Source organism: Crinia signifera, chromosome 4, assembly GCF_055691185.1.
Source record: "Crinia signifera chromosome 4, ASM5569118v1, whole genome shotgun sequence".
Lineage (NCBI taxonomy): Eukaryota > Metazoa > Chordata > Amphibia > Anura > Myobatrachidae > Crinia > Crinia signifera.
In genome coordinates this window covers 197,464,867-197,536,955 of record NC_139220.1, presented here as the reverse complement: position 1 = coordinate 197,536,955, position 72,089 = coordinate 197,464,867, and the positions used below count along the sequence as shown (strand labels likewise).

At 45.6% G+C, this 72,089-nt stretch overlaps 1 protein-coding gene across 1 annotated transcript; it reads right to left on the bottom strand.

The window, feature by feature from the left end:
• Positions 1 to 17,036: 17,036 nt before the first annotated feature.
• On the bottom strand, positions 17,037 to 47,608 carry LOC146074836 (splicing factor 45-like). The gene is given in 13 exon segments (XM_083183375.1): positions 17,037 to 17,193; positions 23,158 to 23,230; positions 24,652 to 24,747; positions 25,899 to 25,975; positions 26,879 to 27,030; positions 27,262 to 27,400; positions 28,347 to 28,403; positions 31,732 to 31,733; positions 32,898 to 32,993; positions 43,372 to 43,535; positions 44,343 to 44,453; positions 47,488 to 47,566; positions 47,568 to 47,608. Coding segments are annotated over 13 exon segments (1,185 nt in total). The 3' UTR covers positions 17,037 to 17,095.
• Between the last annotated feature and the right edge of the window lie 24,481 nt (positions 47,609 to 72,089).

Sequence of the window (72,089 nt, the reverse complement as noted above, 5' to 3'; positions counted from 1 at the left end):
GGCCTTCAGGCGGTAGCGGATAATTTTGCAAAAACCTTAGGGGTCTGAAAGCGCTTATCTGGATGCTTCCAGCCCTCTGTAACGTGATCATCCAACTCTTCCGCTGTAGGGAAGGTTGGAGACAATTTTAGTTTTTTCCCAAACAGGGAAGGACGAGAGGGAGTATCCACTCCTTCAGTCACGTTACAAGCGACCTTATCATGTCAATCAGGTCTTCAATCCCCTGGGAGGGTTGAGTCGGTGTGTCATAGGTTTCCAGTACATCCTGGACATCCTGCATATCGTCCCCAGGGGGCGCAAGATCTGGCATATCGTCAGAGTCAGGGGAGTCCACATGTAGTGGGGAGGCCCCCCTCCTTTGTAAAAGGGGGGGAAGCTGTCTTGAGGAGGAAGGGCGTGCTTGCCCTGGAGCCAAGGCCTTAGTGAGGCTCTGGACAGCAGAGGCTAAGGGCCAGATGTATCAAGCTTCAAATAGTGATAAAGTGGACAGCGATAAACAATCAGCCAATCAGCTCCTACCTGCCATGTCACAGGCTGGGTTTGAAAAATGACAGGTGGGAGCTGATTGGCTGGCTGTTTATCACTCTCTGCATAATCACTTTTTGAAACTTGATACATCTGGCCCTAAATCACTCTGCTGGCTCCTGGAAGTCTCTCTATCTCTCTGAGACTCTGAGAGCTCAGAGGATAAGCGAGTCATGACATCAGTGAGCTGTGCAGCCCAAAACAGGGGGGTTCCCTGGGGTCTGTGACCCAGAGGGATTCACAGTACACTTGTCACAGTACAGGACCTCTGGAGAGGAAGGTGCAAACTTAGAGTTACATGTTTTACAAGTAATTCTCTTGGAGCTTCCCCCAGCCATATTGTACAATATGCACAGTACACTGTAGCACACAGAAACTACACACTACCACACACCCAAGGGAGAGTAGGTATAGAAGATCCAGCAAGAAAACTGGAAGGGAGAGACAGTGAAGGGGTGAAGCTGCCACAGGGTATAAACAGCGCTACAGTATATTATTAGGAAGCGCTATAGCCCTCAGTTTTGTACAGCCCAACTGCCTTCCCTAAGCTCTAAACCCCCCACTGTAACTCACAGTACCGGGTAGAGCTGTAGCAGGACAGTCGCCCAGAGAACGGAGTGCATGCAGCTTTTGGTGGAGCGTGCAGCGGCACTGTAGGAGCCTCCAGCAGCGTGTTCTGTGCCCAGCTTGTAGAAGATGGCGGCCACGCGTGACTTGGAGTGCGCTGGGGATAGCCGGGCCTTCTGGGAGTAACGCGCGGTAGCTCCGCCCCCCGCCCGGCAGCTCCTGTTCTCAATGGCGCCAGGTTTAAAACCCTCTGCTGTGCCGCCTTTGTGAAAGACCCTGACCACCGCCGCTAACGGCGGGGCAGGGAATACTCACCCGCTGCAGCCTGCCGTCGGCGGTGTAGCTGGGGGAGGATCGCGGCGCGCGCCTCGGTGAGCGGCGCCCGTTGCAGCTCCAGAGACTCTGGTCTCTTCAGCTAGGGAGCCGGGCACAAACCCTGACAGCAGCAGCCGGCTCCCTCCGGCAGGCTCCCTCGTAGCAGGCAGATAGTGCAGCAACTATCTGCCTGTGTTGTAAAAAATATATATATATATATATATATATATATATATATTTTCTTTTAAAATCAATGCAATGCTCTGAGTGAGCAAAAGTGTGTCCGCTCCCTTGCGGGCACAACTAAGATTGGCCTGAGAGGGGAAGTAGTAGGGGAGGAGCCAGCCACTCTAATCTTTTTTTTAAAGTGCCCAAGCTCCCTGTGGTCGCCTTCTATTCCCCAGTGTAACTCCAGTGACACCTGCTGGATGAAGGAGAAAATGCTTATATTACTAGGCAACATAGCTACAGCCGTTATATGTAAGGACCGGTTTCACATCTGTATCACAGTGAAGCAGATCCATATTAAGGGGCCCATTTAAGAAAAATTGCATATACAATGCGATCTGGGCAGATTATTACCTTCTAGGATCGCATAGTAATATGCAGTCCTATTGCTGGGATGCATCTACTGCATACACATGGACAGTGCTCCTGAAAGGAGCCTGTCCCTGTAATGCACACAGCAGGGTGCCAGGGGAGTAACACTGCCGGCAGTGAGGTCTGTACCCCATAGACTACAATGGGCTACAGCCATCTCAGAATGTCTGTAGCCCAGGGATCTGCTGCAATGCAGCATCACATCCCCCATAGAGACCAATGAGCGATGCAGCTGCCGGCGGAGCAGGAGGGACCACAGCAAGTATTGCCGATTCCTGCCGTCCCTCCAGATACATTCATGTGATACTTAATATTTACAACTAATCCCCAAAAACTGCTTTTACCCACAAATATGATAACTAATCCCAAGGGATGCAATCGGGATCTTGACAGTAAGGGATACACGTTAGGGTGAGAATTAGGCTGTGGGGGTGGGATCATCACAAATGCCAGGATTTCATACTCAGCCAACTCCTAGGCCAGTTAGCACAGACCTCTATTGGGGATTCGTACAAAACAAAATAAAATGTATCCCTGCCCGTCCTAGAAAAAGCCAACATCTCTGCTGTGATGATCAACACAGTACAAGATACTGTATTTTATATGATTCTCTGATGGTCCTATCAATCACTGGCAGCCTTAAAGTGGTTGGGTATGTTAGTGCTTGTAGAATTATTGCTGGGAGCCGTAGTGCACTATGGGGCACGGCTGAAAGAAAAACACACCAGATAAGTACAGTATACATTATACATAAATAATACACACCACAACCACTCATCCTTCTCATTTGCCAATTTATTGCTCATCCAATTAATGTGTGAGGAGATCCTGCCCTTCTCTCTCTTAGGTGGCAGTCCAATGGGTACATATTCAAAATACCCTCACAGAATGGCGCCACAATGTGAATAAGGCAGAATTACCTCAAACCATTGAAAAATGACTACTGATATATGCTGCAACTATGTCATATGCATTTACATGTTATATTACAGGCTTAGTTTATGGTTTCAAAAGTATAATGAGAAGCATTTTTACATAAAAAAAAAAATTCTTGCTAATTTGCATTAATGTTACTTAACATATGTTTTATATTAGGTATACTTCAAGTGCATTGACCTTTATTCTTATTTACACTATTGCTTTTGATCCCAATTGATGGCTGCTTAAAAGAATTGTTTGTCAAGGTGGATTTGTTTAATAAGGCAGATACTGTTTCCCGGTTCCAGAACAGTAACAAGGCATAGCCTCAATATCCTTAACATCAGGGACTTGAACATGATGTTCTCTCATTGTTTATAATTAGTGAAGCACCTCTGGGAACAAGCGTAATCACAGTGGCATAAGGCTAATTTATTCGTTCCAGCACTAACAAAATATGTGCCTTTTTCAGGATTTTTTTCCAGGATGTATTTCACCACATCGTCATCCTGATGACGATGTGGTGAAATATATCGAAAACATTTAAACTCTAACTGCGTTGGTCTCTTCTTGTATATCCGAGTGCCGCCTGGATTGTGTAATTAGTCACTCAGGTTTGAGTGTCTTGGAGGGCACAGGAGCCTGTGTCGGTTCTAAAAGGTGTACTGCACTGTACTGCACTGTCTATATATATTAATTTATTACAATTATTTATATAGGGCACACATATTCACACCACTTTACAGAGTATAGTTGAACATTCTCATCCATCCCTGCCCCAGTGGAGCTTACAATCTATATTCCCTACCACATGTACACCCATTTATTATAGGGTTAATTTTGTTGGGAGCCAATTATCCTACCAGTATATTTTTGGATTGTGAGAGGTAACAACATAAAGTGAAAGCAATTTTTGCAGGGACACTGATATGTTTCAAACTTGCTGGATATGGAGGAATATATTTGTAAAGACAGAGATCAGAGCAGATAGGGACTGGGGGTGGGGTGGAGAGTTTGTGGGCTAAAAACACACACATATATATATATATATAATATATACTCAAAGCAACAACAGCATGCTCAAGTGCCTAACTTTCTCTGAGTGCCTGCAAACAGCAGAGCTTATATACTTGTATATCTAGTTTCCGTGAGTCTCCAAAACAATGCCATCTGCTGGCAGACAGTGAAACTACATCTCTTTCTCACACATGCACAAACACAGAAGGTAGCAGTGTGTGTGTGTTCAGTCATACTTGTTAAACTAATTAGGTTCTCATTTCCTACAGGTTTACTCAAGTAATAAAACTATAACAACACAATGTTAAGCAAAATACCCAGTGGTGTAGCTAGGTGTCACAGTGCCCGGAGCATGGGCATGCTTCGCGCCCCCCCCCCCCCCCCCCCCCCCCCCCCGATTTGTGGCAGGATGACACCTCCCCCTGTATTATTATTATTATAATAATACCCCACAGGCTTCTCCCCCTGTATAACAATAATACCCCACAGGCTACTCCCCCTGTATAGTCTTAACGGATTGCTGGATTCCAGACACTAGCCAGTGGCAAACTCAGGATTTTCAGGGGCGGTTTCCAAAATACCACCTCTTCATACATTTTCACCCAAGTCACTATAGATGAGCGGCACCATCTGTGACTTGCTAACACACATCTCACTTTTTTTTATATTATCCGCAGTTTATAAACAGCAGCAGAGATTTATTGCTGACCTCACAGGTACATGTAGGACGGGATTAATCCTTAGCTGTAAAAGAGAACATTGTTCTCTTTCCTTCCAAGTCAAGTTCCAGGTGCATGTAGAGTGCTCGGTCCTCAGGACCCCACACAGTTCACGTTTTCCAGGTCATGTACTGTACTGACACATTTTAAAAGATCCACAGGTGGACCTGATTATTTCACTCGTGATTCTGTGAGACCTGCAAAACATACACTATGTAGGGTCCTGAGGACCGATTTTGAGAACTTGTGCACTAGAGACTGATGAATTAATTTCTCATACTATACCCCAGAATAACCTGAGATCACCCTTTAATTTATTTAAGCAGTATGGTTACCTTCAAAACTATTTAAGTCAGGGTGGATCCAGAAGTAAATCACAGGGGGACACTTTGATAGGGGAAGGGGCTAGCGGTCAGTGGAATATTTTTGTGTATCGCAGGTACGTACGCTCCCATGAGAGGGGCATGGCAGTGATACAATGTGGGGAAAGTACTGCCAAGTATATGCCCACCTGGGTTTGTCATAGGTATAAGGGATACACATAAATTGGATAAGCGACACCCCACACAATCCATTCCACCCATAAAAGTTACCAGGAATGCTGCTGCTGCCAGATAGATCTCACAAGTCACGCTAAAAGTTAGGGACAGTCTGCAAACTACTTCCCACTATACAAGTGTAGTCAGCAGTGTTTTAATGCACTTGAAAAGTGGCAAACGTTTTGCAGAATGCAGACTATCCACACACACACACACTTCTCCCAGTGGATTATTGTAGTCCACACACACTTCTGAAGCTATCAGGAGTCAGGGCTGTCTGTCCCTCCCCCTTGTCTGCCCGACCAGCACAATATAACTAGCCCTACATGAGACACTCACACTGCTCTACTGTTATTACTCACTGTCCCACGACGACAGCCAGCCTGAGCCCAGCACTGTCAGAATGAAGCAGCAGAGATGGGAGAACTGCAGAGGAGAGGGAGAACTTAGAGGAGCTGCACAGTGACTGTGCGCTAACGCTGCAGCCCCCCCCCCCCACTGCCAGAGCAGTCTCTCACGGAGTCACGGAGATAGAGATGCTGCTGTCAGCCAGGGGGGTTTCTATGTATTCAGAAATCCCCTTGTGTGCACATGTGAACGAGGCGAGCTGCAGTGAAGTTAAGTAGGTATAACTCACTGCAGGCAGCAGCCTGTGATCACCACAGACAGACTACTTCCTACTACCCCTCCCTTTGTACCGGCCTCCTGCACTAGACATGTCCTCAGTGCAGGAGGCCGGCGGCCATTTTTCTGTAGACTAGTACTAACTGAGAAGACAGCGGGCGGGCAGCATAAAGGACAGGGATGCGGTGTGCGGATCAGGCGCCATGTCAACTGTCGGCGCCCGGAGCGGGCGCTCCGCCCGCTCCGCCCTAGCTACGCCACTGAAAATACCTGACCATACATGTGGCATATTTGGACTTATTTTGTAATGTTGGGTTACTGCTAATTGTCCTGGTGTGGCCAGAGTAAAGGTCCGTACACAATGGGCGACTGTGCCCAGTGTGTATGATCATCGCTGGGGGGGGAAGCAGCTCAGTGCATACACACTGAGGGGCTTTCCCCCTGCCCTGCGGCATCAGCGAGGAGAGGACAGCTTTGCATAGCGCATTCATTGACCATAAACAGTTTAGTTTATGGTCAATGAAACATTCTTGCACTTCTGCTGTTAAGGGGCTTTATCAGTCTGTCTGTAATCACCTTTAAAGGCTAATTCTGTTGGCAGGGGATATGTAGCATTAACACGTGCAATGACTGAGGTCTACTTTTCACTTCTGTACTGCATGAACACCATCAAAACCCACACCATGCCAACTCTATTGCAGTTTTACTGCTTAAGAACAGAATCTGTGTATGCAACCATGTCAACAACCCTCCCATAACATGCGTGTAAGGCAGTCCATCTCCATGCATGTGCTTAGACACCTCCCTGTTATTAGTGTCCCTCTCTTGTACGCATTCGCACCAGTGCACAGGGGCAAGGGAGTGTGGGGTGCATTCGACTGGTCAGCAGCTACCTGCTCGCTGGGCTGCGAGCACTCGCATCTCAGCAAACAGGTCTGAATCAGGCCCCATGTCGCTAGTTTGCAACATTGCGCAAGGACCACAAATTGTATTTGAACATTATACTGACATCCATTTCACTTATCTGTCAAGCTTTCCACAATGAGCAGTGAAAGTAAATTGTGCTTCCTCTTAATTTAGTTTATTCTACACAATCAATAAACAGTTAACATTAAATTAAGACAAAGATCTAAATGGTGCTATTAATTTAGAAAGACAATTTGTGAGTAGAACAACAGTACTAACTGTAAAGCCCAACAGCAGTTCAGAACTAAAATGAACATGATTGTCTAGATTACAGGTTCTCAAACTCGGTCCTCAGGACCCCACACAGTGCATGTTTTGCAGGTTTCCTCACAGGGGTGCCGCATGGGGTCCTGACAGTCGGGATCCCGACTGTCAAAACACCGACCCCATAGAGCAGGGCTGAGCAACACCGGCCCTCCAGATGTTAGTGAACTACACATCCCAGGATGCTTTGCATTAGTTTTGCTATGTGGCCATGCTGAAACTGATGCAAGGCATGCTGGGATGTGTAGTTCATCAACATCTGGAGCGCTGGTGTTGCCCAGCCCTGCCATAGATGGAGAATAGAATAGGTGGCTCGCAGTGCCCCTAGCGTGGCGAGCCCGCAAGGGGCGTAGTTGCGCTCACCATGCTGTCTGGGCAGTCGGGATCCCGACGTCGGGCTAATGACTGTCGGGATCCCAACTGTCGGACCACTGTACCACACCCCCTCACAGAATCACAAGTAAAATAATTATCTCCCCCTGTGGATCTTTTAAAAAGCATCAGTGAGTAATGAGTGCACCTGACTGGTCACCTGGAAAACGTGAACTGTGTGGGGTACTGAGGACCGAGTTTGAGAACCCCTGGTCTAGATCATGCTATAAATTGTAGTGCAGGCCTGTTTACAATGCTTTAAGTAATGTTAGGAGCATTTACATAATCCTGCCAGCAATTTGATAGTCCGATTCATAATTACCCCAGAACCAAAGAATGTCAAGCTCTGCCTGTGTGCAGATGTGTCCTCATACATCCAGCCTCAATATACCATGCATCATGTGATGCTTGGCAGAAGTGAGCCACCATGTCCTATATAACTCTGAGCACCGGGTGTTTATATTTGCTGAAAAATGCATCTTATTTACAATAATGTGACAGAAGCAACAGGAGACTATTGATCAATTTGATATGCAACACATCTATATATGAAGCACAATAGAACATGGTATGTAAAAAAGCCATGGCTACTGCATTGTAGCACTTTATATGCAGTCAGAAACTCAGCCGCACAAAGTGTCATAAAATTAATCAGCAGTATCTCCATGTGAGTCATAGCTGCATTGCGCTGCAAATATTTCCTACAAAGACGTCCTATGTAATACAGTCTCACAGAACATGGGGAATCAAGAAGCCATTTGGCACGACTGCAGCAATGATGTATGAGAACATATCTGTAGGTTTTAAATTATAACCTTGTTTATTTTATTTTATGGTACTTGTTTCCTAGCACGGCCACACCGATTCAGATCGGGGTGGTTGTGTCAGAAAAATCGGGTCGATCGCATCGCATGCGATTTGGTCGCATGCGATGCGATCGATGCGACCGACCGATTTTTGACCCGATTTTTTTCATTGAATCCAATGTAAATTGGGTCCCTGGGACCCAATTTTACATTGGATTCAATGAAAAAAATTCACAACCCCCCCAAATTGAAACGCGTTAACCCCAGCCCACGATAGACGCCAACCCGAAGTGTGGCGAGCGCAGCGAGCCCGCAAGGGGCGGCGGTACGCGTCCTCCGACCTTTTCATGCCCTACTATCCACTAGGGCGTGGAGTGAGAATAGAATAGTGTGGCGAGCGCAGCGAGCCACCGAGCCCGAAGCGTGGCGAGCGCAGCGAGCCCCGCGAGGGGCGGCGGATACCTTCACAGGTAAACGCGTCCCTTCGCGGGCTTCACAGGTGTCCGCGTCGCCACGGACACCTGTGAAGCCCGCAAGGGGACGCGTATAACTGTGAAGGTATCCGCGTCCCCTCGCGGGGCTCGCTGCGCTCGCCACGCTTCGGGCTCGGTGGCTCGCTGCGCTCGCCACACTATTCTATTCTCACTCCACGCCCTAGTGGATAGTAGGGCATGAAAAGGTCGGAGGACGCGTACCGCCGCCCCTCGCGGGCTCGCTGCGCTCGCCACGCTTCGGGTTGGCGTCTATCGTGGGGCGACGACGGGGACATGTATAATGTGAAATGGGTCATATTGACCCATTTCACATTTACTGACATTTTTACACCATTTCAATGTTAAAATTTTTTTTAACATTGAATCCTATGTAAAAATCGGGGGCATCGCGTCGCATCGCGTCGGGACCAATGTTAATGGTCCCGACCGACGCGATGCCCCCGATTTTTTATCCTAGCCGGCAAAATGGACCTGATTTCAAAAGAAATCGGGTCCATCGTGGGTAATCGTGTCCCTTAAGTAAGGGACACGATTACTCACGATTGTGGCCGTGCTAGGAAACAAGTACCTATTTTATTTTTAAATCAGAACCGCTTTATTGGCCAGGTATACTTGCGTATACTAGGAATTTGTTTTCGGTTTGCTGTGCAGCAGCCAGGTGGGTAATAAGTAAACAACATACAGTATAAACAATATAACCAGGTGGGGGAACATGTACAGTAGGGCGGAGTGAAAAAACTGAAATTGAGAAATTCAAAATCGGCTAGTGTGGAAAAGTTGTGACTTGACCTGAATAAGAAATGTGCAAAAGCATTTTGATCTGAGTCAACATCTTCTGTTCTGGCAAGAGGCCTGAAGTTTCACATTTTTGGTGAAAATGACGAAAACTATGAAGATGCTCCGATCTAGTTAAAATTATGTCAGGATGTCTTAGAGTGGTTCATTAATATACTTTAGCATAGTAAAAGAGAGTACGAGCTTGTCCTAGTGCAAAGTGAATGACTTTGGTGGGAGAAAAAATCCCTAATAATTGACCCTATTTTCATGGTCACAATTGCGAATATTGTGTGTTTTCTCCTGAACGTGTTTATAATAGAAGAAGCACAAATACTCTAAATGGAATTTCGGTGACACTGTGTGAAATATAACACTGCATAATAGCCCTTAATCAGACCTGATCCCAGTACAAATTTGTTCTCAAAATGGGCAAAACAAATGCTGCATTGCAGGTGGGGCAGATGTAACGTGCTGAGAGAGTTAAATTTGGGTGGGGTGTGTTGAAACTGAAATCTAAATTACAGTGTAAAAATAATGCAGCCGGTATTTACCTTGCACAGAAACAAAATAACTCACACAAATCTAAAGGTGGCCATACATCTACAGATCGATTGTCAGATTGGGCCGGTTGGAACAAACAGCTGGTAATATCTGAATGACAGTTTTTCAGCATTTCAAAGCAAATGGTCAACTGTCATTTGCTCTCATCTTTTACCGGGATTTTGTTCCAACCAGACAGATCGGACAATAAATCTGTAGATGTATGGCCACCTTAAATCTCTCTGCACATGTTACATCTGCCCCACCTGCAGTCCAGCATTTTTTTGCCCATTTTGAGAACAAATTTGTACTGCGATCAGGTCTGATTAAGGGCCATTATGCAGTGTTATATTTCACACTGTCACTGAAATACATGAAATTGGATTTATGCTGCTCTCTTTGCAGTGCATATACAAAGATAGACAATCCTGTGTATATAAATAAGAAATAACTGTTGCAGTCTGTTATTGAAAAACAGTAACTGTTACAATAAGTATTACAAGTAAGTGTAAACTGTCTAATGTATCATTTTACATATCACTTCTGTTTATTGACAGAAAAACAGTGTTGCATCCCCTATACTGGGAACATAATTGGGCTGCATTACAGCCCAATTTAACTGTTAAATACGTTGAAGTGTATTATGATGTAATAAATTGAAAGCTTGCAGCAGGGCCCTCTAACCCCCAAGTCTGTCTGTCATTACCCAGTTTGTTTTATCACTGTCAACTATTGTAAAGCGTAAAGGAATCTGCTGAGCTATATAATAAACTGTAAATAAATAAATAAACAAATACATCTAAAGTTTAGGGGGGAAAAAACAAGAACATTGATTCAAAAAATAACAGGTTAATCATTCTATGAGTGGTGTCCAGCAGTACATATATGCCAATCACTGTGTTCATTTCTAGGCAGCAGGGCCGTCTTAACAGCAGTGTGGGCACCTGGGCAAAGCAATGCACTGGGGCCCTTACCCATTCTCCCCTCCTAGGGGTGGGGGGTGGTATCAGCAGCAGCTTTGATCTCCCACGGGTGGCAGGGGGTGCTCTATCTTCCATTCAACATGTAGGACCTGGAGCAGTAACTTCTGCTAATTACTCCTTTACTGCACAGGTGGTGGGAGGGTGAACACTAACGTGTGGACGGGGGCACTGAGCTGAATGAAGGGTCCCTTGTAAATGACTTCCAGGGAGGTAGGGGGTGTTTTATACACAGGGGACGGTTGGATAATGGAGTGGGCTTAATATTCGTCATTTTCCGGTGGAAGGGCAGCTTGTTTGACTGCAGATATCGCCATTATCTGGAAATAGATTTCTTAGCCTAGTATAAAAACCTAGAGTCCCAACTTTCAAGAGGTGCTGGGAACTTGGGTATCAGAGATCAGGAGCAAGAGCAATCCATTGACAAAAATATAAAACTACACCAGACGTTTGGAGCTGGAGCAGGGACCGGCTGCTTGAAGGCTGATATCTCTGGTTCTGGGCATGATAGAGACAAGCCGCTAGTGTCAGAGAGAACCTGAGAAATATGACTGGAAATTGTAATTAACAGGTCGGATGTGGACTGCTGCTTTGAAGTTGGATATCTGCAGTTCCCCAGGGCCGATTTTCAAAATTCTGGTATCACTGGAAAAAGGGGATCCTCAGCTATCGACATCGAGCCCTTATACGCCTGGGGCCCCATGGGCAAGTGCCCATTAAGCCCATACAAAAAGACAGCCCTGCTAGGCAGGATTGATCAGCAATACTTATTACAGCATAATGCACTTTAATGTATTTAACTGTTAATATATTGGCTTATCTTTGGCATAATTATATGCTGTAATGCAGCTGCAGGTGGGGCAGATGTAACATGTGCAGAGAGATTTAAGGTGGCCATACATCTACAGATTTATTGTCCGATCTGTCTGTTTGGAACAAAATACTGGTAATGGATGAGAGCACTTTGCTTTGAAATGCTGGAAAACTGCCAAAAACTGTCTCAGATATTACCAGGTATTTGTTCCAACCAGCCAGATCTGACAATCGATCTGTAGATGTATGGCCACCTTTAGATTTGTGGTGAGTTATTTTGTTTCTGTGCAGGGTAAATACCTGCTGCATTATTTTTACACTGCAATTTAGATTTCAGTTTCAACACACCCCACCCAAATGTAACTATCTCAGCACGTTACATCTGCCCCACCTGCAATGCAGCATTTGTTTTGCCCATTTTGAGAACAAATTTGTACTGCGATCAGGTCTGATTAAGGGCTATTATGCAGTGTTATATTTCACACAGTGTCAATGAAATTCCATTTAGAGTATTTGTGCTTCTTCTATTATAAACACATTTAGGAGAAAACACACAATATTCACAATTGTGACCATGAAAATGGGTCAATTATTAGGGATTTTTTCTCCCGCCTGTCAGTCACTTTGCACTAGGACAAGCTCGTATTGTTTTTTACTATGCTAAAGTATATTAATGAACCACTCTAAGACATCCTGACATAATTATAACTAGATTGGAGCATCTTCATAGATTTTGTCATTTTCACCTAAAAAGTGAAACTTTAGGCCTCTTGCCAGAACAGAAGATGTTGACTCAGATCAAAATGCTTTTGCACGTTTCTTATTCAGGTCAAGTCACAACTTTCCCACACTAGCCAATTTTGAATTTCTCAATTTCAGTTTTTTCACTCCGCCCTAATGTACAGTCATGCAGAAAGTTATTCAGCGGGGACACCATGTTGGATTATGTGCAAAGAGTTATGGCGGACTAGACAGTGAGGTGTTCAGGAGTTCACGTGTCAACAGGTGAACCACTTGAGGAAAGAAACTTTTTAGGCTTCTGGTGGACCTGATGGGAATAGCCCTGTAGCGTCTGCCTGATGGCAGCAGGTTAAACAAGTTATGGCCAGGATGTAGTTGGTCCTTGACTATCTTCGTTGCCCGCTTTTTTGCTCTGGACAGGTACAGGTCCTGGACAGAGGGAAAGTCCGTCCCAATTCTCTTCTCCACAGTTCTGACTACCTTTTGGAGTCTGCATTTGTCTCTCTTGCTGGCGGAGAGGTACCATACCAGTATTGAGGAGCACAGTACAAACTCCACAATCGCGGAGTAGAAGCTTCTGTGGGATGTTGAACTTCCTCATTTGCCTAAGGAAGAATAGCCTCTGCTGCTGTTTTCCAACAATAGTATCAGTGTTGGGCCCCCATTTAAGGTCCTGGGAGATTGTGGTTCCTAGGAACTTGAAGGAGTCCAGTAGCGACACCACACTGTCAGCGGAGGAACACCAACAGCATTCTTCCTGAAGTCCACTACCATCTCAACGGTTTTGAGTGGGTTGAGCTCTAGATGGTTGCTGCTGCACCACTGGGGCAATCGGTCCACTTCTTTTTACATACCGTATATACTCAAGTATAAGCCGAGTTTTTCAGCCCTGTTTTTTGGCTGAAAAAGCCCTACTCGGCTTATACTCGAGTGTGGGTCTGGGCAGGCATTTGCGTGGGGCATCTGGAATGCCTAGGGGCCGGCTGAGGGTCACAGACAGTGGTGGGTTAAGGCAGAAAACAGGCTGTGGTATTGCGCGGTCAGCTCAGACATATGCTGAGCCTCTGCAGCGAGGGAGCGGGTACCTTCAGAGGGACAGGCGGAAGGACGCTGCACATAATAAATATGCTGGTGTAACGCTGGAGCGGGCACATGCAGAGGGACAGGCGGCTGGACGCTGGCAGAGCTCACATACTGTAGCTACGGCATTCTGGATTACAAGCACAGTGTGCAGACTGCAGATACGCGCCGCGTGCTGCGCGGCCAGTCTGCACACTGTGCTTGTAATCCGGTTTGCCATAGCTACAGTATGTGAGCTCTGCCAGCGGTCGGCCGCATCGTCACTCCAGCATATGTATTCTGCGCAGCGTCCAGCCGCCTGTCCCTCTGCATGTACCCGCTCCAGCGTTACACCAGCATATTTATTATGTGCAGCGTCCTGCCGCCTGTCCCTCTGAAGGTACCCGCTCCAGCGCTCCCTCACGCTGCAGAGGCTCTGCATATGACTGAGCTGACCGCGCAATACAGTACCACACTATCATATTTATTCTGTGCAGCGTCCAGTCTGTACTTACAGTGGATGCGAGGAGGCTGGCTACCACTGTCAAAGATGGCTGCCGGTCCTTAAGGAGTGCTGCTGAGCATGCCCAGAGAGAGCAGCTCTTCCCATGGGCCTTTGCGGAGTCTGAGATTTGTTGCTCGTGACTCCGTGAAGTGTGCCAGTGCAGCCAGCCACCTTCCTTAACTGAAGTGCAGGGGTATATTTAAAAAAGTAAGTTTATTTTAAATAAAGATTTGTGTCCAAGAAAATAAAATATAGCAGACTGTCCACAGGGGCAGATTTATAAAGCCCAGTGAACTGAAAAGGTGGCTGGTAATTTTTCACCAGCCAATCAGCTGCTAACTGCCAAGTTACAGGCTGGGTTTGAAATATGAGCGTTAGGAGCTGATTGGTCGGTGATAAAGTACCAGCCACATTATCACTACACCAAGCTTAATAAATCTCCAATTGTTTTGGTTGACCCTCTTTTCCTCTGAAAGAGCTAGCTTGTTTACTGTGTTTCTGTGAAATAAATATTCAGAAACATTTAACCTACTGATGTGTCAAATAAATTTACCAGTCGCTGCGGCATTTCCCACCCTAGGCTTATACTCGAGTCAATAAGTTTTCCCAGTTTTTTGTGGTAAAATTAGGTGCCTCGGCTTATATTCGGGTCGACTTATACTCGAGTATATACGGTAGGTTACATAGTAGGTAAGGCTGAATAAAGACTTGCGTCCATCTAGTTCAACCTAGGTTTATAATCACTTATCCCTTGTTGTATAGTATGTTCTGATATTTTAAAAGACACATTACGTTTCTTAATTTTACCCATGGATGGTTTTAACCAATAAATGTTTATCCAACCTTATTTTAAATGTATTTATTGTGTCTGCCGACACCACTTCTCCAGGAAGAGAGTTCCAAAGTTTGATTGCTCTGACAGTAAATACATTTTTTCTTCTAGATGAACAATATCTTTTTCTTCTATTCTAAACTCGTGCCCTCGCGTCCTAGATTCCTTTCTAGTAGAAAAAAGGGTGTTTGACAGTTCCTTATATTGGCCCCTTGTCTGATAAGGCCAATGACGGTAGTGTCATTAGCGAATTTGATTATATTTACTGATTACGCCTCTGAGGTGCAGTCATTGGTGTACAGGAAGAAGAGCAGGGGTGATAGTACACAGCCCTGGGGGGCTCCTGTGCTGATGGACCGCCCTTGGGAGGTGAATTTCCCCGCTTTCACAACTTGTATTCTATCAGTCAGAAAGTCCACAATCCAAGAACACGTAGCTTCAGGAACGCCTAGGAGGAGTTTGGGGTGGAGGATGTTGGGGATGATTGTATTGAAAGCCGAGCTGAAGTTGACAAACAGGACCCATCAGGCATATCCAGGTGCTGCAGAATGTAGTGCAGGCCCAGGTTGACTGCATCCTCAACGCATCAATTCGATCAGTAGGAGAACTGGAGGGGGTCTAGCTGGTGGCCAGTCACAGCTTTCAGGTGGTTCAGTACCAGGCGCTCAAATGTTTTCATGATCAGACGTCAGAGTTATCAGCCGGTAGTCGTTCAGATTTGTAATAGAGGATTTCTTGGGGACCAGAACAATAGTGGAGCTTTTGAGGCAGGAGGGAACCTTGTGTAGCTCCAGTAATTTGTTGAAGATCCTGGTGAATATGGGTGCAAGTTGACCCGCACATACTCTCAGGGCATATGGTGACACCCCTTCAGGACCTGGTGTTTAATGTTCATAAAAAATCTGTTGTTACACAATACAAAAGGTTTATTGAATTCCATATGGTATTTGTGCACACTGCATTAGATTATTGGGTACTTATGTAATATCTGGGCTCCCGTTTTTCTTATGAGACCGCGTCCGCTCGTCACACTATATAAAATCAACTCCATGCGTAGTTGGATGGTAGGGGTATGAAAAAATGGGGTGCATTTAACATGGGAGCCCAGATAATACATAAGTACCAATTATTGCATTAGACCCCCTTTAAAATATTAAAATAGGCTACGTTGCCAAGCAAAATTAGTTTAGGTAACGAAGAAGTTTAAGGTTTCAAGAGATATCTTTATTTAAAAGCACAATACACACACTAGAATAGGAAAAAAAAGTGTTTTGTCTAGACAAAAGTTATTTGAATCTCAAAAGATTGTTTTAGTGGCATTTAATACCATGAGCAATCCATTGTTAACTATGGATAATGTGTACCCTAAAAAAGAACACTGATGTAGTTTTAACATCTGTCCTTTAATGACATATTGCATTTGTCCCAGTGTATCATAGCGATGACACTGGTAAATTCAATGAATGAGGCCCTAAGTAACCCCCAAAAAACAGTTTGGTCATTTTTGTTTTTAGTATATAAGGCATTGTACCTTGCATGTTAAACATTGCAATATTATAATACTCTAGCATATGCCGGAATATTTTCACAGTATTTTACAATATTAAAATGAATATTGAGATTTGAATGGCAACAGTCATCAAAATCCAGAAATATATATATTTTTTTATAATGACCATTTAAATGGTCATAAAGGGTTAAAGTAAAAATAAATGTTTTGATTGATTTCCTAATCAGTTTAAATTTGTAGGGGGTAAACAAAAATAAATAAAAAAATAGGTGTGTAGTAATTGAAAAATCCTTCAATGTAGAAACTAAAATGAGCCATTTTAACAATTGGCTAAAATGTTATGAAACTGATAAAGCAGCTAAAACTACATATTTTACTCTAATAACAGTGTTACACCGCAGTCTGACAGAAAGGTCATTTACAGGAGAAAAGGTCACTCGAAAATGGGGATACACCGCTTTCTTTTTACCATAAAAAGACACAAGAATTTTGTAGTTTTAAAAATGTTTTTATACTATAAAACACAAAAAAAGCCTCATCACAATAAACGTGACAAATTTAGATATTTTCTTCAATGAGCAAATTCCTCCCATCAAACAGAACTTATAATAATCATTCCGCAAGGTCCAAAGTTCTGAACTTGTCCAGATTGTAGAAGCATGCCTTAACAATTCGGCCACCGAAGTATCTCCCATTTAGATCCACCACAGCTGAAACAAAAAAGGAAGAAGTTATTAAACTTAACAATTGTAAAAAACATCTAATTGCCACCTGTTGCAGCACTATTATATGCTATTATATATACTATGGCCCTTATTCAGAATCGTGCGGTACGGCCCGCGTGCGGCCGTACCGCCGATGTTTTTAGTCTGCACATGCGCAGAGGTCAATCTGCGCATGTGCAGCCCAATTCGCCGCAGACGTAGTTCGTCCGCCGCAAAGGGGGCGTATAGGGGCGTGAGGGGCTTCATACCCTCATTTCCCTATGCATACGCCCCGCGTTTCATGGGCGTTCCCATGCAAACGCGGGGCGTATGCATGCTAATGAGGGTATGACGCCAGTGATGGGGGCGGAAAGCTGACGTCGCCGGATGTCAGCTCTCAGCCCCCATACAAGCTATCACACGGACGATTGTCCGTGTGGTCTCAGCTTGCGGGACCTGGTGGGGCGTGCGGCCCTGCCTTCGATGGTCGCCGACCATCGAATGCAGGGGGCAGCTCCCACCATGGTGGAGGCGTACGCCCCACCATTTTCTTGCGGATCGCCAGCCGTCCGTGTACGGACGGCCGTGGCGATCCGTATAGTAGGCGGGGATTGGTTGGTGCGGCCGGAGCCCCGTATGCGGCTCTGGCCGCACCGATCAGAATAAGGGCCCATGTGAGTTAATGAATTGAAATAGGAGCTCGTTCCCGGTGCCCCATAAGACACAGGGATATGGTCGCTCAGCTCTCCAGCGATTGTGGCTGAAACTGCCCCCTGTGTATGGGGCTTTCGAGATCCACAAAAAGCCAAAATCTAAGTTTCTAATGGTAACTTGTAAGCAAACTACAAGAAGCCCGGTTCAGACATAAGGGGCTGCCTACCCTCTAATGTAGAAGTGCCATATACACAGCAGTGCAACATACAGCAATCAGTTTTTTAATGAATCATGTGGCCAGAAACTAAACAATCGCCCTTGGCAGTCTTTGCAGTAGATTATACTACAAAATGGCAGAAAAACGGTTTATCAATTTAATACAGGTTGTGACTGCCTAGTAATACATGTTACTAAGGCAGAAAACACGGCCGTGACAGTTCTGATTAGCTCACAGTAGTATTTGTTTTGCTTATTCTTTCACACTTTTTGCAAGTTCGGGTTTCATTAATAAAACAAAATAAATGAATGCTGTGGTTGTTAAAAACAGAACGGTTAAAAATAGATTGGCAATAAATACTTGGGAGCGAACAAGTAAAAATCATTATTAGATGTGTAAGCACTTATCCTGGAACCTCATCTTCCACCCACTGAAGCCTCTCCTATAAGGTGGGAGAGGGCGACTTACCGGCACCCCGCTCTGGTCAACGAAATAATGGAAACATGACGACATAGTTTGTGGCAATTAAAATGGTCACAGCTTTATTTCACAAATCCATAATCATAACCAAACACTTTTGCAGGGCAAGGGATAGAAAGGGGAGCGGTGCGCTCTGTTCCTGCTAATGTGGTACCCCTGGGACGTGTCCGTTCCACCGCCGTGGGTACGCGACCACGCCCCCTACCAAGTTGGTACCGCCTGGGCCGTGCCAGTCACCACCATGTGACTCACATGAACACGCCCCTTACACGCTATGGGCCGTGCCAGTCACCACCATGTGACTCACGTGAACACGCCCCTTACACGCTATGGGCCGTGCCAGCCACCATCATGTGACTCACGTGAACACGCCCCTTACCATTATGGGATCAGCTACCATCCGCACCTCACCCTACCTGGCACGCAACCCGTATGGCCCCTGCCGTATTAATGCTGGAACCAGGCGTGCGGCCGCCTAATGGTGAGTATGCGAGGCATTCTGTAACTCCCCTACATTTCCTGCCTTGTGCACCGCTCCCTTCCCGCAATACTGTGACAACATTCTTATTCAAGCATCTTATACACCGTAATGACAATGACAACCAAAGCCAATGTTACAATTACACTCATAGCCAATATAGCCTTCCTATACAACATAATACAACAAGCATGCAAACAGTATATATATATATATATATATATATATATATATATATATATATATATATTTCCTTTTTTGTATTAATTTTTTTATAATTTTTTTTTTTTTTTTTTTTTTTATATAATTGTTTTTTTTTTTTTTTTTTTTTTAATTTTTAAATATTCTAATTTTTTTCTTTTTTTTTTTTTTTTGAAACACAACATTTTGACGTGACAACTACAACATTTTTAAACATGTCCAATACAAGATTTACAACCTGACACCTGTCAAGTGCCTTTCCCCGGCTTTTACCAAAACAACTGGGCTGGGTGGGTGGGTGTCTCTGTCCTAGCTGGGTGATGAGTGAGCTCAGCCCCCTTGCTCTCTGCTTTTGTTCCTGCTGCTGCTCACTCCCCCCTCAATTAAACCTGTCCCTTCTCACTGGCCCTCCTCGTGGCTAGGTGACAAGAAGGGGACCGGCTACCCTGGCTGCTGCCTCCCCCCCATCCCCCCGAACCCAGGTTTCCCGCCGTTGACCTGCAGGGTGCCTAGCGCCCCACCCCCTTATCCTGCTCCGGGGGCCATTTTGGCCCCCTGCGCTCCCTTAAGGTGGGAGAGGGCGACTTACCGGCACCCCGCTCTGGTCAACGAAATAATGGAAACATGACGACATAGTTTGTGGCAATTAAAATGGTCACAGCTTTATTTCACAAATCCATAATCATAACCAAACACTTTTGCAGGGCAAGGGATAGAAAGGGGAGCGGTGCGCTCTGTTCCTGCTAATGTGGTACCCCTGGGACGTGTCCGTTCCACCGCCGTGGGTACGCGACCACGCCCCCTACCAAGTTGGTACCGCCTGGGCCGTGCCAGTCACCACCATGTGACTCACATGAACACGCCCCTTACACGCTATGGGCCGTGCCAGTCACCACCATGTGACTCACGTGAACACGCCCCTTACACGCTATGGGCCGTGCCAGCCACCATCATGTGACTCACGTGAACACGCCCCTTACCATTATGGGATCAGCTACCATCCGCACCTCACCCTACCTGGCACGCAACCCGTATGGCCCCTGCCGTATTAATGCTGGAACCAGGCGTGCGGCCGCCTAATGGTGAGTATGCGAGGCATTCTGTAACTCCCCTACATTTCCTGCCTTGTGCACCGCTCCCTTCCCGCCACACGAGGTTCCCGGCGCGCCGGGTACCGAAGCCCCCACCCTGCCCTAGCAACACCCCCTTCCTCCGCAACTTATGCACTTTGCGGCTCCTCACCTGCGCTGCATGGGACTCCTCCCACCGGACTGTGACCGTTCCCCACTGGTTGCCCCCCAGTAACCTCATGCCACCCGGATCGTGCAAATGCATCTAAAACCATAATCACCATATGGCCCTTGAAATACATTTGAATGCTGCTGATATGCTGATCTTCCCAGCAAGGCACTCATTTGCCTGCAGCTCCACTCTGCCACTCCACATTGGTTGCCTGCATTTTCCGTATTCAACATAAAACACTTCTACTCGCATATAGAGCCATTAACCCTACTGCGCCAGCATATATCTCCTCACTTCCCACCAAATATCTCCCATCCACTTAGACCAGTCTGCCCTGAAAACTCCCTCTCAGGCAAACCTGCCATATTTTGTCTGCTGTTACCAGTTTGTTTAATCACTGTCTACCAGTGTCAGGTGCCACGGACACAGCTGCACTATCTATGAAACCGTAAATAAACAAATAATTAATTAACTTGCCTGCATGTTCTTCCTGCCCAGCTGTTTGCTTCTAATAAACCAGCTGTCCCAGCCTTGTGAACAATGTGTACTACTCCGCCCCCCCCCCCCCCTGGAGTGACCCTGCTATCAGCGTTTGGCCTCTCCTTTCAAAGACCACAAGCTGTGCGCCTTCCTGCCATAAAACCAACAGGGGTGGGGGAGCCGGAAGTGTCCTCAATTGGTATCACTCTAGCATCAAAGTATTTCCTCCCCCTATCTGGGAAGGTGGGGGCTGCCCCTGGGCGCTTGTGGAACTATCTCTCCCAGCATATCTGCTGTCTAGGACACCTTCTAAAAAAGGGGACAAAATGCAATACCTTTGCAGTTTTGACCCAGGGAAACTGAACGCGCCTCTGCTCGTACTGTATATACAGTGTTAGCCTGTCCAGTGTGCCCATGTCTTTACCTTAAACCCACCTTCCCCTAATCGCTGCATATACCATGTAACCCACGCTGGGCCAGACGGGCTTCCTTATAAGGACCCTAAAACCCTCCAGGAAGCCCTCCTGCAACCGCTTGGCCTCTGCCTTCCAAGGGTATCTGGATGGCCACCCCCAGATCCCCCCTAGGCTAGGTGCTTTTCTCTGTGACTGTCGCTCCGGGTGCCTTGTCCCTGTGCTGACATTTCTGCTTATAGCAATCCTTCGGTGGGTGCTTCCCTCTGCAGATTATACATGCTTGTTACGGCTGAGCGCCCCTGTGCCTATGCCAACCTCTGCGATGCTCTGCTTGCTATTACTGCATGGCACTGCCCCTGCGCCTACCGCTATGATCTGACTGCCCTCTTTATTAACCTCAGACACGGAAACATTTTTCGCATTGCTACCCTGCCCAACCGCTTCAATACCTGCATATACATTACAAACATTGCTTATCTCACCGATACCGTGCGTTGCCAATCCGATGCTTCCTTGAATTGCGCTTTTCTGGGCAATGGCCCCAGTCCCCACCGATTGTGCTGGCACCCTGCTGGCCGAGGCATGGGTCCAACTGCTTCCACCCGGCTGTGCTGCCGCCCTGCTGGTCGAGGCATGGGCCAATGTGTCCCCCATTGTTCTGTGGCAAGATCCCCCCAACCCCCATCTGGCTTGCTCCAACAATGCCTGCATCTGCTCCTCCTCGGCAAGATGCTCTGGCCCCTGCGCCCTTGGGGTATCAAAGCTCTGAGCCGGCTGCCCATTAGCAGGGGTAGTGGGGCTGCAATGCTCACTCCGGGGGGGGAAACAAAACGGGGCGAGTGGGCGAAATGACCTTGGCTCCCGCCCCCCGCCGCTGGCTCCTGGCAATCCTCCCGGCCTCCCTGCACCCCTTCCGGCGTGCCCAATTGGGCCTGGTGCGTAAAAACACTGCCCTGGCCCTCCACCCCTGATTCGTGCCCCTCTGATCCCGTGGCCTCAGGAATCACCACCCCCCATCAAACGCTTGCCTTCACCCTGTAGCGATGCCCCGTCTGCCCTGGCCGGAATTTCCCTTCTGCGTCCCCGTGCTGCTGCTTGTGCTGCGGCTGGCCGGATGCTTGAGAAACCTTGCTGAACCAACTTGCTCTGTACTTCTTTCCTCCGACCACTAGATGGTGCCCGTGAGCTTCTTCTCCCCTGTATGTGGTGCCTTCCTCGATCATCTCCCTCTGTGAACCGTGCTAGCTTACTCCTGCTTCTATCCGAACGATTTACAGGCTTTTTACCTCCCTCCATGCTGCTCCCTGAGATGGCCTGCGAATGCTGGAATGTGAGGAATGTTAGGTATGAAGCCTGTGCTGCTGGATGTGCAGCTTGGAAAGCACTATCCTCCTTGAATGTGCACTCAGCTGGGACTGCTACAGGCCTTCTTGGAATGCAGTAACTGCTCCCTGCTGATTCCTTTGTTCTGCTGGATATAAGTGTTGGAGCTGCTGAAGATGTGTCTCTGTCCTAGCTGGGTGATGAGTGAGCTCAGCCCCCTTGCTCTCTGCTTTTGTTCCTGCTGCTGCTCACTCCCCCCTCAATTAAACCTGTCCCTTCTCACTGGCCCTCCTCGTGGCTAGGTGACAAGAAGGGGACCGGCTACCCTGGCTGCTGCCTCCCCCCCATCCCCCCGAACCCAGGTTTCCCGCCGTTGACCTGCAGGGTGCCTAGCGCCCCACCCCCTTATCCTGCTCCGGGGGCCATTTTGGCCCCCTGCGCTCCCTTTAGTCAGGCTTTACAATAGCTATGTAATTTACCTTTTATAGCCGATTCTACACGCTCAAATTCCAGAAATATCCTCACTGCTTCTTCATCTGGAGCACCAGGGGTCTAGAAAAAAAATGCATCAACATCCAAAATTAATAAAAAAAACCAAACACATGACTGGTAAAAAGAAACTATTTTGTTCCTGTATATAATAATGTGGTTTACACAGCTATCTATAAAAGCAAATGTTAAAAAGGAGTATAATAATACAGGAAGCATACCTATGTTCCAGCAATAAAAACAAACCATAGAAAAATGACTGAGATACCACTCATGTTTACAGATAGATACAAAAAACAGTCTTTCTTTCCTTAATATTAAATGCAGAAACCAAAATAATTTATTTTGATCTTTCAAGACCTCTCATGGCAATGGGCAGATGGGATGCGTTCAGCATTCTGGTGGTCAAAATTCCAACATCATTGGAGATTACAAACTCTGGAACCTCTATCATAATTATGCTAGGGTCTCTTAAAATTTAAACAATTCTGTATCCTTGCAATATATGAAGGGCATAAAAGATATTATTAAAAAAAAGCCATATAATCAAAGTTTCTCCTAATAGCTTACCCAATTTTAGATGTGGTTAAGCTTATAGGGTACACATTTGTTTGTTTTTTTGTTGGGGGGGGGGGGGGGATCCAAAGTATAACCACCGCTTGCACTCTAACTTTAGTGAAAATGTCAGGTCGCATTCTATTTTGGTCGTCATCCAATAAGCTGCAGTAAATTTCCGTAGCTATCCCATCAGCCCTGATGTTATGCTTTCGGAGCCTGAAGCATACTTCCCAATAAGCAGCCAGAGGATCCACGACACATGGGTCCTTGAGGTTATCCCTTATCCAATGTGTTATGGTAAAAAAACTGGACCTTTTTAGCTCAAGAAAAATGTCACTACCACCAACAGCAGTTAAAAGATAAATTGCGACTGCATGGAAATGCAATAACGATTCTCTCGGCTATTGGAACTGCTAACAGTAGCAAGTTAGCTGATCCCAGCCATAATTTTAACTAACACAGTTGACACCTCTGATCCATCACTTCCGGTCAATCGCTTTACAATGTAATCATCAGTGCAAGCAGAATCACAGGGCACCTCAGTTTATGCATGTGGAAAAGGTTAACAAGCAAAAGGTCGACAATATTTTTATGATTTTTTAACCAACTTGTTCTTACTTCATAATCTATGCAGCATAGAGTGAGATTGCAATAACCTCACTCTACGCAGACATGGATTGTGAAAAATTCAGTTAAAGAAATAATCATGAAAAAAGCATGTCAACCTTTCCATGTGTCAACCATTTACATGTTGACCTTTTACGTGTGACAACCTTTTGTCAATGTTGACATGTGGCACGCGTCGACCTATTGCCAGTTGACCTAGATATTGTCGACCCATCAACCAGATCCCTGTAAGAACTCACTGTTAATGCATACCACTATACCAGATAATTCTGCAATACCCCAAAAAAATTGGTACCAACCTCAAATATAACACATTTTCCAACTTTGCCATATTTCTCACACTCTTCTTTTGTTTCACCCTCCAAGTCTTCAACTTCCCCTGAACCCACCATGTTCTGAAAAAAATGGGGGGGAAACCAGAACAACATTTCACACACAGACTGGACAATATGTAAAAGGACTGGTGCACTATTAGGCCGATATTAAAGTAGAGCCGTGAAAGAAAAAGAACGTCCAAAGTCCCTCAGGCCATCCAAATTGGATGCCGGAGACAGACAATCACCCCCGGCCTACTGCATGTAGCCTCCAGGGCAGGTCATTGTATGCTTCCTGGTGCCTAGGCTTTATCACTGGATCAGACATCTGTTTCTCTTTCCTCCCATGAAGTAGGCACATATGTTATTTGTGTGCAGACAGCAAGAAGCAGTGCCAGATGGACAGAAAGGTTGTGAGCTATTGATGTAAATCGCCAGGTAAGAGTGGAGCCAATAACAATGGTGAGTGGGAGCTATTCATGTGTTGGCAGGGTGATGTTGGGAGTGGTGTGATGTATCAGTGTTGTTATGGTGGAGACTCACTTTAATGGAGGTGATGGGACTATTACTTAAATGCTAGGTTAGCATGGGGGCTATAACTGAACATAGAGAATAGTTTGTGGAGAAATAGGTCTATAGTAAACGTGAAAAGTATTTAATAGTGGAGCTAGTTGAGTGGATATAGGTCTATTGATTAAACGGGACTGCTATTGAATGTAATACTTGTGGTTGGTTGCAGGAAAGGATGCATAATTATTAATTACCAATTTAAATGTCAGGTTTGGTGGGTTGGGAGAGGGAGGTCTAGCTTTCCATATTTAATTTTCCTATCCTATCCCTTTTCCAAACAGGTTCCCAAACAAGCAGTAGCTGTGCTTAGGAGAGATCCTAATCCATAAACCATCTTGAGTGTGATTTTGAGTAAATACCCCACTCTGGCTGAATATTATACACGAAACAGCTGGATTGTGTACGCTCTCTTCCTTATCAGGCTGCTATGATTGATGGGAAATGCTTTTTTAATTGGAGTTTTATACACCAGCTATATAAAAGCACTAAATCAGTTGATCTATACATGGTGTTGACGTAATACATGCAAATAACAGCCTTCCAACTTATAGGAGATCCCATTAGGTCAAGATTGAGTTGTCTTGTGGTGCTAGAAGGCAACGCTGCTACTATGGGCATTGATCGTACTTTTAGCCTAATTAGAAAGTATACTTTATCCTTACCCGCAGTAAAACCACCTTGGTAGGAAACTTTAGAATTTCCGTTAGGGGGTTAGGATCACTTTTCTTACCGGTTTCAGCTGAAAAACATGAATGCATTTGTTAAACTATACATTCCAAAACAGAAAAGTAAGATAGGTACTGAACAATCAAACAAAAGAGGAATCAATCAAACAAAAAAGAGGAATCATGTGCACAATTTATTGTCACAATAGTGTCACATTGCCAACAGTGACAAAAACAACAAGTCAGTGTTGTCCTGAGAATATCCAATTTTAAAAACTCCTCAGGTAGGCTGTGCGTCTTCCGGCAGCTGCCTTCTAGTACAGGGAGTCAGGCTGCCTATGGGCTGACTGAAGGGGAGCTAGCTACAGAGGCAGCGTGCAGCTCCTCAAAGGCAGGGCTCCATGTGGCTGCTGTGTGGGGAGAGCTGGCCAGGGGAGGCAGGGAGTGGGACTGACTGCTGCAGATTAGCAGGTACATTATTCTAATGTTTGAGGGAGCTGGGGGTGTGTCGGTGCGTGTGTGTGAAGGTAAATGCGGTGTTTGCCTGAGCGTGCGTGTTTGTGTGTGAGCACATGCTGTGTGCACGTATGGTGTGCGTGTTTGTGTCTGCACTGTGTACATATGCTGAATGTTTGTGTCTGCGGTGTGTACATATGCATGCATACCTCCTAACTTTAAAAATCAGCAGGGTCAGGACTCCTGCGTGCGACTTACCATGTGAGCTCCCAAAAAATGGGTGTGGACTCACAAAAGTGAGTGCTGCTGTTGATCTATGAGCTGCTGCCCATTCCCCCTTTCCCTCTGTGAATAGACACTGTCATTTATCTCAGTTGAAAAAAATAAACACTGCTATTAACTTACATATAGCTTCTTTATAAATCGCTATTATGGAAAACCATCTTAAATAAAATATAGGTATCAAAAACGTAATTTTTTTTCCCTCGACGGTTGATATAATAATAAGGAAGGATGCACACCCTTATCTGCCAGATCTCCAACAATGATTTTGCCTCCCCTCTTGCTGGTTTTCTCAACAGAGAGCGCTGTGCTGAGTCCTTGCTCGTGTTTGCCCAGACCCTGTCCTTCCCGGAAGCCGTACTTCTGCATGATTTTGTGGGCTACAGTTCCACTGTGGAAACAAATATAAAAAGTGATAAAGTAATTCCTTCAAGCTTTGGATGTCGCATACATAAATCATATCAACCCACTTTGTAAAACATGGAAGGGGTGAAATTAAGCTATGCGTAGAAGAAACTAAATACAACGGTGCATGGATGGATTAAATCATGTGCCATTTGGGAGAGTAGATCATTTTCATCTGGACTGCTTTATGCAAAATAATTAAAGATCAGAGTCTTACCCCATGTTTGCAATAAAGGAATTACTTGGCCCAGTTGGTGAGCGTGGTCTCTCTGGCTCATCATATATAGGGGGTGGAATTGCAGCCTTCGCTGCTGGGGGACGAGGTCTAGGTTCATCATCATAGGATGGTACTATAGCTGAGAAGAGAAATTTTCAAATGATAATGTATACCTCAATCACACGTAAAAGTAGGTTTATGCAGATAGAATAAATAAAGCGCTACTTACAGGTACAGTATTCTATTTTAGCAAACGCTACATACAGCTTTTTCTTCACTTTTTACAGCAAATGTAAGGTTTACAGGTGTTTGCAAATGAAATAAGATCACTTATGTGCACACACACATTGGCAAAGTCCAATGGGTCATGGAACTAACTTTAGTAATGGATAAGACTCCACCTAGTGGTAGCACTAGGTATTCCTGTAAGTCCTTAAAGTTGGCTCACACACTGACAAGTCTGTTATGTGAGCTCATGAAGTATGTATGCAAAACATATTTTTTATTTAGATTATTGGTATTGCAACCAGTTGATCTAATTTAGCCTACTACAATTTTGTTGAATATATATATATATATATATATATATATATATATATATATATATATATTTTTATTGCATGTGAGTTAGGTGCCCATACACAGCATGATTTTATGAATAATCCAATGTCACCCAATTTCCCTTGAAATCCGGAACACTCCTGACTAAAACACATCATTGCTCACAAACTGAATGACTGTGTAAAAGATCAGAGGATTAGATGGGTTCAGTGCCTCATTGAAGGTTCCAGGTGCCCTAGGCTAATACACATGTAGCTCCCAGTTAATGCTGCTCAACACACACGTGTATGGGCGCTCTGGGCTCGTCATTCATACTGGCCATGTGCATGCAACAAAGGTTATACAACTGGCATGTATGATCTAATGCTTATGGCGTGCGATGGAGACTTTGGCTTTAGGCTGCCCAGCTGGAGCACAATGTAAATAAAGTAATAGTTCCATCAGTAAGTTACATTGGCACAGCCATCTGGCGGTCACCTTAAGAACTCTATTTCCATTTAGTCTTGTAAATCATCAACACTTACATTCCCTGTCTTTCTCAACAAGTGATGTAGGCGGTGCAATAGCCGCTCCTCCGACTACTGCAAAAAGGAGAAAAAAAAAAAAAAGTTATAAATATAAATTGCAAGCATTTTATTTTCATTTAGGAACAGTTACTTACATAGCGCTGCAAATATTGTGGTGCTTCACAATTGAAAACAGTGATAAAACGAACTGGGTATTTACAGACAGTCATAGAGGTAGAGAGCTCTGCTCTCAAGCTTAAAATCTATAGGGAAGGTGGGTTGTATAATATGGTCACCCAACAATGTTGGCTTTGGGGTCAGGAGGATGGGAAAGTCCTGATCAGCCTCGCAATTGCAATCAGGGTTGATTGTTGTGGTGAAAATGTCACAGATGAGAGCATAGATTAAAGTTTTAGCAGTGTCATGTGTAAGGTATGGGTGTATTTTGGATAGGTTTTGTAGAAGCATGTATTGTAGCATAATTTTCAGACAGATTGAATGTGGTGAACAAAGCACAGTTCAGAGTCAAGGGTGACACCTAGGCAGCAAGCTCATGGGGATAGGATTGATTGTTATTAGTTGGTAGAAATATAAATAGTTTTTTTACATATTCAGTTTGACGGGAAGAGGACAACCAAGATGAAATGGCAAAAAAGGCATTAAGTGACACGGACCAATAGAGATGCTGACAGGTCTGAGATGGATAGGTAGAGTTTAGTAACATCCAGCGTACATAGGATATAAATCCAAAAGACCCAAGACTGAGCCCTACTCCAACTGACAGAGGTAGTGAAGAAGAGGTGGAATCAGAAACAATTAACAAGTAGAATAAGAACCAAGAAAGGGCTCTGTCCTCAGTAGCACACACAGGGAAGGAGGGTTCTGAGTACCCAGAAATTCCCCCAGGAGTCTAGGCTGAAAGCTGAGGGTCCCCTCTTTCCATGGGTACAAGAATTTTAATTGGCCCTTGGGAACCGGAGATATCTGACTTCAAAGCAGTGGTCCCCATCCAAGCCTGTTAATTGCTCTTCCCATTCAGATATTTCAGGTTCTGTCTGAGTTTTTCAAAAGATATATTCCAAAAGCTGGGACTCTCCCCCTTTGATGGACATTAGAAGCTTGTCTCTACTGTTCCTAGAACCAGAGATATCAGCCTTCCAGCAGCTGGTTACTGCTCCAGCTCCAAACACCTGGTATGTAGTTTTATATACTCGTTGGCGGATTTCTCTGCCTCACGAAATCTGATCTCCTAGTCCCCAGTATCATTTGGTAGGTGGGATTCTCTAGTTTTTAATTCCAAAATCTAAGAAATCTATTTCCGGGAACTGGAGATATCTGCAGTCAAGCAAACTGTCCTCAGAATCAGAGAGCTGTAGAAGAATAAGAAGTGAGTAATTTATAAATTAGCAGTAACCAAATCATTCACTACTTTAGTCAGTGCTGTCTCTTGAGTGTTGGGAACAAAAGCCTGACTTAAGTATCTCAAGTAGCTTGAAGAGGCATGGGAGCTGAGAGATAGGATGGTACTTAAAGAGAGTTTGGATCAGAATTGTGTTTTTAAGAATGGGAGTAATCATTGCATGTTTGAATAGTGAAGGGGATAGAGAGGAGGAAGAGATAGATTGATCATTTTAGTTAAGTATGGGATGAGCACAGAAGACAGAGCTTTACTTATGCATGAGGGTACAGGATCAAGAAGAGAGGTAGTAGAGCAGGAGGAAGAGAAAAGTGAAGATATTTCATCTTCAGTTGTGGGATCAAATGAAGAGAAGGTCCCAGAGGGTTCAAGTAGAAAATGGTCACTGACTGAGGAAGTGCATACCATTTCATCCCAGATCTCTCAAGTTAATGTTTTTTTATGGACCCGGCAGAAAGTCTTGAGTTCCGACAGAATTGGAATTTGGAAACTGTAGTTTTGCAGGATTTATGTAGTGCATATGAATCAAAGGGTAGGTTTACAGTAACTAGGGAAATAGGTTGAGGTGACCCAGGACAGGGTCGAGGAGTATAACACTTGAGGTGGTCTTCACCAAGAACCCACGCAAGGAGGTTTGGACTTTTAGCGGCACCGGATATGCAGGTCGCAACCCCCTGCCTCATGGATAACCAAAGAATCCATATGACCTGAAGACTGTATCCGAGTTACTAGTAAGGACATAAGAAAGGATTGGAGCTGAAGACTGAAGAACATAATCAATAACTGAATTGATCGGACTGAAGCTGAACAGTTGATGGGAGCTCAGGACACTGCTGCAGACAAGCTGAAGGATAGTGTTGCACTAGAATCAGACCCTTGTGTAGTAAACACCTTTATACCACCTGGCGACGGATTGTCTGACAGTGGCTGAAGATGGAATTGGTCAGTGCAGTCATGTGATCTGGCAAGATAGTGGCACCCTGACAATGGACCCTGAACAGCAATACCGAAGCGCCCGATACACCAAATTGTGAAAAGTTCATATCAATATTGTCCTTTAATTAGGAAGCAAGAGTAGTTGGTTTGGTGGGTAACTGAGGGTTTAAAAAAAGTAATTTAAATCTATTACAAAGTCACTTAAGCAGAGATGATAGTTTGTAAATATGCGTTGTAAGTTGGGACCTTCTATAAAAAATAAAAAGAAAGTTTGCTATTTCTGTTTACGGTTCAAGCAGCAGTCTAGGTGACTGGATACTCCACCCACACTAAAGAAAGCCAATACAACAGAATTGATGTATGTTATTCTTGTTAGTGCATGCAAATATTCTGTGGTTAGTAAGCAAGTCCAGTTGTTAACTATAAATTAGTGGTCCCAATTGGAGTAAGATTTTGCTGTAGTATTAGTACTAATACAGTTAGTTGGGTTGGTAATAGTTACACCTCTTTGCATTTATCTATCGTATGGGGTGCTGATTATGTGGTAAAAAGTCGCAAATGATAGCATCCAGCAACTGTGAACTATTGCGTTTCACCGCCTTTTGTATCAGCGGCTTCCTCAGAGGAGCCGCTGGGGAGTTGTATACATCGTAACTTTACCACTTTTTGAAGCTTACTATATCTGACCCAATACGTTTCACTTTCTTTTCTATTGCCTCAAAAATGACATATGTACACTTCCATTACACAGTAAATGAAAAGAGATGTCAATTGTTTTGAATCATGGCAAAACTATAAAAATAGAATAAATAAATCGCTATTAAGCGAGTTTAGCTTTTCATCTGGTAACATCTGCCCTTGAATTGCAAAGAGTTTGGCCTAGAAGCAGGCATCAGCTCATGTCATACATTTATCCTAGAAATACAGATCAGCGAGTCTGGCGTCTGTATCTGGTTGATCGCATACACATTAAATCTCTTAATCCTGTTCTTGGGAGCAACCTTCATTATACCTCATAGCATTTAGTCAATCTAGTCCATTGAGAAAAACCTCTCTGAATGAATCAAACATTACTATAAATAATCGAGGTTGGGTACATAGTGATGAAAACAAGTTGAGACCAGCACTTAACAATATTCCGGTAATTCCTAACCACAGTACTCCAGGCACACTAACAGTCCAGGTTTTAAGGTTATGCATGTGCTTTAACACAGATGATTTACCATTTAACTGATGATTTTTGTCTAACATAAAACTGCCCAAAATTGTAAAAAAAATTTTACCTACTTCATAATAGTTCAAAAACTATTTATATGGAAATATTTTCTTTAAAGATTTATGTAGGCATCCCCATAGGGCTCTATTACAAAACAACTTCCCACCCCCATTAGTAAAAGACCTCCCCAGTGGTCTTAAGTTTTAATAATAGCACCACCACGTTACCTTAGCAGTGTATTAAAAAAAAAATCCTGCTCCTCCCAGTTAATAGCTACTCCCATCCCCCCCCCCCCCCCGATATGTTGAGTCGCAAATAACCATAATTTCAGCCCAATCAGCTCTTCACATGCCGCACATTAGTTTAGAGGGGATTAGCTGCTGCTAAACCAGGTTAGTTTGGGTGCGATGCGGGCCGCCCACAAAAACTCACTTGATTATTGCCCTGTAATCTCTAGTCCCTTTATGGTAGATCTGGTGTGCCTTGAGGACTGAGGTTGGTGAACCCTGAACTAGTGAGTTACAAGGGCTGGCTTCCTTCTCTGTGTACAGTAAGGTATACCGTTAGTGTAAAGGTCCCCCATCCACTAGTCCAATTTTGGCCACTTTTTACCCAATTCCAACAGATTGGGATGAGAACTCGGGTGAAAAGTGGCCAAACCATATGTGTTTGACATCCGATCTGACGCGCAGTCCCACGCGCATTGGATCAGAGTTACCGATCAGACCCGCTTGCAGGTCCGACACTGGCAGCCTCCCGGCAGTGGGGGAATGGGATCACATGCAAAAGGACTGTCCACAGCACACACGTACATCATATATGTTCAGCAGTACTTGTCTGGATTCAATGACAACATGCTGAAATATACACTTTCAATAACATACAGTGAATTTCAGTTGTTATGAATTGCTAAATCTCAATGGTCTTAATTCAATATTAAGAAATAGTGTGTTTGAGATCAAAAGAAATAGCTAGCCATAGCACCACACAATAAATATACCTCTCTTCCGCCTCTCTTTCATATTCTTCATCTTCTTCAGATTCCGGGTCAGGCCTACGAGAAAACCCACTAGCTTCATGTCTGTCCTTTCGCCTCCTGTAATATAAAGTAGAGTATATTGCACTTAAAATCATCAGGAGAACCATTTATAAAATTGCAGGAATGTGGTATTCTATAAAAGAAATGGCTTAAGCAATATGACTGATACAAGTTCTCGAGCATTAACAGCTATTAAAATGTACCCAGAGCAACAGTTCTCATTTAATATTAAACAGGGTTACCGAATACCCAATGTTCTACAGGGCTAAATGGTGTAAAAACAGAAAGAAATATAGTAAATAGTGTGGGGCTAAATACAATTTGCTGGTTAATTACCTCAGGTTGATTAATTGAACAGCTCTGGCAGATCAGAGCCTGTAGGCTGCACTCAATGCAAAGTTTTGTTCGAGACTAAGGGAGATTCGAACAGATTCGCGGGTGCAACTCTGGTTATTTAATTTGTATGCTATGGGTTAATGCACGCTAGTGGGTAACTTAATCGTGAGTAAAAAGAGGCTCTAATTGAATATCCCAGGCATTAAAGCATGAAGTTACCACCCTTTTAATGCTCTTGAAAGCAGTGCTTTTTCATTGGGAGCATACTAGGGCCCTTATTCTGTTTCGTGCGGTACGGCCCGCGTGCGGCCGTACCGCCGATGTTTACAGTCTGCACATGCGCAGAGGTCATTCTGCGCATGTGCAGCCCCCTTCGCCGCAGACGTATTTCGTCCGCCGCAAAGGGGGCGTATAGGGGCGTGAGGGGCTTCATCCCCTCATTTCCCTATGTGTACGCCCCGCGTTTCATGGGCGTTCCCATGCAAACGCGGGGCGTATGCATGGAAATGAGGGCATGACGCAGCTCATGGGGGCGGAAAGCTGACGTCGCCGGATGTCAGCTTTCAGCCCCCATACAAGCTACCACACGGACGATTGTCCGTGTGGTCTCAGCTTGCGGGAGCTGCTGGGGCGTGCGGACCTGCCTTCGATGGTCGACGACCATCGAATGCAGGGGGCAGCTCCCACCATGGTGGAGGCGTACGCCTCCACCATTTTTATGCGGATCGCCAGCCGTCCGTGTACGGACGGCCGTGGCGATCCGTCTCGTGGGCGGGGATTGGTTTGTGCGGCCGGAGCCCCGTGTGCGGCTCTGGCCGCACCAACCAGAATAAGGGCCCAGGTTTGTTCTGCGGCAAAACAAATAAATACGAGATGCTAAACATGCTGGGTACAATGAAAGCAGGTATAACTCTACCCTTGGCGTGCCCACCATGAACGGTGTCGTGTGGATTAGCTCACAGACAATGGGGCAGATGTATCAACCAGCGTTAAGTGCAAAAATGCACTTAACGCTGGTTAACTGGGGGGGGATTACGATTTTGCTAATGTATCACTACTAGCGCACCTAACGTGCGCTAGTGACAGCCCGCCGAGTTACGCTCGGCGGGGCTGTCCCCTGCAATCCCCCCAGGGATTAACAGCCGGGGCGATGTATTAACAGCCTTCAAGGCGTTAATTCGCCCCGGCCGCTTCGCCAGCTCAGGGCTAGCTTTGTCCTATCCCCCACTATGGGGACAACGCTAGCCCTGCGTCTGGCTCGGGCTGCGCTGGAGATCTCGCGTTTTTTGCGAGATCTCGTGCATGCCCATTAGAGCCGGACAGGGGGGAGAAGCGCACTGAGCATGCGAGGGGCGCCGGGGGAGACGAAAAGGAGAGCTGTTAACACTGGGCATAACGGCTCTCCTTATCGGCTTGAGGGATGTTAATACATCCTCGTTATGCAGGAGAAGCGGGACCCGTTATTTCACCAACGTTAAAAGGATATTGATACATCTGCCCCAATGGCCCTTATTCAGATCTGATCGCAGTACAAATTTGTTCTCAAAATAGGCAAAACATGTGCACTGGGGGGGGTGGGGCGTTACTTCTTAATATAAGGATAGGCATACCGCGCACTTCCTCGCCACTCGTAAGTACTGTCTAAATTTCAAATTGAGAGGAGGGGGTACTCTTTAATGAAAAGCTTAATCAAGGGGTACGGGAGAGAAAAAAGGTTGGGAACCACTGAATTAGAGCCTCTTTTACTCCCGATTAATTGACCAACTAGCGTGCATTAACCCATAGCATACATGTTAAATAACCAGAGTTGCACCCGCAACCCGGGCGTTTCTGTTCGAGTCTCCCTAAGCATGAAGTGGGCCAAACAAAATTGGAAAGCGTGTGGAAAAAACTCATGTCGACCTTCTCCATGTTGGATCTTTGTCAATGTTGACCCATTGACAGTTTAACTAGACATAGTCTGTAAGCATTCCAGATGCCGGAGTCAGTATATAATATTTTCAGACTGAATACAATATATGGTATTTCAAACGGTTTTAAAAGCACTGACAGGGCAATACAGGGTATCACCGCTTGCTTGAGCAGATTTGTTTAAAGCTAGGCAGTGCAGAGCACCAACAAGACTTGGCTCAGTACTGCCCCACTCAATGTTCGGCTGTGCATGACGTCAAAGAGTATCGGCTGCGCAACCACATGCCAGACCCACCCACTTAAGTGGAGGACTGCCGAGCAGTGATTTGTTAGCACTGGCCATGTCAGCGAGTGTCACACTTAGCGGTGCCTGCAACCTGAGAGCTCAATGCTGTCCTTTTGATGGTGTTTGGGTGGGACTTAAAGTTGTACTGGCATCTGTGTGCTTCTGCCTGCTGCTGAGAGAGTGTTTCCTGAAAACCCTGCTTACAATCTGCTGCTCCCTCCTTGTACATTGCTGCCTAATTGCGGTGTCTGCTGTTGCTGTAGACTAGTACTACTAATACTCTCCTGTGTGTCCTGTCCTTTTGGAGTGGAATCTGGAGGATGGTGAGTCAAGGGGGGGGGGGGGAGGAGTAGTAATAGTAATTTTATTCCTGTGGAATAAAGTAGGAATGGCCATTTAGGATCACCATTGATGGTATGAAATAAAATTAACAGAAGACTGTTTTGTCTATTACTTACTGGGCCAGAGTTGAGGGCGGTGCTTCACAAGTCACATTAGCGACAAAGAACTAAATTTCCACTCAAAAAGTTTGAAAGTGCTCAATGATCACAAGAAAATAAAATATAGCAAAATAGTTCAAATAGAAAGTAAATCAAACTGCAACTTATATACATGTATAATGCTTCTAAAGGAAAGATTACATATATCAAGAAGGAGGAAATGACCTTCCCAGCTGGCTTAATACATGCACACACTATCTGTATGCACATGCACAGGAAAGATAGCTAGTATTACAGCAAATCCCAGTGAGCTGATTACACAGTATTTGATTAATAACTAAACAGTGTGAGCACCTTAGGCTACATTTTATTTACTAGTTGTACTTAATAAAGTTAATTCGAATAGGATCATTTAGTTTTTTGTGTGTTTTTGAACCGGAAGTGTAACTTCTTTACAGCAGGAGCCTAATGAAGGAGTAACCATATAAAATATACAGTAGTTTCACCTTTTCTGGTGGATTTGTGGGGCTCACAAGGTCAGACACGTCATATGCTGAGATATGTATTGTATGTGTGGGATACATACGGATGACCGGCAGTGGGAATTCCATGGTGGTAGTCGGGATCAGTGGCAAACGCAGGATTTTCAGAAGGGGGTTTCCAAAGGTGCGGAGCAAAGCACAGAGATGGACACTTAGGTGACCCAGTATATGCCGGGTCAGTTAAAGTATTATAGATAGACCAAATGTATATAAATAATAATAATAATAAAAATATATATATATATATATATATATATATATATATATATATATATATATATATATATATATATATACATATACATATACATATACATATACTTTGTATACACCTTGACAAAGGGGCATCTGCCCCGAAACATTGGTTGTTGTACTTTTGAATACAAAATTTAAGCACAAGTCCCAGGAGTGCCAGTTTCTTTCTTCCATTTATTGTTCATATACATACATACATATATATATATACATACAAGGGCATCAACAACAGTGTAGGCCCCTGGGAATAGCAATGTATTGGGGCCCCTACCGATCCTCCAGTGGTAGGGGTGGGGGAAGTTTTGATGTCCCGCGGGTGGTAGGGGGTATTATATCAGCCGCTCAGCATGTAGGGCCTGGATCAGTAATTTCCACTTATTACCCCTTTATTGCACATATGGTGGGAGATGGGGTGGGAGAAGGAGGCATTGGGCTGAAGGAAGGGGCCCTGATACATAACTTCCAGGGTGGTAGAGGATGTTTAATAAGCAGAGGAGGGGTGTATAGTGGAGTGGGCTTATTATTTATAATTTTCTGGTGGGAGGACAGCTTGCTTGACTGCAGATATCTCCAGTTCCCGGAAATAGATTTCTTAGATTTTAATGGAATTAAAAACTAGAGAATTCCACCTACCAAATGGTATTATGGACTAGAGCAGGGGTGGCCAACCGGTCAGAGGTAAAGAGCCAAAAAATATCGGTAGTCAAGCTAAAGAGCCGACATCATGCACGCGCCGAAGGTGCATGCGCCAAAAAAAGGGGCGTAGTCTATTTTGACCCCTTGGGTGGGTGTGATACAAATATGCCTCCAATAGTGCAGTGCCATATATACATATGCCCCCAATAGTGCCAGATACACATATGCCCCCCACGGTGCCAGGTATGCCCCTACGGTGCCAGAAAGCTGGTATGCCCCTACGGTGCCAGAAAGCTGGTATGCCCCTACGGTGCAAGAAAGCTGGTATGCCCCCACAGTGCCACAAACTGCTATGCCCCCACAGTGCAAATTCCCCAGCAGCAGCACTCACCATTGTTGCTTCTGCTGCCGGGCGGGGAGAGGACAGTCTGGTGTCCCCCTGCAGTCCTTCTGTCATGTCACCGATGGGAGGAGAGCACAGCACAGCACGCATCTCCTTCCCCCTTACTTCCCTGTGACTGGGCCGTCCACCATTCAAAGCTCGCTGGCCGGCTCCTGATTGGCTGCTGGCCACCAAGCTCTGATTGGCAGACGGCCCAGTCACAAGGATGCACAGTAAGGGGTAGGAGAGATGCGCGATGCGCGATGCGCGCTCTCCTCCCCTCAGAAGGAGAAGGGATTCAGGGATCCGGCAGCAGGGGGGACTGGGACAGACGGTGGGCAGCAGTGGGAGCAGGAGCCGCACTTTACAAGCAGGGGGGAGAGCTGCATGAGGCTCAAGAGCCACGGGTTGGCCACCACTGGACTAGAGGATCAGACTTCAGAGCAATCTGCCAATGAGTGTATAAAACTACATACCAGGTGTGTGGAGCTGGAGCAGTAACCATCTGCTAGAAGGCTGACATCTATGGTTCTGGGAACAGAAGAGACAAGCTACTAGTGTCCTTCAAAGGGGGAGAATCCCAGCTTTTGGAGTATACCCTCAGAAAAACTCTAAGTGAGACAGAACCTGAAATATCTGACTGGGAAGAGCAATTAACAGGCTTGGATGGGGACCACTGCTTTGAAGTCCGATATCTCCGGTTCCCAAGGGCCGATTTTTAAAATTCTTGTACCCATGGAAAGAGGAGACCCTCAGCTTTCAGCCTAGGGCCCTTAGACTCCTGGGGGGGTTTCTGGGTACCCAGAAACCCCCCCTGCGTGCGCTACTGGGGATGCTGGTGTCAGTATTATGAACACCGGCATACTCACCACCATGAGAGGAACTTATCCCATATGTGTACCTTATTGGACTCTACTTGATGACTGGTCACAATGATCAGTTACCAGTTGTGCTTTTTCCCCCTTCTATTCCATGAAGAACTGGTACATATAGTATACATTTAATGTGCCCAGACAGCAATAAGCAAGCTTCTAAATCCTGGAAATGGCAATTCCAAACTGGATCAATGATCTTTTCTCTGCTATACATATTGGAAGACTTTTTTTTCTACCAAACACATAATCCTACAGGTTTCCATTATTACAAAAGAGCACTCTACGACTCCCTCATGGTTAACAGTGCTATGTATCAAGATCAAGACTGCCAAGCTTTTTGGAGCAAATTCAGGCGTGGGTGTGACAGTGCTTTCCATAACACCACTCTCTAACGGACCATACCTGCGGTGACTGTGTGGTGGTGTTGCAAACTTGTTTTGGAGACCTGGACACCCCCCCCCCCCCTGTGCCCATTATTACTGGGGACGAACCTTGCCCAACCATCTGCCCAGCTAACTTTGTAACCGGCGAGAGATGGAGGTGGACGCGGACTGGCTAGGCCTCCCATTATGAAGCAAAACCCAGACAGCTGCTACCTCGCGAATCGCCTAGGACCCGAGGGAGACATGACTGCTTCGGGAAACCTCTGTCACTCGTGGGACCTCTGTCATACACCACAAATCAAACTTCCTATGCCCTGCTGTATAACTACCACTTCAGAGGTGATCAGCAGTGTATCTGTTGCCCTCAGAGTTGCTGTGGGAATTTAGCGACAGTCTTCATGGCTGCTGTAAAAGCCACCCTGCCCCTGTAAGTTCCAGCAGTGAATGAACTCAGAGGGAAATTGTGTAGCAGAAGCCTCTGGAGGACTGCTACCCTTGTTCCCCCTACTTGTGACAGTCCCTGCTTAGATGCCTATCTGGCTGCACTTGGGTTCGGAGGCATTCGCTGTCTGGCCGAGCTGCACCTTGCTGGACAAAAGCCTGGCAGCTAATGTTGGAGACTATGTGCCGATCGTCGACGCCCTTGTGGTGCTACTGCAGGAGACTGTGGTGTGCAGCCTGGAGGAGCCACAGCTGCCGACCTTTCCCAGTTACTGCAGACATACCCACTATCTATGGTGCTGCATCCCTAGGTTGCATTTTAGACGCCCTGCACTCTGCTGACAATTTTAACTAGCTGGACCCTACAGCTGTGAGACTATAATGCTGGAGGAGTTTGAGGTCTGCCGGTAAAGCTGGCCATACATCAGAAAGATCGATCTTAAGATCGATTGCGCTCATGATTGTGTACAATTTCCCTTGAAATCCCCGGCAGTCCTTGGTGGTTTTTGGACACACAATCGATCATACAATCAATCATACAATCCATCTACTGCATGATTATGTACACACAATTTGCATACAATCCATCTTACAATCAATTGAGATTGTATGATTGGGTACAATATCTTTCTGATGTATGACCACCTTTACTGCTACCTTGGTCACTTGGAATTGGTGAACACCCCGACCCCTACGGCTCAACTCTTCAACATTTACTTTTATTTGTCCTCTAACCATCCCATACTCTGACCAAGTCACTTCTTACAACAGCGGCGGTAGCTAGTGGTCGCTTGTCCATATCTTCACTGCTGACCCCCACTCTGATTGAATTGTTACTGGGCTAAACCTCCAACGCTTGGAACAGGAGGTCCTTTAAAAGGGGTTGTGTATCGTGAGCACTATTTACCTGGGACTTTTGCTGCTGTAGGAAACGCATCGACTTAGCGGCCTACTACCCTGTTCACTAAAAATTACCTCCGGCCCTGTATCACTTGTACCGACCTCCACCCTGTGCCACAGTTAACCCACTGTATACTTCTATAAACTCACTTTGAAGTATCTCATTGTTCCAATTGCCAGCTTTTCTATGGAAACCAATTCTATCCATTAGTGACTATTTGCATTGGAACACCCCCACCTAGTGGTAGAAAGAGTATATTACTTGTATTTCTGTCATAAATTTAAGCCTGGATAGATCACAACAGCAGCTGGTTACTTCACTACATCACCAATTTTGTTTTCATGAACTGATATTCTAGGGGTAGAATACACAAGGAAGAAAGGACTGTGCAGTTCTTGAAAAAAAAAAAAACACTTATTTAGGAAAAACATCAGTTATTCTCATACATTGCTCTAATTTCAACACTATATTTTTACTACTGGAGTATTGAAAGGTTAATAAAGATGGCCAGGCTTGTAATTATAAACACAACCGCCTCGACTACCCAGTTAGCGATTGAATTATCGCAGATCCTCGTACCTTACTTTGAAAAAAGATGAATCAAATAATGCTGCTTGTTGATAGAACACAGGCCCCTCAGTCTACACACTCAACTTTTATTGAAAAGCCCATGTCTCACCACAATATCTTTGAGATCGGTAACTCCCAAATCACTGAACCAGTAATGGTCACTGATGATACCATTTTAGCTCCCTCTGTAATCTCTACTACAGTTCTAGACACATTGAATTATTTAAAATGGCTGTGGCACATCCCTCCCCCCTACCATACATATTCCACATTTACCACTCAGCGTTATTGGAAAAGTTACGTGAACAAACTAGTTGTTTACATTCTTCAACCTCGCTTACCACTAGACACGCTTCTATTACTGGACTATGACTTTGTCCTTTGAGCAGAAGATCCTCGATACATGGCTTAAATTTGACATAAACACTGCAATAACATTTGATAGGTATTTCTTTTCACTGTTAATTGACCTCAACAATTCTAATATTAGAGTTGTAATTTTCATATTTATGGTTGTTTAGGATACACTTGGGACACATTGGCTTTTATGATTCTTTTATTGATCGACACATTTTTACTTATTCAAGTCCAACTCGTTCCTATAACCACTGTCACCCGGGCATGGGCAGCGCTGCTGATCACTACATCAGCTACTGCCCGGCCCTGTCCCCGGCAACCCGGCTGTGTGTGGCGTGACTTTAGTAAGGTCACGCAGCACACAGCTGGGGGGGGGGGGGGGAGGAGGGGCTGGGCAGCAGGAGCCAGGCAGCCGCTGAAGCAGAACTAAGCAGTGTAACAGTGGCAATCTCGATAATTTTCCAGGTTTGCCAGTCTGTGCGCTAGAGCATAGGCCGGAAAAATCTTGGGAGTACCACTAAGGGGTTAATGATGTCCATTCACCTTACGATATGAGCCCACATAAGCCCTTTACTATCACTGATATTTATATGACTGATTGGACACGTTTCCTTAGCTTTTAATCTTTTAGAATAAGTCTGGGCTCCTCCTTAATAGAGGCTATTGTAATAGTGGAATCTACTGTCAACTTCTCTGCAAAACTTGAAAGGCCATTTTGTTAGGTTAACAATAATTCAGATAGTTTTTTTCTTGTATGCGGACTGTGATCGCAATCCTCATTGGATTGGAAAATTATTAGAAATCAGGTTGGACTCATAACATCAATAAATATTATAACTAAGTAATTGTTTGTTATAGTTTATACCTTCTATTTAGTTTATTATTTTTCATCAAATAGTCCTTTTATTTTTTTAGGTAACTATCTAAAACAAATCAGTACTTTGTAATATCTGCATTACTATATTATTTTTGTACTGTATTTGCAAACTATATTGTATGTTATATGGTTTGTTCTTCATCAAAAACAAAAATGAGAAAATATTTTTCATTTTGTAAAAAATATGCATGATAATTTGACACAGAATAATCACATACTTACCAAATAGACCTATCAAGCTAATTCTTAAGTTATCTAGCAGAATCAAAAGAAACCCTTATATATCTATAATATTCCCTGAAAACTCACCTCTTCAGACAAGCTTATCCAATTCCAGAACTACTCATACTCCCTTTGTAAATTTCCTATACAATAATACACTCATTTTCCCGTTCTTCACATTCCCTTCCTCCTGACTCCAGGCCAACATTGCTGTGTGACTACATCATACAGCCCACCGAGAACCTTTGCAATCTAGTGGACCTACATGTAATAGATAAAACCTTTCCTTGTATAGCAATGCCTATATCCCTATAGATTGTAAGTTTGCGAGAAGGGCCTTCCTACCTCTAGGACTTTTCTGTTATTTTCCAGTCTTGTTTTGTCACTGTTGCCAATTGTTTTGTTTTAGGTTATTATGGGTTTTCAACTGTAAAGCACAATGGAATTTGCTGCACTATATAAGAAACTTAGGTACTGGTTTCCTAGCATGGCGCCCACGATTTTCAGTCGTATGGCATCTTATGCATTGTATCGCATTCCATATAGCCGCATGCGATGCGATTTTGGCCCCCCTATACGATTTATAATTGTAGAAGCAATGGGTGCTTACAATGTCAAATGCACCCCCACTATGAACGCCAACCCGAAGTGTGGCGAGCGCAGCGAGCCCGCGAGGGACGGCGGTACGCATCCTCCGACCTTTTCATAACCCCACTATCCACGTTAACATTGTAAGCACCCATTAGGGTGCTTATACAATTAATAATCTTATAGGGGGGCCATTTAACATTGAAAACATCCATTAGGGTGCTTATACAATTTAAAATCGTATACCATTGTATATGGCATACAATGCGATGGTATACGATTTTAAATTGTATGACATGGGGTGCCATCGCATTGCATACCATTGTAAGGCTTATGGGTTGCTATGTGATGGGCACCGTGCTAGGAAACAAGTACCGAAACTTAATATGCTAATTTATCTTCTTCCATTCAGGAAAAATAAAATTATACTTACTTTTCCCGCTCCTCAATTTCTTTCTGCCTTTCTATCTCTCGTTGCCTCTGCCTCTCCTCCCTCTGACGTTTTACCACTTTTTCATATTCATTAGGGTACATGGGGTCATATTCATCAGCTAAAGGAACCAAGACTTCCACAGAAAACCCACTGGGAACAGGGTCCTAAGAAGCAGGGTACAATATTATATTTTATGGAAAACAAAATCACATGATGTGTAGGGGAAAAACAAATACTTAGACTGATCTATATATTTTGATTTGGTACAGCAAAATAAACCTGAAGTTAGAGGTGACATTTCACTGTCTGAACATATTGTGTACCTGTTAATATTGTACTGCCAAAATAAAATGATTCAGCGCACTTACAGTATATACCCATACAATATTCACAGCCAACCTTGGCACAATAGGTCTTCATGTTACACTGCTAGTGCCAGGCATCTTTTACCTAAAAATGCATCTTAGTCACAATGCAATTCAACTAGGATGCACCAGGAGACTTTGCAGATTAATTGTATATGCAATACTTGTACATCTGTGCACAATAACTGGATGACTCCAGATCGGAATGGAAGAACTACGATGTAGCGGTTGTGGGGTTTTACCATGCCAAGTTCCATTGTGCTTTATCTACAAACTCATGAAGCACACAAATATACAAATGTGCATACCAAATCAAAATTCTAGTCAGTGCAGCAAATACACAATGCAATTTATCTTTCCAAAAAAAGTGTCACTAGGTTCAGCAGTAATAAAGGTGCAAGTAAAAAAAAAAAAAAAAAAAGGGAGGACTCTCGGGGGAGAAACTAAAAGGAAGAAGAGGGTCAGATTATTGTGTCCATTCTTTACCAAGAAGGACCACTAGTGGCACTGGTGCAGATAACAGTAAAACAGACCACTGCACATAATAAATGGGATGTTTTAAATAACTAACTGCCATGCTCCATAATAAAACAAGAATAAAGGTACCTTAATTGCAGCAGCCACATGAGGTGGTGTATCAATGATTAGGCGATCTTCACTGCCTCGCTTAAGGTCGATTACATGTGCGAGTACTGTGCTCTGCTTCGTCTTGTGCGTCTGGAACATATACAAAAAAAACATTTTATGTTGTTTAAAATTCATCCAAAATCATAGAAAGTCCAGGATGCATTAAAAAAAAAAAACCACACAACAAAAAGAAATCCGCTGAGGAAGTGTAGACACAGTAACCAGGACATTAGATGGGATTAGCCGCTGTTCACAGCTAAACCCAATCTATTTGGGCTCCTAAAAAATAATGGGTTGCCCAATGAGAGCAACAATGGTATTGCTCTTATGGGCACTCATTTTGGGCACCTGAAAAACATACTAGTCCTAAAACAGTAATGAGTACACTATTAGATAATTAATATGCAAAATGTAATAATGTGAGTATAGAAGCTAAAGACAACTGTCTTATACAGTAGGACCTCTGTCTTTTGCCTTTTTACTTTGATGTGTTCTCATATAGTGATTGTGTTCCTGCTAGTATGCGGGCAGGGCAGAGCGCTTAGGGAGGGGGTCACAGCCTTGTCTGCGTCATTCTTGGTGGCAAGCCAGGCTTCCCCCAAGTTCTCTCCTCATTGGGAACAAATGCCATGCGCATGGCATATATTCGCCTGATGGCAAATGGAAGCGGCACATTTTCCCACCTGTGAGACATTGTGGGCCTCGAGTGGGGAAAGCAACAAGCAGGCTGCTTCAGGAGGGAGCTGTGATTAGGGAATGGCCCATCTTGCCATTTCAAAATTGGGCAGGGCTCGGCAACCTCCATAAACAGCATAGTGTAAACAACACAGTGAACATCTTTATACCATACGGAAGAAGATTTCCGGCATAACCAAGACGGACAATTAATATTGTAATTTCCTTTAAATTATACATTTTGACATGTTGCAGATACAGGGAAAAGCTGCTCAGTGTACCAGAGACACTAGGTTTCAACTTAAACCGCACAGGAATTGGTTTTATATGCATATACAGTTGAATATAAAGCAACTCAGCATGAGATTTGGACGATACAGAAATCTCATGGAAGCCACAGTATAAGACACATCTGTACCTATTTTTTCCCTGAATTGCCATTTGTGTACTAAGTACTTACGATCAACATAGTAAGTTAAGATACAGATTCTGTCAGAGACTATCAGCCCTGAGATAAGTCCCTTTGGGACTTAACACAAGGGGTAAACTATAGAACCTGGCACTTCACGTGGAATCTATGGGTCAATGTGCGTTTACCTTGCTGGCAAACTGACTTACTCCAAGAGTTAAATCTAGGGCTTCCCATATGGCAGTGATGGGGAACCTTCAGTCCTCTAGCTCTTATGGAACTAGACATCCCAGCATGCCTTGTTACAGTTTTGCTATGTGGCCATGCTACTGTTGCAGGACATGCTGGGATGTGTAGTTTGTCAACAGTTGGAAGGCTGAAGGTTCCCCATCTCTTTCATATGGTAACCCTCCAACGCATACTGGGGCAGATGTTTTAAGCCTTAACAAGAGATAAATGCAAGGGTGATAAAAGGGGCAGATGTATCATAGCAGCGCTTATCGCGCCGCTATGATGCTTCGCCTCAATAGCGAGGCGAAGCAGGAAGGGACATCGACAAGCTGTATTAACATCTTGTCTGCCGAAGCGGGGGAGCGTTAACTCCCCCCTCCGGCGATGTCCCTTTCTGGAGATAGCGCATCAGTATTAACTGATGCGCTATCTCCTGTCCCCCGGCCGGCCGCACTGGGCATGCGCGAGATCTCGCAAAAAACGCGAGATCTCCAGCGCAGCCCTAGCCAGAAGCAGGGCTAGCGTTGTCCCCACAGTGGGGGATAGGACAACGCTAGCCCTGAGCTGGCGAAGCGGCCGGGGCGAATTAACGCCTTGAAGGCTGTTAATACATCGCCCCGGCCGTTAATCCCTGGGGGGGATTGCAGGGACAGCCCCGCCGAGCGTAACTCGGCGGGCTGTCACTAGCGCACGTTAGGTGCGCTAGTAATACATTAGGACAGACGTAATCCCCCCCGGTTAACCAGCGTTAAGTGCATTTTTGCACTTAACGCTGGTTAATACATCTGCCCCAAAGAGAGATAAACGTCCAGCCAATCACCTGCTAACTGCCATGTTACAGGCTGTGTTTGAAAAAAAGTCAGTAAGGAGCTGATTGGCTGGATGTTTATCTCTCTATCAGCCTTGCATAATCTCTTGTTAAGGCTGCATACATCTGCCCCACTATAAGAAATAGTTGCATGGCACAGCTAAGTCGCAAAGCCTGCGATGCACCACAAAGAGCTACTTTAGCATGATTTGAGCATAGGGGTATGTGGATACATCAATATGCTAGGCAGTCTAAACAAAAGTATAATATACTGATAAACAAAAGGGTACTTGTTTCCTAGCACAGCGCCCATCGCATACCGTATTTAGTGGTGTGCGATGCGATCTTCCCGTTAAATTAACAGGAGTGCTTGTACAATGAAATATCGCATCGCATGCCATGCGATTTCATTGTACAAGCACCCTCATGGGTGCTTACAATGTTAAATGCACCCTGATTGACAACGCCACCCCCACGCGTGGCGAGCGGCGGCGGTAAGTGTCCTCCGACCTTTTTATACCTCCACTATCCACGTCGGTGTGGCGAGCCCTGTGAGGGGACACGGAATACGAGCCCGAAGCGTAGCAAGCGCAGCGAGGGTATGCGGAATACATGTAAAGAAATCCGTGTCCTCTCGCTCGCTCCCCGACGTGGATAGTGGGGGTATGAAAAGGTCGGAGGACGCGTACCGCCTGCGCTCGGCACGGTGTTGAAAGTGGGGGTGGCGATGACAATGGGAGTGCATTTAACATTATAAGCACCCATCAGGGTGCTTGTACAATTAAAAATCGCTTCGCATCGCATGCATCACATGCCGCTATATTGCATGCGATGCGATAAAATGCACTTCGATCAAAATCGGGGACACCATGCTAGGAAACAAGTACCCACAAAAGTGCTCAAAACACAATAGAAAAGACAAACCTAGTACAGTAGTTTCCATTCAATAATTGAGGAGTCCCAAACTACCATTATGTGCGCTACATGATATGCAGGCTTACCTTCGCTTGTGTTAGCGCTGCCTTTTTGACTTGCAGCTGTGACTGCAAAAGCTTGAAGTTTTTCGACCATCCTTCTGTTTGAGTCACTTGTCTCAACCACTAAATCATCATATAAAGACATTTTGTCTCCCCTTCAACCTTAAAGAGAGAAAAAAATAAGTCTAAAAATAATTATATATTGTCTAGCAGCATGTAGAACAATTGGAATTCTAATACATGTATAGAGAGTTACAATTTAAAAGTGTTCTTGGTTGCCAGTCTCATTAGGCCTCATTATAGTGTGTAGATTTCGGGTTGCATAGCGTTGCACTACGGAAAGAATAAGGCAAGAATAAGGAAGTAAACCTTAGTGGACAGAGACACCTACCAGGTGCATAATTTCTTGTTTACGAATATCGATCAATGGTCAGCCCTAGTACCACCACCTTCAGTACTCCCTACACTACCTATGACAACTCCAGGCTTACAATGCAGTGGCTTTGTCAGTGGGAAACTATCCAGTCAGTACAAGGAATAGCAACAGTGTTCAATTCAGCAGAAGCAAATTGTTATGGCACACTTGTAATACTGTAAAGCTGGTCTATAGTGTACTCCAATTGGCTAAAAAGGAGACATTGTTGACAACATTTCTATACACTTTAATGGGTTTTAGCGGGGATACAGGAGGTGATTCAGCATTGTGTGAGAACATACACAGTATTCCCAATCTACAGACTGACTGATATGCTGAAAGCCAGTGCTGGAGGCAATGCTGACCGTACTGGAGGCACGCCTCCTTCAGTTTTTGGGGTGGGTCAAAGCAAGTGGCTGCCTTCTTCTCACACAGATTTACTGAGCTACAAAGATGACAGCCACTCTTTAACCCTCTTACAAATTAGATGATATTATAAGGGGCTTCTAAGCGATATTGCTCACAATATCGTCTAGTGTGTACACAATATTGTTAACGATGCACACTTCCATGCGCCGAATATAGCCAAGCTACCTGCATGGTATATGGATCTCCAGGAATCGATGATCCGCATTAGGTGGCAAGCATAGGCTGAAGTTGCACCGTGTGCAGGACCCATAAGACGTGAAGATAAATTACTGCGCAACTGGGGAGTATTAAAATACTGGGACTTTTCCAAAGACAAGGCTGTCAAATATGGAAATTAGGGACAGCTGGCAACTAATAAGAAAAGAAAGTTAAAATGGTGAAAGTAGCCTGTTTATAGTCAGCATCCTGGTGCTTGCTCTCCTGCAATGGACTATCGACATAATCTCTTAACACACACATAGGGTTCCATCTGACTTGACGACCACATCGTTTGTGAACTGGTGCAAATATTAAATGGGTCACCACTCTATAAATAATAATTCAATTTCATGCAACCACTGAACATGAACAATGAAGGACTGTGAACAGTAACTTAGGCAGCCGTGAGTCCACAGCTTTCGCCCATGAGCCATTGTTATACCTCACACTTGCCTACCTGACCCTCTCCATGAGGGAGAAAATGCTCTGTTCCTGGACTTCCCTGGTAATGTAGAATTGCCATCACCTGTGGGGAGCTAGGTAATTGATAAGAAAGGTGTTTCACTACAGGTGATGGCAATCCTACATTACCAGGGATGTCCAGGATCAAAGCATTTTCTCCCTCATGGAGAGGGTCAGCTAGGCAAGTATGGAATACCTACAGTAATTCTATTTCACAGAAATAGTGACCCCACTCCGTATTGCTTACCTACTGCCCGCAGCTTCTCCTAAAACCCCGGACCCGCAACCAGCACAACGACAGCACCGTCGGAAAGCGTCTCACATGCGACAAATACAACGACTGTCACGTGACGACCACGGTCAGAAAAGAGGCTTGGAACGCACTGCTCGGCTTCAGGTCCCGGAAACTACGTAACTATATGGGCCTTATTCTGGTTGATGCGTAGTTTCCCGAATACTTTCGGATAGCGTGTTTACGGCGTCTGCGCATGCGTGGGGAACGCAAGGCGCATGTGCCAAGCATTGACTCCGTACCTGTTGTGCTAATCCCGTACAAAACTGTGCACCGCAATCAGTCTGGAAATATGGGCGTCATGCGGAATGACACAGGGGCGTAGTTTCAAAGTGGGCAAAACTGGGTGGAAACATGGGCGGACACGGGGGAGTACACTTATGTTGGGGGGCGTGCATTCGGATAGCACTCCGAATGCCCGCGAACAAATCCGATAGAAATGTGCGGTGTCCATAAGCAAGTATTGCTTTGCGGAAACCACTCGGTCCTGCTGTAGGCGAACGGAACGCCTAATGACTACAAGCAGTAACAGCTGAACACAATACAATCGACTCCTTTACTCATTACTCACTAATGGCACGCTTGTCAGTGCTTTAATTGAAACCATTGCTGCTTCAAGGAACCTTTACTAAACACACACATATGCTGTACTTGTCACACACTTTTAAACTGCTAAGAATGGACATCACTGAATATTAATACTATCAATACACATGTGTATTCTACATGTACTAATTAAACCACACAATTTTGTTGAAATAAATAAATTTATTTCAATAAATTTCACAGACACTGACACTGAAGAAATAAAAAAAAAAAAAAAAAAGCATGACAGGAATGTACATAAATAAATTATAATAGAAAATAAATATAATTGTACACATTCATAACCACAGCAGAATCATTTGGAACACAAAGGGACTTAGCAACATCACTTCAAGTACAGCAGACAGTAATGACAGGCCAAAGAGGGCAACAGGGGAACCAAAAATGACATTTGAAGCAAGGGCTAATCTGGTTACCCTCAGCACGTGATTGGACACAAGAAGCTGACACACACAGCACAATGAAAGAGTTGGGACCACATAACGGTGGAGATTAATGCAGCCACAAGTTCATTTGCGGCCACGTTTGCCCTTGGTAGGCTCCTTGGCCTGTGCAGCAGCTCTTCGGCCACGGACAGATGCTGGCCCAGGTGGAGCAGATGCTGGTGAGGGGGTGGATGGTCTACCCCTTCTGCCAGCAGGGAGTGTTGCTGGTGGTAATGCACCAGAAACGGATGACATTAGGACCCTATTGCTGTCAACTAGCTCCACCATAAGCTCATTATGGTGGAGGAGGAGATCATTTTGACGCGTGGCTTGCTCGGCCAGCACCTGAACACTTGCAGCCATGGCCTGATGCGCCTCAGCCATGGCCTGCATGCTCACAGCGATGGACTGCTGGGTGCTGACCAAGCTCGCCATGATCTCCTCTGTCCTACGCATCCGTTCTGATGCCAACTCTCCCTGCTGGTTAATGTCTCCAAGCATCTGGGCCAAGCTGGAATAATCGGCTTGGACCGATGGCTGCTGCACAGGCCTACCACTGGGGCCAGGTGGCACGGACTCCTCCACCTCCTGAGAAGAGTCTTCAAACAGTGGGGTGTCTGTTGAAAATGATAAACACAATTAGGACACATTCTAAGATAATTACTTCCACAATCTTATGGCATGACAAATATTTACCTTCCACAAAAGCCGCAAACACTTCAGCTGGGGCCTCGCTATCCATGGTGCTCACCCCCCTGACCTCCTCAACTGCAACACAGCACTCGGCCATCAACTCCAGGGGGGTGAACTGGAGGCGTGATGGCATGGGCCCGGCCCCAGATTTGTGGCTGTGTTCCCACCACTTGGTCATCTTCTTCAGGTTGGTTTTGAAGTCGTGCCACCTGCAATGTAAGTTGACATATTAATACATGTCACTCCAGATGTTTGCTGTTGCAGCCATTGCTATGTGCTACATATTACGACATGTGCTTAATGTCAAAAACATAACATTACATTCAACTATGATATCAACCCTTACAATACACATTCACACTCACCCTACTATAACTCTCAACTAAATGACATGTCAATCATGTATGTGTATCGTACCAACCTCACCGGCCATTTGCCAAATCCATCTAAGCATGAATTCAAACATTACTTGTCTATTACTGGTCACATGTAACACAAAAGAACTTGCCTCTTCTTGACGTGCTCCGCCTCACGAACTTGTGGCGCCACTGCATTAATCTCCGCAGTTATGTCTTCCCAAATCTTCCATCTGCGTGTGTGTGTCAGCCTCTCCGGTGGACACTCAATCCAATCACGTGCTCGCGGAACCAGGATGGCAAGCTCCTGTGCTTCAAATGCCATATTTCTGGAACTTGGTTCCTCTGTTGCCCTCTTTTGCCCATGGCCACGGCCATGGGCACGTGTCGCTGTACTTGAAGTGCTGGCCATGCTACTATCTTGGGAAGTCCCTGGTTGTGTTCCAAATGATTCTGCTGAGGCTGCATACGAGGCAGCTGCAGGTTGCCCTGATGTTGATGGGCCAGCTGCAGGTTGCCCTGATGTTGATGGGTCAGCAGCCTCATTATTTCCCACTGCCTGCCTGTGCAGTGGCACATAGGAGGTGCTGGAGTCCATCCGGGAAAACAGTTGCTGCAACTCCTGGTCCACCTCAGATTGCGATCCAGCCATGTTTCCAGCAACTTTGTCACATTCTAATACACCTTTATATACTGTTTGTGTATCCTGTTTGGCGTACATCAGCGACACCTGCGTTCCGTGCGCGAGCGTAACGGCCGCCAGCGTACGGCGTGTTTTTTTTGCGCCGCATACGCCCATAGTTGCGGAAATTCCATTGTGCAAAACCTGGCGTAACTTCTACATTAAATATCGGTCACCAATTCTAAAATTGCATAGAATCTTCTGATACACCTGTGAGTATCGCACAATATACATGCTATTTGGGAATGTTCATGACTACTGTGGTATTCTTGAGTTTGTTTGAAATCTAAAAGTAACCCAATCCCTTAGAAAATCCAGGCCACAAGTCATGCAATACTCATCACTAATGTTATAGACAACACATGTGATAGGCCTATAAATAGTGGATTGCTGCTAGAATCATTTGTCTCCAGATCTGTAGTTGGCCAGGGTCTAAGGTAAGCTCTTCCATGGTCCTTGTAGATATGATATACATTAACAATGTAAGTGTATTAATGTATGCACCATTGCCTCACTGAGTACAGATTGTTGGCCCAGCAAAGGCTTTGTAGCATTATTGCAACATGTCACATGTTCACTATTTCACTCACAGGTGTTAAACCTGTGTGTGTCCATCTATTGCAGGACAACATGTCCCAGCAATAGTTGAAATGTGTCATAGTACATGATGTCGGCATCAAATGCAGACACCTATGATACTCAAGTAGTGTTTAGTAGTTAGATGTTGTAAGCATCTGTGTGTTTAGGACGGTGTGTATTGAGTTCATATTATTGTTACATCATTATAGAGTCTAATGGATATTCGTGACTTCACTGGGCGGCCATCTATTGTACGTATTGAAGCCAACAAATATATTGGTTGTCGGATATGTCCATTATGTGCATAGGTGCATCATTATTTATAGGTTGCTGAAGCAATGATGGCTTTCATGGCTAGGAGGCTAAGGGCACTTGCGGCTCTCCCCACTCGTCGGCCAAGGAGGCCAGGACGTGCTAGAATCTATCGCACACGGGTGACTGTTTGGTATGCCCGATGATGAGGTACTTACTAGGTACCGGTTACCGCCACATGTCATTCTGGATCTTCTCCCGTTAATTGAGAGTGATCTGGAACCTCTTCACGGGATCACGACAGCAATTCCGCCTCACACACAGCTGCTGGCGGTGTTGCATTTCTGCGCCTCAGGATCATTCCAACAAGTAGTGGCAGTACTTGCTGGAATATCTCAGCCGGCCTTCTGCCGAATCCTGAGGCGTGTGACGTCGGCCATGTTTAGGCGCAAGGGGCACTTCATGGCCATGACATTTGCCCAAGAGACCCTTCGCAGAAGCCAGCAGGCCTTCCATCAAATTGCTGGCTTCCCTAATGTGATAGGGGCTGTGGATGGCACCCATGTACCATTTGTGCCTCCATCACGAAGTGAGAAGATGTATAGGAACCGGAAATTGTTCCACTCACTCAACGTGATGGTGGTATGTGGCCCATCCATGGAAATTCTCTCCTTCAACTCGAAGTTTCCCGGAAGTGCCCATGACTCTCATGTTATCCGACAAACCGGGATTTGGCAGAGACTACAAGAGCTGGAAGGCCGTGATGCGTGGGTTCTGGGTGACTCCCGTTACCCATGTACGCCCTGGCTACTTACGCCGTACAGCTCCCCAGCACCTGGCCCACAGGAGGCATTCAATCGGGCGCATGTTGCCACCAGGCAAGTGGTGGAGCGCTCAATTGGCCTTTTAAAGGGTCGATTTAGAGTGCTCCACCGCACTGGTGGTGACTTACAGTATGCGCCTGAAATGGTGTCGAGGATCGTGGGCCTGTGTGTATTTTTGCATAACATTGCTGTGCGGCGTGAGATACCCTTTGATGAGTGGGAGGTTCCATCTGAGCCGCAAGATCCGCCCCTGCGCCCATCCCTTGCCCCAGAATGCCGGAGGGGATACCAGCTGCGGGACTCTGTGGTGCAAAGATTCTTCAGGTACATTTTATATAGTTGACCAGAACACACCAATTATTGTAAAAATCACCCCTTCAAATATGTACAGTGTGTTAGTTGTCAGTCTTACAAAACAATTAGGCAGCCTGCCCTCCTAATGGCAAAGAAATAGGAGATATTTATCATATGTGCTTAGTTTTGGTGGAAGTACTATATAGCTGCTCATAATTATACCTTGTGCAAGGGATCTTATGTGTTTGTTATATCTTCATTATTGTAGTTGATACTATCACTGATGTCTGGTGAGTACATTGATTTATTCTCTTTTTAACACATGTATGTTTGTTATGTGTTGGTGACTTTTTTCTGTGTTGATGTATGATTTGTTTGCAGAGATTATATATATATATATATATATATATATATATATATATATATATATATATATATATATATATATATATATATATATATATATATATATATATATATATATATATATATATATATATATATATAATATTTGAATTTATTAACATGTTTAGACATTTCAGGCAGGCAGCCAGGCAGCGCTGGTGTATAATGGTGGACTCAGGATACCTGCACGTATGTGTATGTGTCTTTTAAACATAAATGTACGCATACACATAGATGCATAGAGTAAGTAATGCGAAGTACAGCTATGCGTTGCAAAGCTATAGCACGCGTTGCTTGGCGGTGCGATGCGTTATTCGATTTGCAAAGTGCATACACACTGTGTTTTATATATAACAGATTTGTTCATTGCCATACATCAGCACTACCGTTGTTAAGGCATGCGAAGTTTTCGCCATTTGTGTTGGCGCAGAGACGCTGTTCATGTAAAGATGAACAATAAAGTTATTAACACAAATAACTGTGATAAACCAATTACAGCACATGATTGGTTGATTTATGCCAGTGCTAACATGGCGGAGTCACGCAGAGCAGACCCATTTTCGCCTGCGGAGCTTCGGGCACTGGTCTCCGTCATGGAGACAAGGCTGGGCCGTGCGGGGCCCTTTATTACGAATGGCCAGAAACGGCGGGCCTATGCTGCGGTAGGGCGCCGTATTTATGCCCGCACCCGGGTGCGGAGGAGCATCGCCCAATTGGAGAGGCGGTGGTCAGACCTCCGCAGGCGCCAGCCAGAGCTACTCCAGGAGATTAGGAGGCAAATAGCTGATTGTGAGTATTTACACAAGGAAATTTCGCACTTACATCATAGCATATATAAACTATAAAAATTGTAGAATGTTAAGTGGGTGTCCATGTGTTTAAAAGTCCATAGACTGTTATGTGTGCTTCTTCCTGGTTAACATGCAGTCATGTGTAAGGAGCGGGGTAACCTCGCCTGCCCTACCTCCGTTGTACTCAGATGGAATTGACGTGTGTGTGCGGGGTGCTAGGCTTCACCAATAATAGCCGCGTTCGTGGGAGCCCGTTAGTCAGGCTTCCACCTCGATGCCACCTGGTCTTATGTTAAGGACAACACACACGCCAAGGCCAGTGATGAACAAGGGGAACCTCTGACACTTATTGGCGAGGATACCAGCTGAGCTCCTAAAACAGTGACCCCGGGGGGCCAGGTGTGAAACAGTGTACTGATGCGACCACACCGCAGGTGTAACAATACACATAAGATGACTCACTAAGTAAGCATGTAACAATACACAAAAGATGACTCAATAAGCAGGACTGTACTAATACACAAAAGATAACCCACGCAATGATGGTACCAAAGATAGGGATATCAACTTAGCTGGAGCTGAGATGCTGCGGACAAGGCAGGGAACCAGCCGAAGGGAGCACCACGCTGGAGAAGGGATCCCACACAGACCAACAGGAGCTGCAGGGACCGGGAGACGGATAAAGGACGACACACGGACACCGGGAGGACAGGAGACTGAACGGAGGACACAGCTGGGAAACAACGGCAGCATGCAGGAAGACTGGGAACCAGGAACACCAAGGCACACTGAGGTATTACCAAAGCTGACTGAAGCTGGACAGAGTGAACTGAACAGGGCAACAGAATTCTATAACTGGCACCAGAGTGTGTGAGCAGAGAGTCTTTATAGTGAGCACAATGTGGTGCTGATTACACATTGCCTAAAGGTGTGCACTGCAGGCTAGGAGCCTAATCAAGACACCTGAGGTCCAGAACACACAGTACTGAAAGTAACCTGCAATGCCCCAGGCTGACCACTGGATGCCACTAGCGAGTAAACACACACACACAGGCTGGGAAAAACCCAGGGAGCAGAATCCAGGGAGAACATGACACTACACACAGAATATGTAAATCTGCGCATAACACAGATCCGCTGGAGGCGGATCCTAACAGTACCCCCCCCTTGAAGAGGGGTCAAGGGACCCCAATACCAGGTTCTCCACTACATGGAGAATACCAACCCCTGGAATGGGGGTATTAACCAACAAACAGGAACAAGCTGTGACTGCAGCTTGTAACACTGCCCCCCTCTCAAAGGTGGCCTTCGGACACAACAAGACCAGACAAACAGATATGACAAACAGGACAAGCAAAAGGTCAGTGCATATACTTCTTTTTCCTTCTCTTAGAGTGTTTGGTACGAGAAGATGTCCCTGGTCTTAAACAGGCTTCTTCATAAACCATAGGGCCTGTATACACCGGATACCCATCAATCTCACACACAAATTCTGAGTCTGAATCTGAGAAAGCATCAAACCTGGATACCAGCGCTCTAGGTGGTAATAATTCAGGGAGACCTTTGTAAGAGGGAGACAAAAAGGCACACCCAGCGGAAATAGCTATGGGCTGGGCCCTTTGTATTGACTCTCCTAAACATGGAGTCTCTGCAGACAAGATGGTCGGCCCAGAGGCATCTGAACCACTTCTATTGGGACCAAATTTTTTCACTACAGCATCACTGAATGCTGGGAGATTCTTAAGAATGGGATCCTCAGATTCAAAAAATTTGCATGCCCATTCGAACGGTTCACCTCTGAAGCGGTAGATCATATAGGACACAATATTATCAGAAGTGATGCCTAAAAATGGTCTGGACTCCATAATGGAGACATAGTGGTTAGCGAGTGCAACAAATTGGGCTAAGTCCCCATCAAAGACTAGAGATGTAGAGATATCGTTCAAAGAATCAACAGTAACTTCATTATCAGCTAACTGACTGGACTGTATAGCTGGAATTATGGCCCTTGAGGCTGAGACTTTAGGGACCCCCTTAGAGGTAATGACCTCTTCCAAGTCTGATGGTCTTTCTGGTTGGGCAGCACTATGATGAGTCTCTGGCTGATCACCACTGTGACGTACTTCTAAGTGGGGAGCACTATAGTGAAACTCTGGCTGGGCAGCGACAAAAAGACCAACAGATGGTCCCTCCATGTTACCGACATGGCTGGAACTCTGCTCAGAGACAGGACAATCAGAATCCCTCTTAGGGACTAGATGGACAGAGTCCCCATCTGGGGCGACACAGGCTTGAACCTCCTCTGGGGAGACACAGGCTTGAACCCCTTCTGGGGCGACACCAACTTGAACCCCTTCTGGGGCGACACCAACTTGAACCCCACTCGGGGCTGCACACTTCGGGACCCCACTCGGGGCGACAAACTGAGGCTTCGGGCCCCCACTCGGGGCTACAAACTGTGACTGTGGGCCCCCACTTGGGGCTACAAACTGAGGCTTCGGGCCCCCACTTGGGGCTACAAACTGAGGCTTCGGGCCCCCACTTGGGGCTATGGCCTCCGGGCCCCCGGCGTCAGACCGGCTCGGCGGGCCCCCGGCGTCAGACCGGCTCGGCGGGCCCCCGGCGTCAGACTGGCTCGGCGGGCCCCCGGCGTCAGAGTCAATCACCTGGGCTTTCCCCTTAAGGGTTTGTAACTCTGGCTTAATGTTAGCAGAAATACCATCATGCGGGGAGCACCTCCTCTGCTGATTCTTAAACTCAAAATGAGGTCTCCCAGCACTTAGACCAATGGTATTAAACAGAGTGCTTTTACTGGGAGACTCAGAGCGCTCCTCTGCCACAGTGAAGACAGGCATAGATCTGACAACCTGCCCTGACTTGGCCAGAGGAGACCCCCTATCGCCACCACCAGGCCTGCGCAATCCGCAAGCCTGGAGATAGTGGCCTGAAGCTCCACAGTACAAGCATAAATTCAGGTCTCTACGCCGCTGACGCTCCTCCAGCGAAAGTTTTGGCCGTAGAACACTTTTATGCTTCTCCTGAACCTCCGGGTTTATGGACTCGCTGCCTAATAACTCCTTAGACAGGGTCTCAGCCGGGGCTGAATTACCCCCAGTGACCTCGGGAAGGATCAGAAATATTTCAGTGAGGAGTTTTTGCAGCTGCAGTAGGGACTGCTGCAAAATCTCCAACCGCCCAGATTTAAAGGTATTGAACGCCAGGTTTAGGGCCGCTAATGACTCTTGCATGGCCTGCATGATATGGACGTGCAAGGTTACTGTGCAAAAAGACTACGACACAACAACAGAGACAAGGCAAAAATACTATGACCAGACAAGACTGTGACAAGGTAAAAAAAACTGTGACAAGGCAAGAAAAAACTGCTGGACTGAGAGAGGGCAGAACTCAGCTCCAGAGTTTCTGTTGTGGCCAGTTATAATGTAAGGAGCGGGGTAACCTCGCCTGCCCTACCTCCGTTGTACTCAGATGGAATTGACGTGTGTGTGCGGGGTGCTAGGCTTCACCAATAATAGCCGCGTTCGTGGGAGCCCGTTAGTCAGGCTCCCACCTCGATGCCACCTGGTCTTATGTTAAGGACAACACACACGCCAAGGCCAGTGATGAACAAGGGGAACCTCTAACTGACACTTATTGGCGAGGATACCAGCTGAGCTCCTGAAACAGTGACCCCGGGGGGCCAGGTGTGAAAGTGTACTGATGCGACCACACCGCAGGTGTAACAATACACATAAGATGACTCACTAAGTAAGCATGTAACAATACACAAAAGATGACTCAATAAGCAGGACTGTACTAATACACAAAAGATAACCCACGCAATGATGGTACCAAAGATAGGGATATCAACTTAGCTGGAGCTGAGATGCTGCGGACAAGGCAGGGAACCAGCCGAAGGGAGCACCACGCTGGAGAAGGGATCCCACACAGACCAACAGGAGCTGCAGGGACCGGGAGACGGATAAAGGACGACACACGGACACCGGAAGGACAGGAGACTGAACGGAGGACACAGCTGGGAAACAACGGCAGCATGCAGGAAGACTGGGAACCAGGAACACCAAGGCACACTGAGGTATTACCAAAGCTGACTGAAGCTGGACAGAGTGAACTGAACAGGGCAACAGAATTCTATAACTGGCACCAGAGTGTGTGAGCAGAGAGTCTTTATAGTGAGCACAATGTGGTGCTGATTACACATTGCCTAAAGGTGTGCACTGCAGGCTAGGAGCCTAATCAAGACACCTGAGGTCCAGAACACACAGTACTGAAAGTAACCTGCAATGGCCCAGGCTGACCACTGGATGCCACTAGCGAGTAAACACACACACAGGCTGGGAAAAACCCAGGGAGCAGAATCCAGGGAGAACATGACACTACACACAGAATATGTGAATCTGCGCATAACACAGATCCGCTGGAGGCGGATCCTAACACATGTGGCTTTTATATGTAATTACATAGCATTATTGATTCTGATGCATACAATGTGCCTGATGTAATATGTGTTAACCATTGAGAAATGCAAGGGTTGTAATGATTTAACAAATTACTAACAATCACATATTAACTTAAATTTCAGATTTTTAAGTCCATTAACAGTAAGGAGCAACTTTCAAGCATCATTTTCGATCATTATCACCCTTCCATGTATCTCTTGTTATGGCTTAATACATGTGCCCCAATGACCCTACATTGACAATGATGTTTGTTTTCTCCCACACAGCACGAGCCCAAGCACGACAGGCACGGGAAGAGGCAGAGGCAGCCCAGGGCGAGGAGGAGGAGCCTGAGGAGATGGAACAGGATGATGTGGAGGAGGAGGTGCCGGAGGTGGTGGAGGAGGAGGATGTTGTGGAGGAGGAGGAGCAAGTGGAGGAGGAGGTGGTGGAGGAGGAGGATGTTGTGGAGGAGGAGGAGCAAGTGGAGGAGGAGGTGGTGGAGGAGGATGTGGAGGAGGAGGAGGTGCCTGAGGAGGTGGTGGTGGAGGATGTGGAGGAGGTGTTGGTGGCGGAGGAGGATGTGGAGGAGGTGGCTGAGGAGGTGTTGGTGGCGGAGGAGGATGTGGAGGAGGTGGCTGAGGCGGTCGTGCCTATTGAGGAGGCCAGGAATGTCGAGGAGGCGGCCGATGCAGAGGAGGAGGAGGCGTGTGAGGTGGTGGAGGGTGAAGAGATCGGTATGTATACATAATGCATCATTCATCAATTATTTGTACTCGTATTTGTTATGTAGCACTGGTGAGGATAATTTTTGTTACAATACTATTAATACATAACACAAAGTGGGTAGCTACAGATACAGGTACGGGTTAGATGGGGTGACCAAGGCATCCCTTTCATCCAGGACACATCTTAATTACACAGGTTTGTGGGATGGCTTGGAGCTCCATTTTGACTGCCACATAACCGTTGTAGTTAAACAGGATCCTGGAGTAAAGGGATGAGTTTATCATTTTTGGATTAAATTCACCTGCTGCAAGCGTAGATTCTGTCCCATCATATAGCTGAATATATGTTTTAGGTGAATGATATTTATAAACTATATGATGTATGCTATAAATGGAGTATGGCCAGGCCTGCCTTAGAATGGAGTCACAAGTTGACAGTGTCCCTGGAGCCTCCTCTACCTAAACACCCCCTGTGGTTCAGATTGTTTTTTTCCCCTCACAGAATTGTAGGTTGGTTTAGACTGAATAATGATTTTGAGGATGTGTACTGTGCATTCCTGACATTTGCATAACTCTCATGCCACAAACCATCACTGAACTTAGACTGAGGAGATTGTGACAAGTTGTTATTGACGGAGGACATGACATGCTTGTCATTGCTTAGTCATGGGTGGGTTGTGAATCAGAAGAAACACTATGACTGTTAGGTCTTCTGCAGAGTAAAGGGTAGAGGGACAAAAACACAGTATTAATTAAATATGTTTGCATGTATGTATATATGTATGTGTCATATATATTTATCTATGTGTGTCTCTCTCTGTGTCTCTCTCTCTCTATCTCTCTACATATATAAATATATATATATATATATATACATACATGTCACCTTGCATTTCTTCGATTTATGTAGCAGTATGTGAAATGTATGCATGAATATCATGACTCATTTTTGCCCCTTTTACATGCCCACAGATGCCACAACACAAGCAGATGAGGGTGTTCGTGGGGCCCTCATGCGAATGCGGCACCACTTACAGCTGCTCATTGCAGACCTGCAGGACCTTAGCGACTTGCTATTGTAAATTTTTTTTTTTTTTTTTTATATTTAACTGTTGCAAAGTTGTCTGAATAAATGTTTTATGCAAGTTCTAAGTTGTTGGTTTTCTTTTCACATTAAACAGTATATGTGTAGATTGTTTATAATATTTTACACAGGGACAAATACAAACCATTGCACTTCAATTGATGTAAGGGTTAATGTGTGCAATGGATGTCTTAGGCATGGGTTTAAGTATATATTGGCATTTAATTGATTCCAATTACAAATAAACTTTTTTTTATGAGGATAGGTAATTGAATAAGTGGGTCATGTGATGTATTGCAGAGTAGACATAATAGTGGGTAGTTTTGCGTAAATACACCGCTTCGGTGCGGACGCCCCGCTTGCCATCCATTCGGATGCGGTATCACCGTGCATACTCTGTAATACCGTGCAGAATCTGAGTGTGTCCACCGCACACGCATGGTTTGTATGTCGTCCGTAAACACGCCCTGTTCTTAAAGAGTGAGTCCGTCCGAATGCGGAGGACACGTGGGCGTTTCTACGGACGATGCCCGCACGCTGCCGCACAGCGTGGCGTGCGGACCGCACCGTCAGAATTCGGCAATATCCGCACCGATCAGAATAAGGGCCTTTGTCTTGCAGGTGACAGGTCACACAAACACTGTAACATTCCTAGCATGCTGCAATACAGTTGAAGGATTGTAGTAGTAAAGCCCCATACACACTAGGGGCTAGATTCTCTAAGCTTCAAAAGTGATAAAATCCAGAGTGATAAACAGCCAGCCAATCAGCTCCTACCTGCCATGTCACAGACTGTGTTTGAAAAATGTCAGGCAGGAGCTGATTGGCTGGCTGTCTATCTATTTTATCACTTTTGAAGCTTAGAGAATCTGGCCCTAGATGAGAAAGTAAAAGATATCATTTAGAAGTACTGTAGGGTTTGTACACTATACATTTTTTATTTAAGAAAACATGAAATTGTTTCCAAAATCAGGGGATGTCAGTCTGGTCTGCTGAAAAGGAATGACAATTGACTATAATGGGAGAAAATATCATTTATATCAATATTTCTGAAATTATTAGACCTATGAACTATATTTTTAGTACACATCTTGCTAACACTATTATACATATGTTACATTCAGAATGACGCGGAATGACGGCTGCCTCCTATGGAATGCGATGCGCACTCCCGCAGGCATATCATCGCACAGTACAAAAGTATGTGCTGCACATACTTTTTGTACTGCCTTCGGATCGCATCGCATGCGATTGGATCGCATCCGATGCAATGCGGTTTAGTACAACACGCACAGGAAAAACCGCACTGTGTATGGGCACCTTAAGTATACCCATACACATCGCAAATGTTTCCCCTTGTATACCCCCGGAAATCCATCATCCGATTTCGCGCTTCATGTGCCATATTTACATTTGATTTATTGCATGTAAAAGGACTACCGGTGCGCTGCCGCAGGAGATCCAGGAAAATCGGATACGATGCACCCAGCTGTCGGCTGCACATCCGGCCTCCAAACCGGTGAGTACGGGACCTGGCATCGTGTTATAGCGGATGTCAGTCACAGGCCATTTGGCCACTTTTCACCCAATTTCTCAGCACCATCCCTAGGAATCGGGTGAATGCAACTCATTTATATATACAGTATATTAAGATTGTGTTTCTAGATAATGTATCTGTCAGATATTATATATTCATGCTTGATTTTAATTGTGATATATTGATTATATGGTCTTTATAAGCTTGCAGCAGGGCCCTCCTACCTCCGAGTCTGTCTGTTGTTACCCAGTTTGTGCTATCACTGTCTACTATTGTAAAGCGCAACGGAATCTACTGCGCTATATAAGAAACTGTAAATAAATAAAATAAATAAATTTAATCATACCCGCCTATTTTAGTATTTAGGGCAGGTTATTCTAATAATCAGTATGTATGTGTGTGCAGGAGCGGTATGTGAGTGTGTAAGGAGCAGTAGGTGGTGTGTGTGTAAGGGGTAGTGAGAGTGTGTGTAAAGGGCAGTTTGTATATTAGGGGGAGTGGGTGCTGTTTGTATAAGAGGCAGTATGTGTGTGGTGTGTGTAAGGGGCAGTATATTTGGCATTTGTGTGTATAAGAGGCAGAATGTGTGAGATGTGTAAGGGGCAGTATGTGTGTGGTGTGTGTAAGGGGCAGTATGTATGGCATTTGTGTATAAGGGGCAGTATTATGGCATTTATGTGTATAAGTGGCTGTATATGTGTGGTGTGTGTAAGGGGCAGAATATTCGGCATTTGTGTGTAAGGGGCAGTATGTGTGTGGTACATTTGAGGGGCAGTATGTTGGTATTTGTGTGTAAGAGGCGGTATGTGTGGTGTGTGTGTGAGGGGCAGTATGTTCGGCATTTGTGTGTATAACGGGGCAGTATGTGTGTGGTGTGTGTAAGGGAGAGTATGTGTGTGGTGTGTGTAAGGGGCAGTATGTACAGCATTTGTGTGTAAGGGGCAGTATTATGGCATTTATACGTATAACGGGCTGTATGTGTGTGTTGTGTGTAAGGGGCAGTATGTTTGGCATTTGTGTGTAAGAGGAAGTATGTGTGGTGTGTGTGTAAGGGGCAGTATGTTTGGCATTTGTGTCTAAGGGGCGGTATGTGTGTGGTGAGTGTGTGAGGGGCAGTATGTTCGGCATTTGTGTATAAGGGGCAGTATGTTTGGCATTTGTGTGTAAGAGGCAGTATGTGTGGTGTGTGTAAGGGGCAGTATGTTCGGCATTTGTGTATAAGGGGCAGTACTGTATGTTTGGAATTTGTGTGTAAGAGGCAGTATGTGTGGTGTGTGCAAGGGTCAGTATGTTTGGTATTTGTGTGTATAAGGGGCAGTATGTGTGTGGTGTGTGTAAGGGGCAGTATGTACAGCATTTGTGTGTAAGGGGCAGTATGTGTGTGGTGCCCAGTATGTTCGGAATTTGTGTGTGTAAGGGGCAGTATGTTCGGCATTTGTATGTGTAAGAGGCACACACACATTCTGCACACAGTGTCCCTTACACACTCACACACTTTTTTTTTTTATTTATGTTATTTTGTTTTCTCTTTTTCCAGACACACTTAGCCACCAAGAGGACACTGTTTCTGACACTGGTCCAGACGCTCAGCAATTCACGCCTCCAGGAGGACACCGTGGTCCAGGCACTCAGCAGTCCATGCCTCCAGGAGGACACCGTGGTCCAGGTGACCAGCAGTCCATGCCTCCAGGAGGACACCGTGGTCCAGGCGCTTAGCAGTCCATGCCTCCAAGAGGACACCGTGATCCAGGCGACTAGCAGTCCACGCCTCCAGGAGGACACCACGTTGGTTGGCACAGGCTCTGCTGCTCCCCAGTCTCCCCTGCTCTGCTGCTCCCCAGTCTCCCCTGCTCTCCCGTTCCCAGGCCTCCCCTGCTCTGCTGCTCCCAGGCCTCCCCTGCTCTGCTTCTTCCCAGCCTCTCCTGCTCTGCTTCTCCGACCTCCCCTGTTCTGCTGCTCCGCGGCCTCCCCTGTTCTGCTGCTCTGCGGCCTACCCTGCTCTGCTGCTCCAGGGCCTCCCCATGGGCTCCCAGGGTTCCCCTGCTCTGCTGCTCCCCGGTCTCCCCTCCTCTGCTGCTCCCCTGCTCTGCTGCTCCCCGGTCTCCCCTGCTCTGCTGCTCCCCAGTCTCCCCTTCTCTGCTGTTCCCAGACCTCCCCTTATCTGCTGCTCCCAGGCCTCCCCTGCTCTGCTGCTCCCCTGCTCTGCTGCTCCCAGACCTCCCCTGCTCTGCTGCTCCTGGCCTCCCCTTCTCTGCTGCTCCCCGGTCTCCCCTGCTCTGCTGCTCCACGGCCTCCCTTGCTCTGCTGCTCCCAGGCTTCCCCTGCTCTGCTGCTCCCCAGCCTCCCCTGATCTGTTGCTCCCCGTTCTCCCCTGCTCTATTGCTGCCCTGCTCTGCTGCTCCCAGACCTCCCCTGCTCTGTTGCTCCCAGGCCTCCCCTTCGCTGCTGCTCCGCGGCCTCCCCTGCTCTGCTGCTCCGCAGCCCCTCTGGCTTTGCTGCTCCCCGGCCTCCCCTGCTCTGCAGCCCCTCTGCCTTTGCTGCTCCCGGCCACGCTGCACCAGACCCGCTCATTTTGGAAAATGGATTCCCGGGCCACAATTCAGGGTATAATACGCGATGACTGGTGGGAGGCTATTCCACTTATCTACTACTCTTTCTGTGAAGCAATTCTTCCTCAAGTTTCCCTGAATCTTCCTCCCTCTAGTTTCAGTGCATGTCCCTGTGTTCTGTTGCTTCTCTTCCTGTGAAGAATGTCTCCCCCCTGTACCTTGTCATACCCTCCAACATGGCCCATTCCATTAGGTACAAAATGCTCTGTTTCTGGACTTCCTTACCAGTGGCAGTTACAGAGGTGGGGCTGCAGCACAGTCCAATATTCAAAAAGGGGAGCCACACTGGCAGTTGATGTGACCCCCTCTTTGAATTTTGGACTGTACTGGAGTCCAACCTCTGTAACTGCCACTGGCAGGGGGGGCGGTAATCACGGAAGTCTCTGTGTAGGGCGGGAGCCTGTGAGCCCTCTGATGTGTGGAGCCAGGTGAATGTTGGGAGAGCAGGGTCGCGCTGATGTTGTGTTCCCGCACGTACGCAGGTGATAGAGAGGCTCCCTGATCGGGCCGTGAGGAAGGTGGTACACACGCCGCCAGCTGCCGAAGGGAGAGTGGTGTTGGGCGCCGCAACACGACACCGCACAGCTTTGACACCTGTGGTCAGCTGCCGGGAGGAGACGGCGCCGGGACGTGCTTACCCGCGGAAGGGTGACCAGGCGAGCGGTGCAGCACAGGGAGACGGCTTACCAGAAGGCGGACGGAGTGGCCAAGAGAAAGGACGGAGAATCCCCTCTACACCTGGAAACCGGCCAGGGTCTAAGCAGCCGATCCAGAGGGCATATGCTGGGAGCAGCGGGAGCAAATTACATACAGCCACTGCAGCAGTCTGCCGAGGGAGCCTATTAAAGAGGTTGTGCACGCCAGAACTGAGTGAGTACCCAACCTATATTATACTGTGCTCTGGAGGTCTGTGGTGGTGTATGGAAAGGCGGCCAGGGACAGAATCAAAGTAGGAGGGAAACGGCCGATCCAGGAGATCTTAACTCAAATTGACTGTGTATATAAGTACCGGATGCCTGCTCCACTGTAGCAAAGAAAAGCCCTCAATAGACAGGCGACTCTAAAGGTGACTGGTGTATGCTTGGCAATATATAGGTTGATGAACTGAGCCGTGAAGCAAGTCCTGTTTAACACTTTGCATCCATATAGTAAATATGAGGAAGGCTGGGCAGGCAGCTGCAGCAGCAGCAGCTGCTGCCAAACTGGAAAAGTATGCGAGAGATAGTGCAAACCAGTCCAAGGCCCAGAGTAAAGGGAAACGGGATTCAATGTCACCTAATGAATCTGACCTGTTGAACTCTACAATGTCTGACACGGTACCCGAGGCCACCTTCCAGAAACTGCTAGAGGCCATTAATGGGAGTGAGGAGAGATTAAGTGGCAAGATAGAGCAAATGCAGTCCGAAATTACCCTGCTAAGACAATCGGTACAAAGCATACAGACCCGGGTCAATGAGACAGAAGCTAGAATATCTCAGCTAGAGGACATTCAGGGTCCTATGGCAGAACAAATCAAAAAGCTAACAGGGACGGTGCTACAGGTCCAGAGTCAAATTGCAGACATGGAGGGGCGCCTTAGACGCAATAACATAAGACTAATTGGGATCCCCGAGAAAACTGAGGGGGACAATGCCGAAAAATGGTTGGAAACCTGGCTGTTAACCCAATATGGCAGAGACTCGCTCTCAGCACAATTCTGCATAGAGAGAGCCCACAGGGTCCCAATGAAAGCTCCACCACCAGGTGCCCAACCCAGAACCCTGATAGCAAAAGTTCTTAACTATCGGGATCGAGATACTATAATTCGGAAATCAAGACAGCTCGACTTAAAAATCAATGGGAATAATATAATGATCTTCCCGGACTTTGCTAAAGAAGTCCAAAAGGAAAGAGTGAAATATGCAAGTATCAAGAGGCAATTAAGGGACTTAAATATTCAATACTCAATGATGTTCCCAGCCAAGCTGAGGGTAGTCTCAGAAGGACAAACCAGATTTTTTAGCAGCCCAGAGGAAGCATCGGAATGGCTGACAAGCTTTAAACCGAAAGCAGGAAGATAAGAAACGGACATATGTGAGACTGTGTTCCAATGCCATTCCGAGCTATATAGGGCAGTAATCATGCAAGAAACAGGAATGCTGTCATTAGACGCGAACCCTAACCTTTTTTTTTTTTTTTTCTCCCAAAGTAATGTAAAACAAGTGACTAATATCAGAGGGCCCACTCAAGAGTGTGATTGCCAAATTTTTTATTGCCCCAAGTGTTTGATGTATGTGTTTGAGTGTGTCGGGGGGAGGGGGGGGAGGGCACTAGGTATACTATAGTAGGTATGGTATACAGGGAGGGGGGTGGCGGGAGCAAGGGGAGGGATTTGTCACCAATAGGAGATAGGTTACTGTCGAAAGAACACAAGGCAAAATATGGTAAAAATTGTATATTGGAACGTCCGTGGTCTGAATGACCGTATAAAGAGATCAACGGTGATGAACCAAATTAAGAAATATGGGGCACAGATTGTATGTTTAGGGGAAACACATTTGGCAGGGGAAAAAACTATGGCCCTGAAAAGAGCTTGGGTTGGGAACATGTATCATTCATGCTTCTCAAACATGGCAAGGGGCGTGTCAATATTGATCCACAAAAATGTACCCTTTTTGTGTGAGAGAAAGGAAATTGACCCGATGGGAAGATACGTGTTCCTACAGGGGAAATTACATAGCAACCAGGTATGCATTATGGCGGTGTATATCCCTCCACCTTTCCATTATGAGGTACTGAAAAAGGCAGTTGAGTTTGTGGCAAGATCAGGAGGGGCGGCGGCTATATGCCTGGGGGATATGAATAACGTACTTGATCCCAGCTTAGATAGATGGAGGAAGAATAATACAGGTACCAGTGGGGGCAACAAGGGCCTGCACCAGTTCCTGGAAGATATTGGGTGGAAGGACTGGTGGAGGGAAAAACACCCAAAAACATTAACATACTCCTGCTACTCCAAGTCATATGAATCCTTCTCACGTATAGATATGGCCCTAATGGATGGAACTATGTTGCCCCATATAGAACACGTGGAATACATGACACATGGGATCTCTGACCATGCACCCATCGTGGTTCAGACCAGTGAACACATGGACAGGGGTAGGCGGATGTGGAAATGTCATCCATCATGGCTGAATCAGATGGGTGCAGGGAGTGAGATCATTAGGGAATGGGAAGTATACTTTGTGGATAATGAGGGGTCAGCACCAGAAGGGGTGGTGTGGGATGCCGGGAAAGCTGCCCTGAGAGGAGCTCTTGTACAAAGGATTGCACAAATTAAAAAAACATCGAGGGAGAAAAACGTAGAGGCAGAAAGAAACAGCAAAGCCAGAGAGGAGGCATATTGGCAGGATGGAACCGAGGAGGCAAGAAGGGAATGGTTAGACGCCAAGACAGCGTGGTTGGATGAAGTGCAGGAACACACAGTGAAACAGGAGTCCTTCAGGGCACACAACAAATATATACTATATGACAGACCGGGCAGCTATTTGGCACAACTAGCTAGGGGTGAAATATCCAACTCAAAGAACATAATATACGTGATGAGAGAGGATGGCAGTATGGCAGAAACTACCCCTGAAATAGCTAGTGCTTTCCTTCAATACTTTAAAGAATTGTATATGTCTACATCCCCATGCACAAAAAGAGAGCGAGCAGAATTCCTAAAGGGAATAGAGGTACCTACTCTAAGTGAAGCAGACAGAGTAATATTGGAAAGCCCCATTATAGAACAGGAAGTTGGAGAAGCAATAAAAGACATGCCAGGGGGCAAAGCGCCAGGATGCGATGGGCTACCACCTGAAATATATAAAAAATTCTCAAGCCAAATGGTGCCCAAGATTACAGAGATGTTAAATCAAAGTCTGCAGCAGGGGCAAATTCCAGAATCGATGGGGGAGGCGATGATAGTACTTATATTGAAGGAAGGCAAGAACCCAACTGCAATGGAATCATATAGGCCCATATCACTAATTAACACAGACGCCAAAATCATGGCTAAAGTGTTAGCAAAACGGCTAGAAGGGGTGATGGATAAACTTGTACATGAGGACCAAACAGGATTCCGCAAAGAAAAGAGTACAGCAATAAATATCCGTAGGTTCTATGTAAACACACAAATTGACCAGCAAGAGGGAGACACCCCATGTATCCTCTCATTAGACGCCGCAAAGGCATATGACAGTATAGAATGGGGATACCTATGGGAAGTTCTTGGGAGATTTGGTTTTGGGGAAAAATTTATAAATTGGATAAAAACCCTATATGCTGCACCAAGGGCCAGGCTACAAGTCAATGGGTACGTAACGGAAGCCTTTGAACTCGGGAGGGAAACGAGGCAGGGGTGTCCGCTGTCCCCTGCATTGTTCAACCTGGCGTTGGAACCGTTGGCATGTTCCCTGAGGCAAAACCCGGGGATGAGAGGCCTGGGGCGAGCCGGCGAAGGAAAAAACAAACAAGTGATATCAGCCTATGCAGACGATATGCTGATATACATTGCGGACCAAGAAAGGGAGATACCAATTGTATTAAGAACACTGGAGGATTTTGGGCACCAGTCTGGGATTAAAATAAATTGGGACAAATCCAGTATAATGCCAGGCAAGGGAGGATGCCCACCCAGCCGGACGGATGAGGGAGTGGTAAAATGGACAGGGAGTATGAAATATTTGGGGGTCCACATATCAAATGATGCGAACAACTTCGCCAAGTTGAACCTGGAACCATTGATAAAGTGGTACCAGTGGAAAATTAAATCATGGGCAAAATTGCCCCTATCCATAACGGGGAGAGTAAATATGGTAAAGATGGTAGTATTACCCAAGATGCTCTACATCTTCCAACAAGCACCAGTCTATATACCCGCAAGAGTATTCAAAAAGATTGAAAGCATAACGTCAACTTTTATTTGGGGGAATAAAAGAGCTAGAATTAAAATAACCACTCTAAATAGAAATAAAAAGCAAGGAGGCTTGGGGCTGCCACACTTTAAATTGTATTATATGGCAGCACAATTATGGCAGCTGAAGAGCTGGCTAACAAAAACTAGTGAGAATAACTTAGGCGAATTAGTGTACCAGAATAGAGAGGGGGACTCCCCAAAGCAGATTCTACTGGATCATAGCAAGGGGAAAACTAAAAAAACTCTAATCAAACAAGCAAAGAGGATCTGGGATCAGACAAATAAAATGTTGGGTTATGAGGGGCTGGACCCAGAAACTCCGATCTGGGCAATAAATACTCAGGGAGGAGAAGTTAGATTCAGGAGAAAAGAAATCAAGGCATGTTGGGGAAGATATGGAATAGTACAAATAGGACAAATATATGAAGAAGGAAGGATTAAGACGTTTGAACAACTGGCAACTGAATATAAGATGGGAAAAAACATGTTCTATAGGTACCTCCAGCTAAGGAGTAGGCTGGGATCAACATATGGGAGGGAAGGGGTAAACATAGAGGACTCCCCAGTAAAGAAAATGCTAGACCCAAGAAATAAAATCAAAGTAGCCGGTATATACAAAATACTGATAGGGAATCTAGAAGATAGCCAAATAGAGAAAAACAGAAGCAAGTGGAGTAGGGATATAGGGAGTATGACTAACGAGGAATGGGAAAAAGTAATGGCATCCCCCACAAGGGCAACAGCATCAATACGGTTCCAACAAATACAGCTCTTCATTATACACAGAGTATATGTGACCCCAGTAAAACTTAAACAATACAATAAAAGAAATAGTGATAAATGCCCCAAATGTAGAATACACCAAGGAACATTCCTACACATGATTTGGCAGTGCAGATATGTCCAGAGGCTATGGCAAGCGGCTGGCCAAAAAAATGGGGTGACTGTTATATGTTTTTTTGTGAGTATAAGTAAGAAATATGTAATAAATAAAGACTATATTAAAAAAAAAAAAAAAAAAAAAACTGCCACTGGCAGGGAAGTCCAGGAACAGAGCATGTTGTACCTAATGGAATGGGTCATGTTGGAGGGTATGCCTTGTTAATACCCTTGATATATTTGAAAGTTTCTATCATGTCCCCCTTTCCCTTCTCTGCTCTAAACTATACATATTAAGATATGTTAGTCTTTCCTGCAGTAGCGCACGCAGGGGGGGTTTCTGGGTACCCAGAAACCCCCCAGGAGTCTAAGGGCCCTAGGCTGAAAGCTGAGGGTCCCCTCTTTCCATGGGTACAAGAATTTTAAAAATCGGCCCTTGGGAACCGGAGATATCTGACTTCAAAGCAGTGGTCCCCATCCAAGCCTGTTAATTGCTCTCCCCAGTCAGATATTTCAGTTTCTGTCTGACTTAGAGTTTTTCTGAGGATTCATTCCAAAAGCTGAGACTCTCCCCCTTTGGAGGACACTAGAAGCTGGTCTCTACTGTTTCTGGAACCAGAGATATCAGCCTTCAAGTAGCTGGTTACTGCTCCAGCTCCACACACCTGGTATGTAGTTTTATATACT